The sequence below is a fragment of the Colossoma macropomum genome, unplaced genomic scaffold (genome assembly GCF_904425465.1).
Source record: "Colossoma macropomum unplaced genomic scaffold, Colossoma_macropomum, whole genome shotgun sequence".
NCBI classification, from domain to species: domain Eukaryota; kingdom Metazoa; phylum Chordata; class Actinopteri; order Characiformes; family Serrasalmidae; genus Colossoma; species Colossoma macropomum.
The window spans coordinates 31195119-31256066 of record NW_023494793.1 but is presented as its reverse complement, the minus strand read 5'-3'; the positions used below and the strand labels follow the sequence as shown (position 1 = coordinate 31256066).

Genomic DNA, 60948 nt, shown 5'->3' with positions numbered 1-60948 from the left:
TTGATAGAACTATCACTGAATAATTAATAACTACTTAAAATTATTCCATATCAGTATACAAATCATATCTGAATCATATCCCTAGAATCATTATTTAATTCATTACACTTTACAGTTATAATAATTTACAACAACTTAAAAAAAAGACTAATATCCATTGATCTGATACAAACTTTCAACTAACCTCCACCTCAAACCACTTTGGACCTAAAACAATGGGATCTAACTGATGACCATGTGGCCATGAGGGACAGGGATGCAGTCTCACTTCCTGCTCTAAAATGCAGGGGTGTAGCTAAAATAATGCTCCACCTATGGACCAAAACAAGCTTTTGTATTTAAAAGTTAAACTCATGATAAATCTAAACCTTTAGCTCCACCTTAAAAGAAATCAAAAGGATCTTTAAAAATTAAAAGTACAGAATTAAGTATTATTTTCACAAGTCTGAATTTAGGGGTTAGGGATTGGGGCAGCCACTTTCCAACAGAAAGTACCCTATAAATGATGATGTTTTAATGTAGTTAGCTTACTTTCTCTTAAGGTCTGAATACTGAATTGTTTTGTAAATAATTTTTTACTGTAGGTTTAAACCAATTTGTACAATGACACATATGTATTATTTTTAAACAGAATAGTCAGAAACTACGTTTAGTTTGCGTGTGATCTAAAAAGGATCCCGTCACAAAGCCATTCTCTGCCTCCCCCTCTCCATCTGTCTGTCTGATGGATTTAAATGGTTCTGGGTGAATGAGGAAATGAGGTGATGGCCCATGAACACTTCATCTGAATAACACTAGCACTGAGCTGTGGTGTCATGCTGTGACTAATGGGCTTTTGTGTGTGTACGCGCTCCCCGTGAGACACAATAGCCATTCTCACATCTAAAAACCTTCTGGCAGCCTACAAAGATATAGACACATACTGCACAGATACACACTCATATCCTAATGGATGTTACAGCATTCCTATTCCAACATTCGCTGCTGTAAAAGAGCTTCTTCCACCAGAAAACAGCATTGCAGGGTGACAGCAAAACAATCAAAACGAAATATGGCATCTGCTGTGTACTGCCTGTGCTTTAGTGAGACTGCTACTTTCTTTTTTAATCTGTTGCTTGCAGCAGTGTTTTTGCCACACTGTGAATTATCACCTTTAGTTCTGCTTGAAAAGGTAACTTGGTTTTTCAAAAGCTACATTAAAAAACGTATTAACAGCATCTTTCGATGCCACTGCTCTGTAAGACCCACATTAATTCGCACTGTATTGGATTTAAATTTGAGGTGTATGCATATATTACAGTTCCTCTTCGGAGCTTATCTACTTGTGTACAATCTATTTGTGTAAAATGGATTCATTTCACAGCAGGTGGTCTGTAGATGGCACTGTTGTTCCTTTTATGCTGCTCTGTTACAAATCGCTCACACCAGCTCAAAAACTACACACACGCAACTCCCTGCACTTAATGACATATTCTTTTGGCAAAAGTGCTTTAACATGCAGCGTTTTGTCTGTTTACCCTGTCTCCGTTCTTGTGGTTCAGATTCTGTGCTTCAAAAACATATGATTCATTGGAAAAGGGTTCATTGCAAGAAATACCATCTTGGCAAGTGAGATCATCTTAAATGCTGAGGATTTCTACTTCTTTTCAGTCATTTTTTTTGTCTAGTAAAATTAGCTGTCAGTGGAATAAGATAAACAAGCAAAACTGTCCTGAAATTGGTTGTATAGGCTTCTATGATTCTATATTTTAGAATCAGAAATTTTCAACATATTTGAAAAATTTAAGATGATTTTACTTAACTTTATCATTTTTATCTTTGTTATTGGCTGGTTTTAAAAAGATAGAAGAAATATGGACAGTGCTTGATTAATTTAAGTTCAGATGCTAGGAGCATGTGTGTGCACAGCTTTGTGAGCTTAATAGATACTCAATTATTCTTCAAGTCCAACTTTCTTCTATCTTAAAGTCTTGTTTTTTTTTGGATTTAGCACTTTATAAGTCTTATTTCAATGAGCAGGAGAGCCTGGTCACTTTTTTACCATTGTATTGTATGTACGTTTAGCTCTGTTACCAAAAAGTATTTGTTTGTTTGTTAAAAGTTAATCTAGCTTTGCCACTTGTTAGTCAGCCCTGGTTACTCAGCTCAATGTGCTCTGAGCTAATACTGAGACAGAGAGAGAGAGAGAGAGAGAGAGAGAGAGAGAGAGAGAGAGAGAGAGAGAGATACAGAGAGAGACTCACTTACTTACTGAGTTAAGGAAGGCACAAGGGGCAGGACCACCTAACACGTGTGCCCAACCCCCCTTTTCCCTCCTCTAAACACACACACTCTGTCCCTCTCTTGAGCTTTCTTTTGCAGCGTCTCACAGAGTTGTGTGTGCTGCTGCTGGTTCGACGCCTCTCTCCGTTCTGCCGGGGTGTGAGTAGTAGACTGAACCTATTAGACCGACTCCAGCTGTGTGGAGGAGCCCCGCACTTTTGTTCCATTCACTTCCATTCAGACGACTGAAGACATCATGAAGTTTGAGCTGCTGCTGCTGTTTGCCCTGGTTGGGCCTTTCTGTGCCATCACACACGCAAGTAAGGCAATACACACACACTACACTCTTGAAATTTGAATTTGTTTTGTAATTTCACTCTTTCATCCTTCTCTCTCTCTCTCTCTCTCTCTCTCTCTGACTCTCTCTGACTCTTTCATTCATCCTGCCTGCACTCACACAGCCTTGCTTTCAGACTGCTTCTCAATGCCTCAGACTTTTATTCCACTCCAAACTTGACCTCAGTACTCAGATGGAACCTTTATTCCTTCCTCTTCTTTTTCTTCTCCTTCTCTAACGTTTTGTCTGTGAGATTTGGGAATAAGGAGCCTCTGCAGCTTTACTTTCTTCTTTTCATTCTTTTGCTCAGTCTTTTCTATTGGCTCGCTCCCCCTCCCTTTCCTAAATGGTGGGATGATGGCTTGCTCAGACCCTTAGAATGGCAGTTTCCTAATGAGGGAACTTTTTAAGTGGTTGATTTTTTTTCTTTTTTTTTCGGAACATTTTACTTTTCCCAAACTTTTTTTTCTTTATATAGTTACTTTTTAATCCATGACATAGTAACAAAAATCTCTGACTTTAAACTTGGTTGAACTGAGAAAACTATGATCTAACAGACTCTGTTATTACCTCAGGCATTAGAGCGTTCATCTCTCTCTCTTAGTTTTTGGGCCCACTTATAAGAATATGATGTAATGGTGGTATGTGTCTTGGCTCGGTTTTTACAGGAAGATTTCTCTCTCTCTGTCTCTCCAGCTCACTGGGCAGGGTTGTGTGTGCATATTAATAGAGCTGGCCCTATATTTAAGAATAGCATTTGGTGTGCAGGGAACAGGCTGGTCAGACTTCTTGTCTGGAGCAATGGGGGAAGAGAGAGAGAGAGAGAGAGAGAGAGAGAGAGAGAGAGAGAGAAAGAGAGAGAGAAAGAGACTCAAATTATGCCCATGCAGGGCGTGTACCCCTCTCTCTCTCTCTCTCTCTCACTCTCTCTCTTTGCTCTGTCCGCTCTTACATGTAGCCATCTTTGGCAGGGTATCAAACTTTCACCCCCATGGGGGCTTGTGTGTAGGCTTATGTGTTGGGGGTGAGGGGGTTATTTTTAAATTGCCACCTTTAGAGATACAATATCAAACGTCTTACAAACTCCACAAAGCCAAGACAATAAACATTTTTTTCTCATTATCATTATACTAATACAGACTAATACTAATATATTACACTGTATCACACTAATAATCTTATCAGTAATGGCTATATAGTAGGTGTGAATATACCATTGTATGCAAAATCTTGGGTGCCCGTTTGAATGACATGTTTTGTTGAAGTGGAAACAAGTTAACACACCCTTTACAGGAAGTAGCTTTAAATATGCCATTTTTCTGCACATTATACTTCACAAAGTCAATTTATTTGCTAAGCATATTGGGAAAAAAACATAGAATATAAAATGTGCTATAACTTTTGCACATGCAAGATTTTATTTATTTATTTATTTATTTTCCCCTAATCTGTTAAAATCAGCAAATAAAGAGTAATTATGAATTTAAATGAGGATGTGAACGCAACAAAACATGTCATTTAAACAGGGGCACCCAAGCTTTTGCATACAAATGTATGTGAGTGTATATAATGACTTTAAAGGAGGAGCACTGAAGTTCATTCGAAAGGAATAAATGTACCATCTCAATATGTGTGGAATTTTGTTGTTTGGACCACAGAACAGATTCCACATGAATATTTATATGCCTAGTCACAGCAATAATGACTGCTAATAACAATAATTCAGTACTGAATATGTAGCTAAATCTGTTTAGCTGTACAGTGTTTACAGATATTTGCTATAAACTATGTATTGCTGGAAGACATCAACACCTTGTCAGTCTGTTTTTGAAACCACTGGAAGCTCTTTACATTGTTTGACCATTTCATAATGAATGGACCAATAGAAAAGTTCTAGAAATACTTGGAATAAAAGCTAAATGTATCTAAGGGTTATTTATTTTTTTCTTTTTCCTTTTAGTTACCATTTCAGAAATATGAGATTTTGCTATAACAGGTATGATGACATGTAGCTTCCAAAGCACACACTGACTCTTAGGGTACTAGAGGACATTAGTGAGTGTGTGTGTGTGTGTGTGTGTGTGTGTGTGTGTGTGTGTGTGCGCGTGTGTTGCGCTAGCTGCCAAGAGCTGTTAGCTATACTGAAGGTAATGGAGTTCAGCTTGAAGACTTCCTTAGCTGTTCTGTTCTGTGCTTTACTTTCAGAAAGCAGTGCTGATGTTGATCTCTTCAGTCTAGACGAGACAGAGCTTCACTAATGCTCTCTCTCTCTCTCTCTCTCTCTCTCTCTCTCTCTCTCTCTCGCCAAGTATTTGTATTTGGCATGTACTATTCCATTCCTTCCTTCTCTCCTACTTCTACACTCTTAAAAAATATGGTTTTTCAAGGGTTCTTCAGTAAAGACAATGGTCCTATATAGAACCATGAACACTCAAAGAACCATTCACATGCTTAAAGGGTTCTTTGCATGGTGAAATGGTTCTTCAGATAACAAAATGTGTTATTTGATAAAGGGTGTCCAAACTTTTGCATACTGTATGTAATAGCCTAGACTCTTTAAATTAAAGATCTTTGCATTATGAATAGAAGAGCCACCTTTGGTTCACTGGTGGATGGTTCTTTGGAGAATCAGCTTTGTAAATGACTAGTGAATGTAAAGAGCCATTTTAAAAGGTTAAAGAACCTCCATATAATGTAAAGGTTTTAGGAATAAACACTCAAGGCCCAGTCATACTAGAGTATGTCAATGAAATTTAGTGAAACTCATATAGTATATTGGTGCAGTGAGTGATTTTGCATTGCAGACTTCTGGGACAAGTAAATTTCATGTGCGAAAATTTGCAGTGAGTTTGAGTGACATGTGAATCTGTGTCCTAAGAATGAAAGTCTTCATCAGGAGTCTGTATTACTATGTTTACTTTTGTGATTTTACTGTTTGTGGTAGGCGAGTTAGCCAACTTGCTACCTGCAGTGTTAGCTCCTTGGCTGACTGCATCTGCACACAAGTCATCCCACTGACGCCATCTTATCATCTTTATAATGTTGCTATATATTAGTGCAGCACTATAATGTCATGAGTATATAACTATCTGATAATAATTCTTGCTAACTGCACCAAAATGGAGGATTTCATTGTGTAACTAACCAGCCTTGGTCACGCCCATCCCGCAAGGCAACAACTGAAATGTCTAGTGTGACTGTGATTTTAACTGGTGTAGAACTTTATCATATGATACCCTCAGAACCTTTTTTTCACTCACACAAAAGACACAAATATCTTTCAAACATGTTTAGTAGAGAATTGAAAGTGGTTCTTCTATGGCACTGTTCAAAGAAACCTCATGTTTAGGAGTTTCAAAATTTAAGGTAGAAATGTTGGAGAATTCCATTTAAGTGAAACTGCACTGAAATGTTTCAACTGAACTTTACGCTGAGGTAACAAAGTCAGTTTTTACCGACTGATTTGATTGAATGGGAATGTGTGGCATAACTGAACATATTCCTACAATGATTTATTTTTGAGTCTATGAACAACACAACACCTTCTAAATTTTGTTTGTTTTGCTGGTAAAGGAGAGATCCTCAGTACTGAACTTGTTACTCTGTAAGTGTGTGTATATATTGCAGGTGATATGTGGGCTGTAGCTGTTGCCTGTTCTCTATCTGCACATTAAGGAGGAGTGCATGCATGTGCACAGATAAGAAGGATTTTCCATCCATTCTGTCATCCTTTCACTGCCTGCTCCACCACACGCAAGACTCTGTGTGTGTGTGTGTGTGTGTGTGTGTGTGTGTGTGTGCGTGTGTGTGAAGGGGAGTGAGTGAGGTTTTATGAGTGTGTCCCTCCCCAGCACAAAAAGCACAAAAACATTCCAGTTTCACACTCCCTCACACACACACACACACACACACACACAAACACACACACGCAAACACACACACACACTGAACTCTGATTGAAAGACAAAATTCTAAACGGCCACTCCCCCCAGCACACACAAACAATTTGCAGTGGCAGCTAATCGTGATGCTAATAGGTATGAGTGCGACTCTCTCTCTCGCTCTTCCTTTCTTTGTCTCCCTCTTTATCTCTCTCCCTCTCTCTGTTTCTCTCCCTCTCCCTCTCTCTCTCTCTCTCTCTCTCTTCCTTTCTTTGTCTTTCTCTTTATATTTCTTTTTTCCATTGTTTCTCTCTCTATCTCTTCCTCTCTATCACTCTTCCCTTTCCTTTCTTTCTCTGCCTCTTCCTTTCTCTGCCTCTGTCTAAGGATGGGTTCTCTCTCTTTCTTTCTTTCTCTCCCTTCATCTCTCTTGTTCTCCCTCTCAGTCCTTCTTTCTTTGTTTCTGTCTTTATCTATTTCTCTGCCCCCTCTCTTACTCTCTCTACTCCTTTTCTTTCTCTCTCTATGTCTTTCTATCCATGCCTTCTTTCTTTCTCTGCCTCTCTTTCTCCCTCTCTGCCCTCTTTTCTTTGTTTCTCTCTCTCTCTCTCTCTCTCTCTCTCTCTTTCACCCTCTCTCACTCTCTCTCTCTCTTTCACCCTCTCTCACTCTCTCTCTCTTCTGTCCTTCTTTTCCCTTTTATGGTGCTTTTTAGGGAAATTTGCAGGCTTGGTCATAGTTACTCATTTGTATCACAGCGTCGATTTTCAGTGACACATTCAAACGCACACATACACACACACACACCCACTCGTAATCACACACGCCCATGGGTAGATGATATCTTGTGGCTTTGGGACGTTCAGTTCTGTTAGCGGGGCAGCACTGCTGTTCCCACTCCCTGCTTGCTAAAGCTGCTGACACTACTACAGCTGCATCCTTCTTGCACTAGACTACCACTGTACAGCCACACCCACCAACTCTGAGAGAGAGAAATACAGACAGAGACAGGCAGAAAGACAGACATCTCCATTTTTGTAGCTTTTCAGGTTTTGACTTAATTTGAAAATGCTTGTTGTCCATTACATCGTGCATAAGTCTCATGATAAATGGACCAAAATGACTTGAAAAAAGTTACACTTACATTAAAAGTAAAGTGTTTTTTTCCATAAAGTTATCATTGTGGAGATACATATATATATATATATATATATATATATATATATATATATATATATATATATATATGAGAGAATGAGAAGACAGATTTACGTCACTCGTTGCCACTGCCCTGTGTGTGTGTGTGTGTAGAGGTTGTTTCATGGGAAGGAAACCATACTTAGAGATAATTGTTGGGGTCCAGAGTATAATGAGACAATTGTTAACAGAGCCCGGTAGGCAAAGAGTACTGACTGCACACACACACACACACACACACACACACACACACACACACACACACACACAATCCTCTCATCATTATTTTCACCACTACTTGCACACACAAACACACACCATGAACAAACAGGACACACAGTTCTTTTGCTCTGGGACCACCCCCTCCCATGCATGTCTGTGTGTTTTTGTACCAGTCTATTGCTAATGGTGGTTTTGACCAAATGTAGCAGCACAGCATAATCAGAGAGTGCTGCGTAGCCTGCGTGGCCCAGCAGGGATAAATATAGCACATATGCCCTCTCCGTCCCAGTGGTCCAACAGAATGAGGCCCTTCTGAATAACGGGAAAAAAGAAAGGAGTGACATCATCTTCTGCAGTATTTTCAGTCTAATGTCGGTTTTGTGCATCCAGTTGCCCACACTCTATTCTCTGGGCCTAAAAAAAGGCACATTAACTGAAAATGATCTGCAATTACAGCCCACTATCACAATCTACAGCATTCACCTGATTCAACCTTAAAGACGCACCGCTGATTTTACAAGAAGCTTAGGTGCTCTTGCTTGATATGTAAAGTCTTGAAATGTTTTGGTGTCTTAGCGAGAGGTAGAATATTAATTTTAGGACTTATTAGCATTAGCCAGGGTCTCTGTGTTAGTGAGGATCCCAAACATTAGTTTAGCACTGATACTTCCTTCCAACACTAGTCTGGAACATGCAGAAAAGCTAAAAGCTTTATGTAGCTCTAAATCAGCTTTCTCAAACCGTGGCGAGAATGTCCCAAATTCAGCGTCCTCCTTTACATAACACGGCTTGCTCTAGGTTTTTGAGGTCATTGATTATCTGGATTAGGTTTGGAATACACATCCAAACACATATCTGCAGAAAGGAAGTGGCAGGATTGGAGATACTTGTCTTAAACGCTAGTTTGGTGCGTTATCAAAGACAGTGAAATGCTAGTTTGGTTCGATAGGAAAGACTCTAAATGCTAGATCATAAGGTAAGGCCGTAAACATTAGTTTAGTGTATTAAATGTCTAAAGTATTAGCGAGGATTCTAAATGTTAGTTTGGCCTGTTTGGCCACAGTGACCAGTAGTCAGGGATGTTATTGTAAAGGGTGGCTCCCTCACTCATATGGACTCCAGCTGGCCTTCTTATGCTGACCTTGAGAGCTGCTCGGAGAACAGTTGTTTTGCTGGAGGATGCTGATGAGAGGAACACTTTCAGACGTCTCTGGTTTTAAGAGAGAGAATTTTCCCAGATGAGACAGACATATTATTTCCTCCCAAGGAACCTTACGAACCAGCTCCACCTACAGGAAGTGAGGTGGCGCGTTTGGAATGAGGGGTCACGCAGGCGGGATATGAGCTTGTCAGGGAGGGACTTAGGAGGGACGCATTGCCTTGTAGGTGTGGATAGGAGAGCATGTGTGTGTGCGTATGTGGCGTATGTGTGCTGGGCATGTGGAGGACCTCACTAGCGTTTCAAGAGACTCGAATCACGTCAGAAAATATTGACTCAACAGTCTACCACTCAAACTACAGAACCAAAACAGGAAGTCTGTAAGTTTGTGAGTGAGAGAGATAGAGGTACACACATATATAGAGACAGACAGAAACAGGACATGTTTTAAGGACATGTTTAAAAAGTTTCATTTTGTTTTAAATGCCTCAAAGTCTAAAGACATGAGTCCAGGGTCTCATTCGTCACTCTCTTAACTACTTAATTAGTTTCATAACACACAGTGAGTGACTGTGTTCACATTAGGAGGCAACAAGCAGCTAATGTGTTCGAGGCTGTTCGTGTTATGACATGGATATGTACACTGCCCAGCTTCAGACACGAAAATGTAAAAAATATCTATTATACGCGTATCCCAGGTTTGTTTAAAAATATGACAGAAGTTTTAAAGCTTCTCTTCCATTTTTTCTGTGATACTACTGGGAATAGGAACAAAAAGCTGGAACAAGACAGGAACTATGAAAGGCTGGAACTATGAAAACCTACGGTCTGCTGGATATTTATGCTACCATGTACACTACATTTACATGTTGGCATTGAAAATACCGTCATTCCGTGACTCATAGTGGTGAATACAGAAATTTAAACAATGCCATGGTGACAACGTTACTGGTGAAAATCAATAAGAGCTTTAGCCATGTTGATTCCTCATTTCAGGTTTAAAAAAAAAGTCAAGAGGACGCTCTGTGCTTTTTTACTTTTTGTTATATAATACTGGATGATCCTGGACTTCAGCAGTGAGATGTTCGGCGTTCATGGTTCCCAAGATGGTTCCCAATGGGTCTCCTATGCAGTTGATGACAAAAGTGGGGAAATATGAACTTTTGATAGAACGCTGCACTTACCACCGTGGTCTACAGAACATTGCCGTTGGCGGTGGCTGAATTTTCCATTACAATCCGGTTTGCCGTTGACCATCTACTACCATCGTGTAAGCTGGTGGTCACCAACCCTGGTCCTGGGGATCTACCTTCCTGCAGAGTCTAATTCCAGCCTCAACCTGCCACATCTGCTCCAGCTAATCACCACCTTCAGAGGTTCTGGACTGGCTCAATCAGATGCAGACTGTTAGAAAAAGAAGAGAGGCAGCATTTTAGGTGCAGGTTGAAACTAAACTCTGCAGGAAGGTAGATCTCCAGGAGCAGGGTTGGTGACCACTGTTGTAACCACACTGTCAATATTGTCACTTCTCTGTAACATGATTCATTTAGATAAAGTTGAGAATCTATTTATTGCTTGTCGCCCTGTTGTTGTGTTGCTTGTTGAGGCTACAAAATGCCTACTACCTCAGGAAATGACTGGCCAACTGTGGCTGTGTAATTGACCTATCCGCCCAGAAATGCATTCTGTTGTAGCAACTGTTGTGAGGTTAAGCAACCTTTATAGAGCACTGACCAATGTCCCATTTAACCTAATGGGACGTTGAAGCACACATGCACTTTTCACAAAATACAACATAGTTAATAGTCATACAAGTCAATTAATGCTAGTATCGGGGGAAAAACTGATGCTAGCATAGAAAAGTTGTTGCATACAGCTTGACTAGCTTTGATTAGCCACAACACCATAGTTATAACATTTTAAAGTGGGAACTCAGTGCTATGTAGTGACTCTAACCAAATGCTATATTGAATAATTAATGTATTTAGGCCAAAATGAAGCACCACAATTACTCATTAGCCTGAATGGATTTTCTGTTAAGCTTCTCCAGTATTGCAAAGACAAACATTGATCTCCAAAAAGATTAATAACAGAATAATAAGTTTGCCAGTTAATGGATTAAAATGCTTATTATTTATACTGTTTATTTGTCATCCTTGCTTTCAGGTACTCTGGTGGTGCCCACAGCAGAGGACCTGGCCAGTGTGACAGAAACTGCTGCAAAAGCTATTGATGCTACAGAGCCACCAAAGGAGCAGGACACAACAGTAGCTCCAGAGGAAGTTATCACTGAAGTATCTGTACTACCTGTTACTGAAGCTGCTGTGGTAGAAACAGAAGCACCAGTAACTGATACAGAAGCTCCAGTCGTATCCACAGCGGTAGCTGCAGAGCCAGAGGGACCTGCTGTCACAGAAGCTGCACCTGTGCCTAATGAGACAACAAGTGTGGCAGAAACAGTGGCAGCTGAAAAGACAGAGGCAGCTGTAAAGACAGAGGCAGCTGAAGAGACAGAGGCAGCTGAAGAGACAGAGGCAAAAGTAGAGGAAAACGCAACTCCAGAGGCCGAAGCAGAGTTTGGGCAAGAGACTGAAACACAGGCAGATGTGGAAGTGGAAGATTCAGGTATGAAAAAAATATGTGCATTTGTTTTCGTACATTGTCATACATGAGGTCATACATATGTCCTAGATGTATTTAAGGAATGGTTTGGCGCAAAAAATATTTTACATAATTTCTCAATTACCCCAGATGTAGTTGACCAGCTAAGACATACTTGGTGCCCAAATTTCGGTTCTTTAGTTTAGTGCTTGAGCTACAAGGATGACGTTGCTAACAAACACTGGAGGTCAATAGTCACCGTAAATACATCACCAAAACTTCTCCCAAACAACTTCTAGTTCTTCATTAATGTTGAGCAGACTCTCTGATGTGGTTTTGGACACAGTATGATTTACTGTGACCTATAAAAATCAACAAAACTTCACAGTGTAGCTGAACGCTGTAGTTAGATTTTGCACTTTCAGTTAAAATGAAACATGTAGCCTTTGGAAAATACACTTTACAAATAAACACACAGACACATAAACATGACTTACTGGATTCCAAACTTTCTCTCTCTTTATAGGCTTGAGTACAGGCCATGTGGTGGGCATTGTGATTGGTGCCCTGATAGCTGTGGTCATCATCATCGCAGTGATAGTTGTGGTGGTCAGGAGGATGGGCCAATACTCGTAAGTGCACCACAAATACCAGCTTTTTCAATATGCATGCGAAATGTGCATGATAACAGTGAATGATTTTCTATGTTGTAGGGCTGCAAAGAAACGAAAGCCTCAAAAACAAGACAGCATCATGATCTCCGTAATTTCACTATTCGTTGATTGATTGCTAATCCTTGTTCATTAGTATAATCTACTGATGGTTCTAACACAAACAAAACAACGTGACACAAATGATGTTGCAATCACTCCAGTACACTACAAGCATGTAGCGTATACAAATGCAGCACAATATTGAACGTGATCCATTATGCGTATTTAGGTTGTAATTAGAATGCTTAACTAGTATAAAGAATCAAGTCAAGTCAAGTCAAAGTTTATTTATATAGTGCTTTTTACAACAGGCGTTGTCACAAAGCAGCTTTACAAAAAAAATCCGAGTCCAAGCCCCCCTGAACAAACCAATGGCGACAGTGGAAAAGAGGAAAAACTCCCTAAGAGCAAGAGGAAGAAACCTTGAGAGGAACCAAGACTCAAAAGGGGAACCCATCCTCCTCTGGTCGACAACGGATAGCAAACAGCATTAGTATAAAATATTAGAATACAAAAAGGGGAAAAACAGGTGGAGCAATGGTTAATTAGATAGTTCGAGTTTATGCAGCAGCAGCATCAGGAGGGTCAGTTCATGCAGGTGAGGTTTGCACAGCTTTGTACAGCATGAAACTCCATGGTGTTCAAAACGGTGCAGATCAGCCAACAGAGATGGAGCTCTGATGACTCTAGCAGCTCTGGTGGCTCCCATGTGGTGACTCAGGCAGACGTCGCTCAGGATCCTGTCTTAGTTGGTGTGAACTGATCAGAATAGGACGTGTGTGACAATTCACATTGTGCCAGAGCAGTGTACTTCCAGAAACACAATAACCATTGCTCATACCAAGGAAGTGAATGCCACACACTTGTATACAAAGGATACAACAAAATGTAATGCTTTCACGCTTTCATCCAGAAACTTACACCAGCACTGTTCTTACTAGCATTTACTAGCTAGGATAATATTGTACAAGGCCAAAATAGTCAAAAGTGTCACGACCTGTAATGGAAGCCTGAGGACAAAAATAGAATGTTTATTAATAGTTGAAACAACCATGTGGAATGTTCAATCAAATAAAATGCTCTGTTTAAATACCTAAAAACGATCAACTAGAATGTTTAAATTGTTTAAACATCCAATCAAAAAGAATGTTTGGTTCAAATATTTAATTCAAGCAATCAAATAGAATATTTGGTTCAAAGTGTTCAAACAATCAAATAGAATGGTCAGTCAGATTATTCAGTTCAAATATGTACAAAAATTCAAAATCTAAATGTGTTGTAGTTATTATTAAGCACCAAACCAAAGTCATTAGTCTGTTCTGACATTCTTTTTAACCACAGAGTTTTATTACATTTCTATAACTTAAGAATAGCTCAACCAGTTTGCACTGAAATCCCAGTAATTACTGAGTAATAAGCCTTAATATGTAATACACTTGGGATTATAAGGGGTTAAATGAGCAATTTACTCTGGAGCAGCAACACAGTGTCACACAATAAATCTGTACTAACAGCGATCCAAGATTAAAGATGAAAGGTGGAGTGATAATTATAAGCAGTATTATAAATGTCTTGTTGAACTAAATGCCAATAACTTTAAAGTAATATTGCTAACAATGTAATTGTCACTAGTGCAGCTTTGTGCTGTTAACTATTTATACAATGATGAGCCATGATGCCCCTTGTATTTTTATCTCTTTTACATACTGATCCACTCTTAAGTTTTATTTTTTTGCTTTGGTGAATTCTGAGCAGGGGTTTCATGAGTCTGTTGAGGTCAGTGTGAGTGTGCGAGGGAGTGAGTGCACTGGTGGGTGGTGAGTGAGTGTGGTATTTTTGGTGCAGTGTGTCCTTGTACTAAAACCGTTTTTGTTCTCATTTTCCCGCTCTTTTTAGCCCCTGAAAAGGAAGGCAGCTAGACAGGAAGAGAAGAAGAAAAAGTTCTGGAAATTCTGAACTACTGAACAGACGTCATTTCCTGTCATTAAACAAAAAGCAAGCTAGGAGCACTCTTAACCATCCAGGACTATGGGGACGGTGTACTCACGCTCCTCCCCCTCAACCATAGAGCCATTGATACGGATGCTCTGCCCAACCCCCATCACCCCCCCCACCTACCCATGTGTACCCCCCTTCACTGCCAAAGATTGAGACAGGAAGTCAAACCGACCCTCTGTGTTCTTAGGCACAGTAATGTAAAGGAAAAGAGAGAAGAGGAATGTGAATGTGCAAACACACCTCACAGAGTCAGGGTCTGGAAAGAGGACCTAACGAACCACATTAATGAACACACAAATACCAGCAACCTTAATATCTGATGAAATATCTCTTAAAAACTGAGGAGAATTGTAGGCAAGAAATACATACATTTCTGTATTTATACTAAAAGATGGAAATCATAAAGAGTAAAAGTCTCAAATGTCGCTGTCATATCAAAACCTTGTACCATCCTTTTTTTTTTAGGTTTTTAATTTTTCCGATATGCAAAGGAAATATATGTTTTTCAAAAGATGTGTCAGGTTTGCAATAAATTTTCATACATGTTTGACTTATACGTCAATATTTAAAATGGACACCATTACATGAATTACATCTACATAGGTGCATGTATTTCAATTTATTGACATATGTGCACATATTGTCATATATTTAAATATTAAAAAATGGCACAGGTAAACATATTTGGAACATATATTTTAACACATCACATATATTGTACATATATTGCACAAATATTTTTAATATGAGTAAATATATGTGCATATATTTTTCTTCCATGTAGGTATTATTTTTTACACCATTTGAAAACACCAGCTCCCCTTTACATTGTGTGAACATTTCATAATAATGGACCAACAGAAAAGGTTCAAACTAAAATAATAGCTTGTTACATTGATGTACATTCAGGTTAAGAACATGTTGCCATTCTTGAGATCTGAGTTTTTGTTACAACAGTGACAAAACATAATCTTCATCTGCCATGATCTTCATTTTTTTATAGCATTCTGCATATCATTAGCATGCATGCACGCACATAGACGCTCTATGCACATTCTTTTCCATTCACCATGACAGGTCAACTGAAATGTCCGGCAGTAGCATGACGCATTAAAGACAGCTCATTACCAGATTCTAAACATGAGACTGTACGCTGTTATAAGCTGTCACAAGCAGACTCTGTTAGGACGTCTTACGCCTGGTCTTAGTGTGGCTTTGACTGTTGAATAAAGTTTGTTTCGTATGTAGGTGTAACTTGACATTCTAGTAGCTTTAACCGTGGCATTTAAAGCCTTAATCCGGATCTGTGAACCTTAGCAGAGGGGCTAGCACCACTGACTCTGGGACGCCCGGATATTTCCTATAAATGGCTTCTTTAATGTGAGATTGAATTGACTGTGTGGTTAACAGCCTCCCTTACCAATAGTAAATCTCATCTCATTGTGTGTTTCCCAAATTTGGATTATATTTAAAGACTTAAAAAGCTTGTAGACACCATCTCTCTCTGCCGTCTACAATATGTGGTCTGGCCATCAGATTTGTGTACTGACCTCTGGTTCACTGGACTAGAAGTGGTTCTTTTTGCTGCATTTTTTTAAGGGGTGTGTGAGTTATGCTGTGCTTGCTTTAAGAGATCAATAATACATGCACTGACTGATAAACAATGTTTAATATAAAAAGCCTTTAGACACTGCAACCAACTGCAACGATGCTTGATTTGACTTTTTTATGCTTCATAGTCCACATGCCAAGTCTTTTACTGTCTGCTTTCAACAAAAGGCATTTTATTTAATTGCAGTGTTTTTCTCCCTTTTTGGATGTTCATACTGTTTAAATAAAAAAGTGAAAAAAGAACAGTGTGAATTTCTCCAGTATTGTACAGGGCATCGGGGGGTTGTTACAGCCAACCTGAAATTAAAACTGATTTTTTTTTATCTTGTCAGCTAATACCTTGTACACCAAGGCAACTGCCTAGAAACAATTCAGTAAACGAATGGGATACCATAGCAACTGCCTAGCAACAGCTTAACAACCACCTGGGATACCATAGCCACCGCCTAGCAACACTCTAGCAACCACCTCAGATACCATAGTAACTGCCTAGCAGCACCCTAGCAACCACCTCAGATACCATAGCAACCACCTAACAACACCTTAGAAACCACCTGGAATATCATACCAACTGCCTAGCAACCACCTGGGATACCATACCAAATGCCTAGCAATACCTTAGCAACCACATTGGATACCATAGAAACCTTCTAGCAACACCCTAGCAACCACCTGGGATACTATAGCAACCACCTTGCAACACCTCAGCAATCACCTAGAATTCCACTAGCTATCAACACCCTAGCAACCATATAAAATACCATAGCAATCACCTGGCAACACCTTAGCATCCGTTCAGAAAACCCCTTAAACTGCATAATCACTCTGCATTTTCTTCAGGAAATGCACTATTCTAGTTTGCTCTTGTGAGCTCGTGTCCCTGATCATATTAAGCACAACTCCTTATATTATTTCATTTAAAAGACAAAGTTTTCTCGCAATCTTCCATCAAAGTGTAATGACTTTTGCTCACCTCTAAAACTACTGATTCTAGATTATGTCATGATGCACCAGTGGGTGGGGAAAAATAATATTGTCCAATAATATGATGTTTCACCTCTCCCTCCCACCATCCCCATCCATCATCAAGTGAAACACTCAGCTCGGAGACCCTCCCCGATATTGTATTTCACTTGAGAAAAGTCACAGAGATGAGAAGTTATGATTTCCAATTCAATTTAAAGAGGCTGAAAGTACATTTTACAATTACAAAGCCTTAAAAAAAGAATTAAATGGTGTCATGCAATGTGTATAATGTTCAGATGTGCTGCAGTGTAATCGTTTTGTGCTTGTTGCTGTACACCAGCACTGTTCTTACTAGATAACTAGCCAAGATACTGTTGTGCAAATGGATCACAACCAGTAATAGAAGCCAGAGCAAAAGAATAGACTGTTTATTCACAGTTTAAACAACCAAAGTTCAATCAAATTGAATGTTCTGTTCAAATAGTTCAAACAAGCAAACAGGATGTTTGGTTCAAACCGTTCAAACAAGCAAACATAATGTTTTGGTCAATGTTCAGAACAAATATTTAAAAAACATCAAATGGAATGTTCAGTTTCACTGGAACACTAAGGTTTATGGTTATTATTAGGCACCAAATCACAATCACTGCTCTGTTCTGAAAAATATTTGTTGATTTTGAAATTAACTGAATTATGCTGGAGGAGAAAAACAATGTCAACTCATACAAACTAGTTTGTGAGTTCAGACCACGCTTTTAGGTTGGTAGTATGAGGGGATACTGTGATGGAAGGAATGGACAGAACTCTGAGGACTTGGGCTGAAGTACAAGTTGGCTTCTGCTTGGAGTTACAAGGCCCCCACTTTTGTACAGTGGTAGGATTGAAAGATAACACTGATTAACAGGAGGGAGAAGGGTGGTGGTGGGGGATGGTGAAAACTTCATTTTGGGAAACATAAGGTAGATATAGGAATTTATATAGCATTAGATTGGAAGGGGGGAGCTATTCTAAAACTCCATTTCAAGACCAAAGATGAAGGATAAAGGGATAATTCTAAGAAGTATTTAAAATTGTTGAACTAAATGTGGATAACTTTGAGGAAGTATTGGTAATAATGCATTAAATGCACAGCTTTGTAATATTTACATATTCATCAAATTTTAATTTGACTGTGTGTGTTTTTTTGTGAAATCACTGCACTGTTGAGCTAGTATACAATAAAAGTGTGGGTTACTTTGAAGTATTTATATTTGGTGTGTCGTTGCTGCAAATATGATCTTTTAAAGTAGCATCAAAAAAGTTTACACATTTTAAGTTAACTTGAGGATGTTTGCAGACACTAATGCAATGTTTATACAAATACTAAGCAAGACTAGCAGTTATTAGACTGATTGTCAATGGCAACGTCATAACCAAGTCTTTCATTGCCGCCCTCCCTCTCTCGCTACCAACACGAGGTAGTGGTGGTCAGTTAAGTAATGTGAGGCACATAAGGCTGGCACTTGTGTGTGTGTGTGTGTGTGTGTGTGTGTTTCCATGTGGTTTTAGGCAGCAGCCCAGGTTCTCTCTCTCTAACTGTGAACAATGGGGCTCTTTTAGCATGAATCTCAGTCAGACTCTCAGCCACGGAGGGGCTACCAAAAATCCTGCACCGTTTCAAGCGGGCGGGACACTTACTTCATATGCAACCACATGTACAAGCAGATAAGAGCAGAACAGTGAGGAAAAAAGCCGATACGGAGCACAGAACAGCGACAAACTGTAACAGTGACTATCAGTCATTGATTAATACATGCAGATTAATGCACATATAAAAACACACAGATAGAGGACAGAGACGAGCTCTCCCACACTGCCATAAATTCCCTCTCCCTCGCGCTCTTGAATGCTTACTGATAAATGATGCCCTCCCTGACACCAGCTTCCTCTGCTCATGCGCAACACCCGCCTCATATGTACTATATCTGTTTGAGTGTGTGTGTTTATCAGCACTTGTGCGCCAGTGTGTTCGTGTTTGCGAGGGCAGAGCAGGGGGCTATTTCGGCCAGGCTCATGTTTACCTCAGAGCTCAGCACACTGGGAGCCTGTGAGAAACACCCTCCAACACACACACACACACACTGATGGTGTCCTTGCTATGGTGTACGGTGTATCAGCAGAAGTGGGCGGAGGGGCACATGACGGTGAGGGAGTTCAGTTACAGATTAACAGCTGAGGGTCTAGTTCTGCAGACTAACTAGACATGGTGACGGGCCAGTGAAGTATTTAGTCATGTTCATTCCATTTTTCACATATGCAGTGCATTCAGGGTCTTCAGTTTTGGTCATAGTGTTTGTACAACTCATGCATCCACCATCAGAGTTGCCAGGCTGGTGGTTCTCCTGCCAAATTGGGCTAGCTTGAAAATTGAATCTGTGGGACAAAACTATACAATTTTCATGTCTAACGGGTGGCTTTTAAACAAACTTTGGGTTGGAGATTTTTGTTGGACCTGGCAACCCTGTCTGCCAAAAACAAGGTATGACAACAAATGTTCATGTTTAAAGTTAATAAAGCAGAAAATCCAAATTTATAATCTTTGGGCATTAATATTTAATCAAATAAAAAGGCAACACCTTATATGTATATATTACATACCATATAGGTGCACCTTATAGTCCTCCAGGTACAGACTGTAATCCATCTTTTTCTCTGTACACCCTATCATCCTGTTTGTCAATGGGGAGGACCCCCACAGGACCACCACAGAGCAGGTATTATTTGGCTGGTGGATCATTCTTAGCACTGCAGTGACAGTGGTGGTGGCGTGTTAGTGTGTGTTGCGCTGGCACGAGTGGATCAGACACAGCAGTGATGCTGGAGAACAACACCACAACAACATAACTCGGGGTGTTTGGAGATGAAGATATATATATATATATATATATATATATATATATATATATATATATCCACACAGCATCTGCATGGGAAATGCTAACTTTCCTAACATTTAGCTGGCAGTAGTAGCACGCTTGAACCTAACCAAATGTCTGGCTTTAAATCATCCTGTAATGTGACAGTATTTACACACCAACATCACATATCTTTAAAACATTTATGGACTTATTTAAAATATATGTGTTATTAAGTCGTGACCATGCATAGGATCTCACTTTCACGCGTTAATAAGGCGTGGCCACTCATTATTTTTATTTATATGGGATGTCATCAGCAGGGCTCCGTACTTTTGGAACTACATGAGTAAAAAAAGAAACTGATGTATATGTGTATTTGCATACGCAGCACTTCCGTAGTCCATCTGTAACAGTGAATACATCACCCGTGATTATATTGTTGTTACATGTATAGTTAATATGTAACTACAAAGTTATTTGTGACTAAATAAAATGAGACCATTTTATCTGCTCCACCATTCTCTTGTGATAAAAAGAAACAATGTTGCCAACATGGCAGAATTCAGCTATAGTTTGTTAAGGAGATGCTACCAAAAGTGGCATGAAGCAATTTTCTGGGGTATTACCTCTCAGAGTTTGGATTAGGACGGCTATAAGATTGGTGAAGTTTTCCAAATTAAGCATGTGGGAGAGCAGTGCTGATTCTGGTGTATGCTAGCAGACAAAACAGTGTCAAGAGGGAGTGAAGAGGTGGCTATCACTGTGGCAACAAGCCTTGGGTTCATCTATGTCTGATTGGCCAGTTTTGTAGAATATTTGGAGCATGCCACTGTTTTAATGAGATTGTTATGTTATAGAGCTGTGACTGTGAGGGTTCAAGCCTTATCTGGCATGCACCAGGGCTTTCCAGTAATTTATGGAACATTAGTGTTAAATGTAAACCAATCTTCCCCTAGTAGCTCCTGTTTTCCAGGCAATTTATCTTGATCTAATTGGAAAGTCCCAGTGTAGACTTTTCCTTTATAAAGCAAGTGTTTCATTCTATTTTCGGGGGTTGTGAAAAACTTTATACTTTTGTAGTTGCTGTCTTGGTCTATATGCATTTTGGTAAAGACCTGTTTGATTTTTGGTAGCGTTCAGCCTTCCTACAACAAATGAAACTATGCCTTTGTTACTGCATGCGATAACTGTGACTTACCAAAGTTCTTATAGGAAAGTCTTTGCAACACCTCTGGGCAGCTGTTTTCAGTCAAGACCAGATTTCAATCTCTAGGAGAGACCTATAAAACTAAAAGCCACATCAATATTTCAAAAACAGATCATTTTTGTTAAATAATAAAATCTGACAAAAACATCATAAATATTTTGTACTATATGGCTCAATAGTATGGCTTTCTGCTCTAGATACTGTGCCTGCACATACTTCCACAAAGGGGGGGGGGATTCCCACTAGCTGCTTAAATAACAAGCTGACTGGCCCATTTTATTGAAGGGCGGGACTTTCCTTGTAATCAAACACCACGTTAAGTGTTAGGAGTTTTCTCCTTTGTTTACCACCCGGTGAATAATATCTCTGGACTTACATAAAAGATAAAACATGGGGGAGGAAATATGAGAATATTTATTGATGTAATGATATACTGCATCATCATTGTATACCTAAGTTTTGGCAGTATTTTTGAAAAGTAGCACAGCTTGATCTTTTTTGTGTATTTCAACTTATCAAACCTTAGAAAACAGAAAAATGTGATGCATATTATACATAGAGAAAGTGTCTTGTAGTATTGTGATATTCAATTTTTGCCAAATGGTCCACTCCTATTTAAACTCTAAATATACACACATGCACACACAAATCACACCTAGCTAATTATTTACAACCTTTTAGATAATTTTGGATAGGTGGGATAATCTTCCTATTGAAAGAGTACAAAAACAGGCCTGACAGCTGTAATGATTTCTGACTGGGGCTTAAGAGATGCCAAGATGTTTTAACACTTGGGAGTTAAGATAAGAGCAGATTTATTGCCATAGATTAGGTATTTTCTGTGCAGAGTAGTTTCTAAATTTTATGGAACCAGCATGTCTAGTTCTTAAAAAAATCACATGCTAACCACCATGTCAGACTGAATTAACACTGTGTACGATTGATGAAAAACAAGGCATATAACCAAAAGGGCTGCCTTACCTCATGGTTTCTTATATTTTCAGCCTTTCATCTGGGTTGTCAAAATATATTATAATAAGCCTCTTAAAAGCATACCTACTAGCCACATCTTCAGACAGGGTCAAGGGTGTGCAAGGGTGTCAGGAACGTCTGCAGCTATGGATATGAGTATGAGAACTAATTTAGCAAGAATTAATAAAAGAAATGTATATATATATATACAAACACATACACACACATAGGCTTACCTGTATAACGATCATAGTAAGATAAACAGTAACCGTGCGTCAAAATGTGCAGAAGTGTGTTCTCTGTGGAGAATGTGTACTTATTTTCACTTAGAAAATCAAGCAAATGCAATTTGACCAGGGGTGCCCAAACTTTTGCATATAACTGTAAATAATATCAAAGAACTTTAATGTTTAGTGTGTTCACTCTCTCTTTATAACATCTTCTGTTCTTTTTGGGAGACCTGATTTCAGTTTTTCAAAGAAATCTGCAGGGATATTTTTCCACACCTCCAAAGTTCAGTCTTCGACGTTGGTTGCATTATCTGCTTCTCACAGTCCAAATAATCCCAAAAACATTCAGTGATGTTGAAGTTTGCACTACAGTTTCTGTATTTTACCGCATTCTAGTTGTTTTCATTTTCTCAGTAAGGGCTTCTTGACAGCTACACATAGTTTCAGACCCATAGTGTTGAGCTGTCTTCTCACAGTGAAGGGTACTGTATATACATATCTGTATAAAGCTGCCCAAATGTAAAGCACATGATGTTGAAGTCATGGAGAGAATGTTATAGGCTGACGTTTGAGTGTAATGAACAGCTGAGAATAGTGTGTGTGTGTGTGTGGCAGCATGAGGGCTTGCTGACTGCACATCTGCTGCTGTGAGAACGTCTCTGTATATCTCTCTGTTCCTCAACCTCTTGCGTTAAGCACTGCTTGGTGGGATGCAGCTGGAACATATGTCGCCTACGTGCGACAATTATCGCTGATCAGAGACCACCATTGTCCAGCTCTGTGTTTATGTGTAAGTGAGTGTTTGTGTTTGAGTGTGTATGTGTGTGTGATGTGGCAACCACTTGCTTCTGTAGTCGTGGACTTGGCACACTCAGGCATGTATCTAACCCCAATAAAGTGATCCACCTCAATGAGCTGCACACATGATTGTTTGTGATGAGTTGTGTAAAACTGAGAAACTGAGTCTGTTTTACAGAACATTTTGTTCTTCCTCAGCTTCCTTTTCCTGTTCCTGTTGTGTTATGCACAACAAGAGATCTTTCTGATGGTTCCTATAGCGATGGAGATGATGTTGCTTTAGATATGTGCGTTCCTGATGAAATAACGACAGACTGTGATTATACGAGAGTCTGTGAAAATATTATGAACCTAAACATAGTCAAACTAGCCTTTATCTTGGCATGAGACACTGTTGAGGTTGCACTCAGATGGTGATGTCACTAAATTCAGATAAGCAGTCTGTTTATTTTTTCACTATCCACAGTGACAGTAACTGCAAATGTGATCACAATAATGTAAATACAGTAATGCGTTAGACTACTCCTTTACAGGAAATCATACTCATACTACTGCAAATACTTTGTGCGAAGTTATCCCCAACACTAAAGCTCACATACCAAGACTGCCCAGTAAACCATCAAAGAGACCACATGGACACAAAGACATATCCAAACAAACAACAGAACAGCTGAACACATACGTACTTTAGTAGGACGGACATACAAAAGAGTGGCCTTGTCACATCACTGAGACAGTGGAATGATCACACACATACATATGCAGGTCAGTAAGACAGTAGAACAATAACACGCACACATTCAGGTCAGTGTGACAGTGGAATGATCACGTGATTAGCTGCATACCGCGCTACATGTGATCACATACATTAACATACAAGAACAACATGCCTGGAACATGCTATTCACACGCTGGGCTCAATGGTTGGCCTGTGTGTGAGAGAGAGCGCGAGAGAGAGAGAGGGAGTGTGTGTGTAGGAGGATGAACACATCAATGTGGGTTGAGTAGTAGATGCAGGAGAGTAGGTACAGATTCAGTCAGACCACAGAGATGGCGCGAGAATACTCGATTGTTGGGGAGAACAGAGGCTTGCTGAGGGGGCTCTGTAATATATACATACCACACATAAACACACACACAGTGGCTAAATCTATGTGACAAAGGATTCCGCTTTAAACTAGGATGTATTTTACTCCTCTTCAGAGAACAATAGGACCCAGTTGGAACACACACACTTTTACACACGAACATGCTCACACAATTGTCCCATTCCCACGATCAAGCTTGAAAGACATGAGTCTATGTTTGTAAGAGCTAAATGCATTTCCACTGCTACTTCTTGGCTTCACCAAGGCTTATGACAGGCCTTACCCTTTGTAGTAGCTATAGTTAGAGCTTTTGTCGAGGCAAGCTCTTAACACCACAATGTTTTTCACCATGATATATACTATGGACAAACGTATTGGGACACCTACACTTTACATCCACAGGAGCTTTTATGACATCCCAATCTAAATACATAGGCAATAATATGGAGATTCTACAAGATTTTGGAAAGGTCAGACACAGATCACAATCTCTGTGTCTGGCTCACAATCTCTGTTCTAGTTTATCCCAAATGTGTTCGAAACGGTTCAGGTCAGGGCTCTGTGCAGGCCAGTCAAGTTCTTACACAGCAAACCCATCCAACCATGCCTTTATGGACCTTGCTTTGTGCACAGGGGCTCAGTCATGCTGAAACAGAAAAGGGCCTTCCCCAAACTGTTCCCACTAAGTTACAAGCATAAAATTGCCCAAAATGTCTTGTTATGCTGAAGCATTACGATTTCCCTTCACTGGAACTAAGACGCCTAGGCCAACCCCTGAAAAACAACCCCATAGCATTATCCCTTCTCCACCAAACTTTACAGTTTACACAATGCAGTCAGGCAGGTAACGTTCTCCTGGCATTCGCCAAACCCAGACTTGTCCATCAGACTGCCAGATAGAGAAGCGTGATTCATCACTCTACAAAATGTGCTTGCACTGCTCCAGAGTCTAGTGACGGCGTGCTTTACACCATTCTACGGCAGGGATATGTGCTTAATTTTATCCACCTGTTCGCTAAGAGTGTGGCTGAACTCAATAATTAGGAGGGGTGTATACATATATATATATTATATATATATATATATACACACATATATATATATCTATATATCTATACATATATATATATATATATATATAAATATATACACACACACACACACACACACATTTGTCTTTGTAAATGAGCTTTGTAAATGTTTTTATTGTGTTTAAATTTTAGTTTTTATTGTGGCAGCAGTACAATTTTTTGATAAAGAAAGCTGCAGTTCAACAGGTTGTTTCCATCACAGCCATCTTTGTGGAGAGATGTGAACTGTTTTTATGGCGGGGGTTTCTTAACTCTCACCTTTTGCCCCTCATTCCTTGCTCGCTAGCAACAAAGAAAAATTTCACACATACACAGACAACAGAATCCTGGTTAATCTTATAACAGAGTTACAGCAAGAATATTTTGTTTAATTATATCAATTAAAAATATCTGAGTTGATTTCAGTTCTGCTGGCTGAATGACCATTAGGGGGTCTGCAGAACGAGGCCTACTGAGTGCTGTGTGTAACTGAACATTGAAAATATCAACTGCACAAAATAAGCTAACGAAAGGCCGATAAAGTGCCACATGTGGTAGTTGCTACCACTGCAGCACTGTACTCAGAAACTGTACTTAAGTGAAAGCATCTGTCTGTTTTCTAGAACGTCTTACATTACTTACTTTCATCCATTTGTTGCAATGAAAACTTGCAAAAGTTCTTAACATCTGTTAATGTAAATACTTCTGTTTTTACTAAAAAGCTAAGAAGCCTAGGCTTATTATTTAGTTATTATTATTGGTGATATTTTATGTACAGAGGTCCTTTTTAGATGAAACAAACACTCAACAGACTCTCAGTAACATCTCAAAAACATATCAGAGTTAGGATTAGGTTTTGGGTTGAGGTTAAGGTTAGGGTTAGGATTAGGGCCAGGGTTAGGGTTAGGTTTTGGGTTGAGGTTAAGGTTAATGTTAGGCTTATGGCCAGGGTTAAGGTTAGGTTTTGGGTTGAGGTTAAGGTTAATGTTAGGATTACAGCCAGGGTTAGGGTTAGGTTTTGGGTAAGGTTGGGTTTTGTGTAACAGAAATAACATATTAACAATACATCTACTTAATGTAAGTAATGTATCAACAGTACATATACAAGATATTTACTTCAATGTATTGTAAGTTCAATTTATATAGCACATTTGACAAACCCTAGGATGCTTCACAAAAAGAAGCAAAGCAAAACAAGGGGAAAAAAACAGACCTAAGACTTTGAGGAAGAAGAATAGTGAGCAGTAAAGAGGAAAGTTTTAAGCTAAACTTTAAAAGAAGAGACGGTAGAGTAGTCACATAGAGATTGTGGGAGACAGTACCAAAGTTTGGGAGCAGATCTGCCCCTACTGTGCGTGGGACTGCAAGTCCAGTGGCAGAAGATCTGAGGGAGCGAGAAGGACAGTATGGGTGAAGGAGTTCACTAAGTTATATAGGGGTGAGACCATTGAGGGCTTTCAAAGTTAGGAGAAGTTTGTACTTGGTACAGGAGGATATTGGTAACCACTGAAACTGAAGCCAGTTGAGCAATTTAACAGAAAGACCATTAAAGAGGGAGTTGCAAGAATCAATGCGGGAGAAATTGAATGCATTTTAGCGTCAGCGTTGTTAAGCTGAGGGCGGAGGCGTGCAATATTACGCAATGCAGTCGTAGTAAGTGACTTAATATGGGGCTCAAATGTAAGTGAAAAATTAAGAATGAAATCAAGGTTTTTAACAGCTTTACTGTACTGGTTTAATATGAATACCATCAACATTCACAGTGAGATTGGAAACCTGTGTTTTAGGGCCAACTAACAAGATTTCAGTTTTGTCTGCATTTAGTTTCAAGAAATTATTATCAACCAGTGTCTTAAATCTGTAATGCATAAACTTAGTGGTTGAGCTGAGACTATGGGGGATGCAATGCTAATGTAGCTCTGAATTTCATCAGCATTACAGTGAAAGTTAAGCCCAAGAATTTGAATGATTTGAATCTGACCTAGTGATGAGATGTATAAAATAAAAAGGATGGGTCCAAGGACAGAACCATGGGGCACTCCCTAAACAACTGGAGCAGTGGATGATTTGTGTGAACTTACAAAAATAAACTGTTTCCTGTTAGCAAGACAGGATCAGAACCCAGCAAGAGCTAAGCCTGTAATGCTTATGGATGAAAGTCTGGAAAATGAAGTGATGAGTTGAACCAGGTGTGAATCCAGCCCTCCAGGAATGGAGTTTCCCACCTCCCTGAGCTCAACAGAAAGTTATTCTAGACAATCCCCTGTATAAAACATCTGTATAACTATGATTTTCTATGATCTTTCAGGGATTAGCCTACTCAGTGGACATCCATATAAATGTAAGCAGAAAATTACACAGGCTTTTAAGATTTTGGCCAATAATATAGTGCATACACTCTCAGATTATATCTCAGCTCTCCAAAATGATAAGAGAGGGAAAAATGTTCTTAATTGTAATTTGTTGATTTATATTAATGTTAACTTATGGTAATGTTAAAGTTAATAATGAGATTTTAGACCACATCTATTAGTCAAACTTTCATAAATGTTCACATAAATGTAAAGGGCAGCTGGCATTTTCAAATACTGTAAAATGTAAAATCTAAAAAAAACATTTAATAAGAGGTATTTAAACGTCTTAATATGTCTAAAAATATATACCTGAACGCACGTACACCCCCCAGGCTGTGTAAATATGGAGTCTGAAAAGTGGCTGTGACGTGCAATGCTTAGCATCCTAACGTACTTATGTGGTGATCTGGATCCTTAGCGTAGGTGATGTTTGAGGCTAAATCGAAAGTTCCTCGTGAGAGTAGACAAGTCGATGTCTGAACATCACTAAGCTTTCCTGGAATGAGATATTATTGACCTTATCTGGCACTAGAAATGTTACGCCTCCATTCAACCAAAGTGTGTGAAAACTAAAAGCTAGAATCTATTAAGAATCATTAAGAGTCAATAAAGTGTTGACTCTTAATGTTCACTGAACACTATCATGTTACCAGATATAAAACTGTTTTCATTATATAATATTCTTAAAATAGTTTGTTTTCATTCTGTCAACAGACTTTAACCTCTCCCCCGGCCCAAAGTTTTATTACACACTTCTATAACCTAAGAATAGCTCAGCCAGTTTGCACTGAAGCCCCTGTAGCTGGTGATAGATAAGCCATAGTATGTAATAAGCCTGTGACTAATCAACTAAAACTTACAAAGAAGTGAAAATAATCTGAGTAAATAACCAACCTTTACACTTAAAGAAGTGTAATTGGTAAATGAAATTGCATTGTAATATTGCTTTTACATATGCAGTCACCTTATTAAGATCTTAAGAAGGAGCAACAAGTCATCATGATGAAGCAAATAATATTCATTACACACACACAGACACAAACACACACACACAGGCACACACACTGCATTTTCCACCTTCCACAACAAACTGAAAGATTGTGACCTCCAGTGGTTAAATGTAAAAACTACAGGCAACTGAGGACCAAAGACAGACCTACTTACTGAATTCCACCACTTTTTCAAAATGTCAGTGTAATCCTGTGGATGACATGTATACAAAGTAATTCAGAATGACTAATGTGAAATATTAAATTGTAGAGAAACGTTATGACTAACATAATGATTTCTTTGGTGGTGATTGGAACCAGAGGTCAGAACTGAGACATAGGCCTAGTTATTTATTATCCAAAACCACCAGTGAGCCTACATGTGTCTTCTGGGTTGTTATATGTAATACTGATAATGAATAATGAAATAAAAAAATAGTGTGAAAAAATATATATTTTTATGAGATTATTTTGCCTTATAACACCCCGTGTGTACCTCTGCGGTATGAATGGATAAAAAATACATTTTAGCCAAAACCTTCCCAAACCCATCATAAACACAGTGACTCACTCTTTAAGCAGTGTATTTGGAATCGGTTTATGTAATGACTTTCTGTGAGGTAGCTTTTAGAGGCATTACATTTCTTGGACGTCTGGTTCCTATTACCACCACTGTGAAATGAGTAAAGGTCTCTAGAACAGTACATTTCACATCAAACCTTTTATGAATGAACTTATTTTTGAATGACTTTATTTATATCTTAAAGATTTAATTATGCAGTCACTGGTGAAATTTCCTTTTAAACTAGAGTTCAACACCATACAAACATAACCTTAACTTTCTCTCCTCCAACACACACACACACACGTGTCATGGACCCTACTATAAATATAGTTAATAATTCAGATGAGCAAGTAATACATATATATCGCTGTTGTCGGAAGAAAACCTAGTATCTCCATATTTTGTTGTTTTTCAGTTTTTGACATAAGTTGAAAATGCCTGTTGCCTTTTACAATGTGTGTACAAAAGTCTGATTCCATTAACTTACAATAAAAGTAAAGTACGTACATACATACATATACATACACACACACACATACATACATACATACAGGGGTATTTATCAGCATCCCTGCTAAACAATTACAAGCAACGCTCAATTAAATATTAATAGCAGTAGAAATTTGTGAAAAAAAAGTCGATGAAATGATTAAGCCAGAGCTAACACCTGAATAAACTACAGAGGGTTTACAATCAGCCTACTGTGGTTCACAAAGTCAGTCCTGGGGACCCTATGCCCTGCACATGTATTCTAACACGCTTGACCAGCATATTTGGAGCTTTTTTTCTGGCTAATGAGTTGAACTAGGTGAGCTTGATGCAAGAAAACAAAAAAAAATGTGTAGTGTGGGATCCTCAGGACTGGGAATGGGATCCTCTGGCCCACCAGGTGCTAAAATGACAGCACCTGCTTGGGCTATTGGGAGGTGTTTTCACCCAGATCAGGATTTATGAACAATAAGTATTTAACCATGCCCAATCCCAGTTCCACTAATGTCCAGTTTTCTCTGGGGTGTATATTACCATCTACCTGTTCCTTTATAGAGGACACAGAGTACATTATTAATTAATAAACCATTAAACCCATCATTATACAGTTAAGTATATCCTAGTATAACTAATAATTCAGTATATGCCTGAGTAAATCTATCCATATATCCTTCAATAAAGCATGAAATATGATTGCTGAAGTTTGCTGAATTGCTGAATGTTTTTATATTTAAGTATATGTTTAAGATTGTTTTAATGACATATTTATTTATTACTATGGCATTCGGTGTCCTCCAGATGCCTTTCTCTCCAAGTTCTGGTAGTGAAATGCGATCATGTGCTGTGCCATCAGCGAGTATGGCTGCTGCGCGCATGCGCCGTAGACGCCGTGCGCTCTGCAGCGACAACCTTAAGGAGCGTTAGCTTTTAGCCACCGGCCCGGGGACTGCAGCAGCCTCAGCCCGGATCCTGCCCACATGAGAGCAGCCACAAGCTACAACAGAGCCGGTAAGCAATGCGGAGGCATGCGACTCCCACCTCCACTGCGATGCTACTGCGTAAAATGGACCCTCACCAAAGAACCACGTTCACCGCAGTGGTGGTCACCAGCATCTTGTTTATACAGCACAGCCATGCATCACAGTCAACGGGACCACCTAGCGGATTGAGACTTTATACACAGTTATATGAAATGAGAGCAGACGGTTATATAAAGTCTTTGCGGTATCTTTTGCCGTTGCATGTGACGGTTGATTACGTGTGTCTGGCCGGCCATGACCTTCCAGACTGCGCCCAGCGGCCGTGGCCAGCTCTGCCTTTATTTAAGCAGACTGTCGGCCACAGCCGCAACATGTGTGCGCTGCACCTGAAGCCCCAGAATAAATGCGCTCATTGCCGTTTTGGTCATCTTCGACAGATTCGCCCAGGATGGCACAGGATTGATATTTAACGCATAGCTTTAGTAGATTGTGGATGGTTCCAACAATAGAGAGCCATAGAAAACAACCCGCGCAGCCTGCCCACTCGATTTAGCACAAGGGAGATGCGTTAGCGCTCTTTCAGTGAAACAGTCATTCGCGCTTGTGGCAGATTAGCTCAGCGACGGTGTGGGCCGAGGCTTCATCAGAACATGGCGCACCAGGTTTATAATAAGCCTGTTCCATCAACGAGGCTCGTAACTGAGATAAATACATAGCCAGAAAGGCTGTGTCGTTCAGATGAAGTGCTAGACTGACCTCACCCGTCACCTGTTCTCAGGGCACGGTCAGAGAACAGGAGCACAGAATGCGCTTTAGGGGAGAGAGAGGGGCGCAACCTAACACATTTAGCTTTTTGCGAAATAATTAAAAAATGTTTATGTTGGAATGATCATATTTCTATACAAGCAACATATACATCTCTGCTACAAACGGACACTTGAACTTTGTTTCTAGCTCCTACCGTTCATGTACAATTCCACCCAAAATGACGGGACGCACAATGTTGTAATTCACCTCATGGGTGGGGTTACCTGTAACAGACAGACGGTTAGATGTAACACTTGCTAGAAAAGTCTGATGAATTGGTGTGAACAAGGTTAATTCAATGTAATTCTGTGTTGTAAGAAATAAATCAAATTTCCAGCCATACTGCATTATATGTTATCAGTCTGTTAGACAGACAGACAGACAGTCAACACACACATCAAATTATTTATGAACACTGACATGAGACTGTGTATCAAACAATGACATTTTTTTTTGTCCAGTGTAGGACAGCAAATAAAAACATCTCACATCAGTAAAATATGGCACATTGTTTCTGAATAACTACAGCTTTACTAACTGTTCATGTCAAATACACTACTCTACTTATTTAAAACCAAAATACTAACACCTAAAAGATAATGTTAAAGTAGAAGAAAATCCATGTTTTCAGATGTTTTCTCTTTTTTATTTCAAAATCTGGGTAAACATATGGAACAAAAAGACTAAATTTATTTTTTTTTTACTAAAGGTGGCTTCGTTGTAACACTTGTAACAGCTAACCCCGCAGTACGGAGGCTGTACTAAAGCCTAGCAAGCACTTGCTGTGAGTTGATCACATGCTTCAGTGCTATGTTCTAGGCAGCAAGACGGTGATTACAGTAATATGCGGTTGGATTTTGTGAATTACACAAACAGCGCAGTAACTGAAAAGAACTTGTGTTGAAAAAAATTACTTACCTGCCCTGCCCTGAAAACACTCTTTGGCACAGATCTCTTTAAAGCGCTGACGAATTGCTCTGAATTTTCACAGGAGACCGTGGCTAGAAAATGTGGTAATGTGGCCAGAAGCACATGCTGCTTGACCTTGTATAACTACGTAAAAAGTCTGGGTTAAAATGTGCTCTGCGTTAGGTTGTTCCCTGCACTCCCCTACTTCAAATGGCTAATGGTTACTAGTAACATAGCCATCTTCTGCACTCTTAAAAAAGAAGGTTTAAGGGTTCTTTAGTATATAGAACCATTTTGTGCTTAAATGGTTCTTTACATGGTGAAATCGTTCTTCAGATTGATGGAGAATGTGTTGTGTATGGTTCTATATAGAACCAAATATGTTCTGCTATTGTTACAATGTCAAGCTTGTAAAAAAGAAGACCCCTATTCAGTGCTATATAGAACCATTTTCAAAAAAAAGTTATACATAGAGCCATATACAATGCATTCTTCATCAGAAGAACAATTTCACCATGCAAAGAACCATTTAAGCATGCCAAAACTCATGGTACTAAACAGAGCCATTCCATTTACTAAAGAATCCTGGAAGAACCATCTATTGGTTTTACAACCACAATTTATTACCTTTTACTGCGTTCCAGTTCATTTAACAATATATGGTAGTTCATAATGCAGAAGAACTTCACTTGGTTACTGTTTAACAGCATTTACTTTTTGATTTCACCTTCATGCAAAAGAGAAACGTATCAGCATGCTCAGGTGACTTTTTCCAGATATATCATGGAGAGTCAGTAATGTGCACCTTGGTAACAAGGCTGGATATACAGTTACTAAAGGTTCACTTCACACCAAGACACTATTACGTTTTATACTTAAAAACTGCCTTTATTTCCAAGGCAGATCCATCCAGGAATCTTAAAAAGGACAGGGCAGAATATAGAAAGCTGTATTTCGTGCATAACAGCCATCATCAGGGAGCCATCTGTTTCTATTATGCCGCAGTCCGTTAACATTCTTCTGCCCTGGAAATGAAGTTTTTAATTTTCATGTATAATATGTGAGAGTGCTCTGGTGTGAAATGAACTTTTACTAATGATTTCACACTGTTGAGGGGCCAGATATGACTCCTGTGGTCGCATTTCCACAGGAACAGATTCTAGGACATTTTTTAGAGCCTTTTTTACAACCTCTGTACAGCCTTTCTTCAAAATGCATTCACAGAAGTCTAAATAAAAAAAATAAAAATAAAAAAAGAGAATAATGTGCAAAGGTTACTTTTAGCTCGGAAACAAATGCATTGACATGCGAGATACATTTCAAATACATTCATTGTTTCATTTATCCCAATACTAAAAACATACAGAAATTCCCATTTTTATGTATTTCATGAATACACTTTCCATGTATATGTTTTCTGTGTGGTGTCACAAAAGGCAAGGTAGGAAAACGATCCAAGTGTTTTTATAAGGATTGATACAGACAGTTGCATGCAGGAAATAAAATATGCTCCTATGTCAAACTTTACTACGGATATCAGTTTGGTTTAGATCATTAAACATTTGGGGGGATGACACTGTGCTGCATCATGTCTCCACTGATACAGAGACGCACAGCTAGCTGTAATACATTCTCCTATGAACACCTACACCCACATTATCGGACAGCTCTGGACAGCTCTTTGTAAACTCATCTGATATAAAATCAACCATTAATGTCCTCATTCTGTCTCCCAGTCAATAGGAAATCTCCATAACTGGTGGAGAGAAGCCACTGGGACAGAGATGTGGGATCCTGAGAATGGTAGGTAAAAAATATTTATATTAATATCGCTGCCAGTAGTACAGAAATCAAAGGCCAGTCTTCATTTTCATTCAAAATGGCCATGAAGTTAAAGTTATTCATTTAGCATGTTTCTGAGGACATTAAATACAAGATAATCCGCTTGCATAATCAATCAAAGGAAAATATGTGAAAAATGCAGGAGTTTCAGAAACTGAGGTTATTAAAAAGTTATTAAAAGTTACAGAGAAAATCTAATCATGCAACACCTAGCAGACCACCAAATCTGTCACCATCAGATAATCAGAATTTAAAGCTTTCCACAGGTGTTTCTGTCTATCTTTCCACTGTGAGAAGACAACACTGAAAGGATGTGTAGCTGTCAAGAAGCCATCACTAAGGGAAAAAAGAAGAAAATTTGCAAATCAAAAAAAGAAGCTGCTCGTGTTAGGCCCAGTGACTGGTGACCCCTAGAGCCCAGACCTCAGCATCACTCAGTGTTTTTGGGATTACTTGAGAAGCAGAAAAAGCAACTAACTTCTAAACCTGAACTTTGGAGATGTGAAAAATATCTCTGCAGATTTCTTTGAAAACCTGAAAGCTTCCCAGAAAGAATGAAAGCTGTAATAAATCAAAGGGCACACAGAATGCTGAAAAATGTGTTACTACATTTAGTTGTTGAGGCTTCTGTGTAATTTTCCGTTAAACATATTGTCACTGTCCAAAAAGTGGAGGCAAAATCTTTCCTTTTAATGTAAGTTAATAAAAAGATTGTATTCTGGAGCATTTCTTTTATTCATCATGAACATTTGCAGTGTGAAGGGAAGCTGCTCTGCTCAAATGATGCAGAAAAATCAAAATAACTTTTAAAAGAAATTTTTGTGTATTTTTTTTTGACAGTGGCAGTATGTTCTCTGCTTTTTCCCTCATGCTGAGAAAAGAATTTTGACAGGATGTTTTGGCTGGAAATTAAATAAATGAGCCATCTCTGACTTTTGCACAGTACTATACATCAACATATTGTTTGAAGATCAAGATATTCTGCACTTTAACTCTGCATGGAATAAGCCTAATTGTTCATTGTCTTAGACTTTGAGAGATACTCACTTTATTTATTAATTTAAAATGACAATTTATTGTTTTGAATAGGGTATGATGCACATTTTTTCATCTGTTGCAGCAGCGAAAACAGAAGAGCTGTCTGTTTCACCAGGAGAGCAGCAACAGCAGGCTCTAATTCTGCAGAGCCCCACTGAGAATAAGCAGCCTTCTCTGAGTGGGGAGGTCCCCCCCCTGGGTGCCTCAGGGCAGAAAAGAGAGGGTGTGACAGAAGGAAACACATATGAGATGATGGAACACTCTGCAGATGATCAGGACACCTTGCCAGTACAAAGGACCAGCCATCTTCCTGTAGAGCCTGTGTCTTTGCTAATTGGTGACAAGACAAATCAAAATGCATCCTTTCAAACAGGTGAGACAGAGGAGTCAGTAATGCACAACCAGGACTGTGCCTCAGTCTTTCCCTCAAGTGAAGCAGATGCTGACCTGGACCCTAATTATGACCCTGATATTAACCCTGATGGTGACCTCCAGGGTTTGTGCTCATTTTCTTGTCAGCACTGTCAAAAACAGTTCACTACCAGGCAAAGCCTGGAGCGCCATATGCACACGTCAACATCCTGCCACCCACAGACTTTCAAATGCCGCTACTGCAGAAAGTGCTTCAGTACGCAGTTTGGTCGACGACGGCATGAAAGAAGACATGATAACTCAAATAGAAGAATAGGTGGTTTGATAATCAGTCCATCTTCACAGGTTGAGGGACAGGCTCGGGGGACAGTCCCTTCAAAAGAGGGCAACTGCAGCGCCCTAACGTCACAAACAGCCACACGGTCTCCTATGCCTGATTCAGAAGGAAGAGGTGACTCAGACGAAAGTGGAGAGACTAAAGCCTCTTTTGCCTGTAAGTACTGCAAAAAAGCTTTTGGAACTCATACCAACCTGCGAAGGCATGAGCGCAGGATACATGAGCGTCATCTCTTACCCAGGGGGGCCTGCCGAAAAATCTCTCAGGAGGCTCAGGGACAGCAGCCTGGTGGGGTGTCTTCAACTGCCGGTAAGCAGCGTGGGGAGGGGTGCGAGCAAGAGGAGGAGTACATGGTTGACATCTCCAGCAACATCTCTGAGAACCTCAGCTTCTATATTGATGGGAAAATCATCTCCACCAGTGCTGTCGCTAACTGTGAAGTGATGGAGGTGAACTCAGCCGCTACTGCTGTGATCGGGCTGGACACCTTGATCATCAGTCCAGCTCAAATTACGCAAGCTCTTAAAATAGAGACTAATAGAGACTGCAGCACGACCTCTGACCTCTGTGGCCAACCATCTGGCAGAAGGAGGACGTCAACCCCACCTCTACTGCCACAAATAAAAACTGAACTGGAATCTGAATCTATCTTGACAACATCTTCCTCCTCCTCTGGAGCTACACTGATTGGCACTGTTTTGCCCCAGCCTTTAGAGACCATTGTTTTACAGAAAGAGAAGACTATCTATTTGTCCCCCAAGCTGAAGCAGCTCTTACAGAACCAGGACAGCAGTAAGTCATTTACTCTGATTACTGAAGGACAAAAACTCTGTCCACCTTTACCACTAACCCTTTTACCTGCAGGAACCAGCCGGTTTAAGAGAAGGACAACATCCCCTCCCAACTCGCCCCAGCCAAGCAATACTTCTGAGGTGACAACTGCTACGGCACAGGATGAGGTTTTGCCTGCCTCTAAGATGCCAAAGATGGAGGGTCACTGCAGGTCTCCTGTGATAAGCTCATCTAAAAAAGATGAAATGGAAACTTTGACTCCAGCCACAAATGACACTACTGCCATTCAGCAGGTTTTGCCACTGGACTGCTCTACACCAGGCACTGGAGGGAGGTCATGTAACCAGCAGCCACTAGACCTTTCCAATGCTGTGGGTAAGAAGAGCAGTGAGGTCTTAGATGAGTGCATTCTGGATTTGAGCACAAGCAGAAAGAGTGCAGAGGCCGACTCAACAGGAGGATCAGCCTCCTTGACACCAGTTAGGAGGATTAAACCCAACTCAAGCATGTTAGAGAAAGTCTTGCTAAACCAGTACGCTGGTGTAGACGTTCCAGCACCAGCAGATGCAGGAATCCTAAGTACTCCCGTAGTAACAGATCTCGCGGTAATGGCTGTGTCTGAGCCAATTCAAGCTAATCCTGAAGGGGTTGTGTTTGAGTTGTCTCTGCCCTCTCCGTCTGCAGCGAAAACAGCTCCTCATCCACTAAATCCTGCTGTTTTGAACACTGCTCCTCCAGCTCAGCTCCTCTCAGTTCCAGCCCCATCTGCTGCAGTGCCCACTGAGGTACTACCATCATCACCAATACCCATACCTAATCAGGAACTTCTCCCACTCTGCTCTACTGCCCAGTCTTTCATTCCTATAGTACCCACAACTACTGTAGAAGTCGCTGCTGAAAATTCCCTGCCAGCTTTTAATGTATCACTTCCCAACTGGCTTAGTTCTGCATCTGGAGGTGTAGCCCATGCACTCATCCCTACAGCAGCACCTCTAAGTTTGCAAAGTCCTCAGTTTCTCACAGATCCATCGGTTTGTGATCTAGCACAAAGGACCTTGGTTGTGGATTCCGTCTTGTCACCTGAAGCACAAATATTTCCTCCTTCCCTATCAGTAAACCAGCCAAATATTACATCTTTGAGTTTTCCTTCAAATGTGGTTGTCATTGAGTACACACTTGCACTGGAGTCTTCTGAGGCTGTGCCCTTCTTTCAAGCTAATTCTGTCCACTCTGTTTCTGACCAAACTCCACCAGATCACACTGAGCCAAGAGAGTGCCATTTCTCACCACAACCACTGGCTACTACCAGTGAGCCATCAGCTCCTGAACTGCCACAGGCTGGCTGTCTTGATCCCTTTGCTCAAGGAACGGCCTTGCACGCATCCACAACTGCAGGCTCATTAGAGAATCCAGTTATTACAGCACCGCAGTCTCCTACTCCCAGTATTCTTGGACAAGCAGAGACCCAAGTGAAGCCTGCAGATACTTCAAACTGCTCTGTTAAATTTACAATGGAACCACCAGACACCTCCACAGAGGACAACCCTGCAAGTGAGGAACCATCACACCTGCCTCCTCTTTGCAAGCGCTTTATGTGTAATGTTTGTGATGAGCCCTTCAAGTCAATGAAAGCTCTTAGTCAGCACATTGGTGAGCACTCAGACACTTGGCCATATAAGTGTGAGTTTTGTGTGCAGTTGTTTGAGAGTGACACTGGCTTATTAGAACACCGGTCCAGTTATCATGGGATCGGTAAAATCTACGTCTGCAGAATATGTTCCAAAGAGTTCGCTTTCCTTTGCAACCTAGAACAGCATCATCGAGATGTACATCCTGGTCAAGAGTGCTCACACATGGAAGTAGAAAATGGTAAGTTAAGGCCTGAAAACCACAATAGTCCGGTAAGCTCTGACTCTGTAACCCCAGTGTTCTCTACAAAAGACAAAAGTCACCAGTTTTACAAACCAGCCATAAAAACAGAGGATGACAATGACTCTGACAACACTACTGAGGAGTTATACACAACCATCAAGATCATGGCATCTGAAGGGGTCAAACCTAAAGGCACCGACGTACGCCTCGGTATTAACCAGCATTATCCGAGTTTTAAGCCGCCTCCATTTCTGTACCACAACCGAACGCCAGCCGGAACGACAAATGCCACAGCTACAAATTTCACTACTCATAATATCCCTCAGACCTTTAGCACCGCTATTCGGTGCACCAAGTGTGGGAAGAGCTTTGACAACATGCCTGAACTGCACAAGCACATTTTAGCTTGTGCTAATGCTAGCGACAAAAAACGCTACACTCCAAAAAAGAACCCTATCCCACTCAAGCAATTCGCAAAAGCGCAAAACGGGGTTCTGTCGCCAGCTAGAGGAGTCAACAGTAGACAGAATGTGTCTCAAAAGGTTGGCCAGCCAAAAAAGCTAAACTACCATGAGCCAGCAGCTAAGGTGAAGCTAAACACGCACGGTAAGAAGAAATCTGTGTGGGTCCATAGAAGTAGGCCTGTGGGAAGGAAAGGCTCACAAGAGGAGCTGGAGGTTTATGCTTGTCCTCACTGTAGCAAGGAGTTCACTTACCACGCCAGCCTGAAGAAACATATGGCTGTCAGCTGCCCCATGAAGCCTGTCAGCAAGAAGCTCAAAAAAAGAAAAGGCTGCATGGCACCAGCGCAGGAGAACAATGGTAGCATCCGCACCCAAGTAGCAGAAGTTATACTGAAACAACGAAGGTCAAACCAAGGACAAAAGATCTTTAAAAAGACGCAGACCAATGAGTCTGGTTCAGCCAACAATGCCAGTCTTCCGCTTCATGATGGCAAAGGGAAGATTACTTTGCATAATTTTAGGCCTAAAAGATCTGACGTTCTGTCAACCTCAGCAGTTCACATCAGTAAAAAAAGTAAACCCATTCTTATGGAAGGCATTCAGTCACCATTGATCTTGAATAAGTCTGCAATGCAAGGGAAATCTCAGCAGCCCAGCAACAGGGTGCAGATCATGGGAAGAGAAATGAAACAGAGAGAGGCAGATGTAAAGCTTCAGCCCAGAACAGAGGAACAGTTCTCTCAGAGAGTGAGAGAAAGGACGGAAAGGCCAGTTACTCGCAGTCTACAGCAAGTTAATACCACGGTCAGCACAGCGGCCAATGCAACCAACAGAAAGGCAAACACAATTAATCTAGCCAAACACCCAGTCCAGACAGACGGTCAGAACATCCCTGCATTTCCAGCAGTTATAGAGTCAAAGAAATAGCCAAAATACATCTTTATGAAGATGGACAAAAAGGTATTAATGACAAAGCTCTTGATTTTAATCGCAAAGGTTACATTTTTAATTGTAAATATATTCCACTGAAAGCGATATGAACTTTTTAACTGGAAACTCTAATGTTGTAAGGAGACAGAATGTAAAAAGATTGTGCATTTGTTTGTTCACTGTGTACTGACCTGTACTATGTTGCACATAGCTGAGTGCCCAGGGTTCTTATTTATTTATGAAAACTTTAAAATTGTGTCTTATAACTGGAATGGAAATGCGTAAAACTTGGGATTTCAACAAAGGCTTCCATAACATACTCTGCCTTAGAACATGAATAATTCAAGTTCAGAGGCAGCGTTGCTCATTGTTGCTCCTGCACTGCACATTTTAGTTTTTTTCTTGGTCACAACACATCAAATTCAGCTCACCAGCTTAATGTGGCCTTGATTAGTAATGCTCATTCTGAGTTATTTGAAATGTTTAAGCAAAAAGAAAAAAATCAATCAATCAATTGCTCCAGACTGATTGGAAGTTTCAAAATCCAGGTTTCGAATGTGTCCTGTCATCAGGAATGCTTATATATGTAGTGTGAACTGACAGCTCGGTTGAAAGCAAAATGCTCAGTTTCACTTCTGGACATGACATACTGACGTCTGTGCACAGAATTGGACCCTTTATAAGTTTGTTTTGTGGATTTATAGAGGCGTAAAAAGCTTAGTCTGTTCACGTCATTGAGATGCTCCTGAGAATTAATTCTAAAAAAGTGAAACCTCAGTAGGTTTGAGACCAAAAAGGCTCACAATGCCAAAAAAGTCTGACTGAATATCAGGCCCTTGCTTTCAAACACCAAACACTTTAATTTTTGTCTTTTAATTCCAGCGCTTGGTCAGTTTATACACAAACATAGGACACATGTAAATAGTATTGTAGCATGCATAAATAGAAAGGACGTAAAAAAACGGAATCCAGTACGTGATGATGCAGAAAATGTGTATTTGAAACTACATCGAAACCTCTGTTCTGAACTCAACAGTTCCAAAAACTCCCAAGATAGTTTTGCTCGTTTCTACCATCACTAACCTTCACGAGTCTAAAGTTGGTGTGCTAGAGTAGTGAAAACACTGAAATGAGCAGTGCAGTGTGTTTGAAGCTGATAAACAGTTTATAAACCTCTTTCCAAGGTTTGAGCATTGTTACACTCTTTGTGTAATGAAATGTCCCCAAATAGTTTGATTTGATTTTACAAATTCTTTAAAGCAAGTGGTAAAATGCACCGATGCATCTAATACATGTAATGTAACACATTAGTTCTGTTGCACCCTTGATAGTAAGCTACTGAACGTCAGCTGGCTAAGGCATAAACTATCATGATTTCATGTGCATACTTTTGAGACAAATTCAAGATTGGGAAACGTTCACTAAACCTCTTTCCGAGGTTTGTGTGATGCCAAGATATTTGCATAATGAGGTGTTCCCAAAATAATCTGAGATTAAGAATACATTGATGCATCTAAGGCCAGTTTCCGGGACCTAGATTAAACCTAAACAGACTTTAAAAAAAGTTTCAATTTACCATTGTCACTGCAGTCCAAGTCTAGGTTTAATCCAAGTCTGGGAAACCAGCACCTAATGTAACACATCACTTCTGTAGCTGCCTGTTTCACCCATAAACATATGAATGAACAGTTGTTAGTTGATCAGAACATAGTACATCAGAACAAGTACACAGTTTACTTATAATTTCCCCCAGAATGCTAAATAGCAGTGAATGAACTGAGAGGCATAAAGTCTTATGATGTCATTGACAAAATAGTAACTGATCCCTGTATGCTTATACTCTTTATTATCAACATTAGCATCTTTGGACATGGATTTCCTCTTCTACATGAATTAGTCCCCCAGCAGATGTTCATAAAGCATGTCTGAGAAATGTTATTCATCTGTAATCTCCTGTCTATACTAATCCTAACCCCCCACCCCTGTAATGTCAGTTATGATGTATATCAGCCCTGGACAGTCCTCAGATGTTTCAAAGTCCCATGCACTTTATAGATCTATCTCTTATCAGACTAGTTGCAATACTAGACTATTAGTGAGCAGTTTCAGTTGTTTATTAATGTTAAGGTGTAATATCAGTCAGAAGAAATCATATATATATGAAGATATTATATATAGTTATATTTCTCATTCATTCATCAATGTCTCTTAGTTCAGTTGTTTATTAATATGCTGTAACCTATGTTCGTTTTCATATAAGTAAGTGTGGTGGCTGTAGATATGCAGTCTGCTCTCCTAATGGGTTCGGGTTAATGCATGCTGTGGTCTCAATGAAAAAGAAAGCGTGAGCAATACTGTGTTAGCATGCCACTTAAGCTACTGCATCAAAATCTGGGTAAATATTGTAAACAGGAGGCATCTGATACAGGAAAGTCTGTTCTGAGACAAAAGGCCAGTTTCTACTGCCTGTTCAAAGTACGAACACAAATTATTCTTTTATTTACGTTTACTATATATACCCATTAAAATGGAAGTAGATTTTGTTATTAAGTACCAAATATGGCTTTTAAATGTGTAATTATTATTGCTCAAAAAAGGCACTGATTGTTTTAATTGGAGATGTTCTTCATTTTTTGAGCAAATAACAAATGTTCAGAGTTTTGTGAACTATGATTAGAACTCTTTGGAAACATCATGTAAGAAAAGCCTTAAATGTTCTGCCAAGGATGCTTAGAACCTTTGCTAGGACAAATTGCATCTACTTTAAGTTATTTTTGCTTTGATGGTCAAGGACTAGTTTTAGATGATCAGGGTATTGACTCGAAAATGGACTCGAAAGTGATGCTTCTGGAAATAGATTAAGTCTAAATCACTCTATTAACAGTGTTTCTTTTTTAATTGAAATGCTCTGTAGCCCAGTTCTAAGGTTAAATCTGTGTGCAACAAACAGCCGAATAAACTCTGCGAGAGTTTTCCTTTTAAGCTCATTTGAAACCAGCGGTTTAATTGTGTAGTGTTGAGAAATTACAGTGGGTTATGACGGGTAACTGAACAGTGATAAGGGTTGACTAGAATATGTTAATAGTGTGATTGATAATATAACAATGGCTGTTACCAAACCCTGTTGATTATTTGACAAACTAAGCTGAAGTTGCTTTTTGTAAATTACAGTAAAGTCAAATTATGTCAAATATACTGATTATTAATATCAGTATCAGTCGGTGAGGGGACCGAGACTCGGCTGCTCACCTGCAGAGGAAATCACTGGATATAGTTTACAGAGAATATGCTTTAATGTTAGACTGCCTGGTTTTAATTTAAAGAACTGCACCTTGTCAGTCAGCACAAACCATGAATTTTAAATGTCTTCTCTTTCTTATCTGTCAAACTACTGGCCTGAAACCATGGATTTCATGCACTGGGCCTGAAGGAAAAGCTGTGAACAAAAAACGGATTTAGAATCCTAATTTACATGAAATGTGTCTGTGGAAAACTGTGACGTTAACATCCAAAACATGTCTATGTTTGAGCCTCTGTGCAACTTTTGAAATGCTGTTATGTTTGTTGGAATAAACTGCTCTGTGATAAATGCGGATGGTGACCAGAGCCTGTCCATATAGTGTGTTAATGTTAAAGGACCCATAAAGGGTTAAAGGAAAGCTGAGAGCTCCTCACTTTTTTGTCATAAAAGTTTGAGTTTGATGGAGTGTGTAAACAATGTAAAGGCTTTCAAATGTACCATTTACTCCTTAGTTCATATGGAAACTAAAGTAGCCTATTTTGGATTCATTGTTTTGTGATGTCACAAAAACCCCCACCACATTTACATATATCTGCCTATTCAGACTACAGTAGGTAGCCATTCAGAAGAGAGACAGTCATTTACATGTATCAGCCTAAAAGGAACTTTACCAGTGAGGAATTAGGAGACTGGAAATGGTTATATAACTAATCATGACTGGTTTTGATACATAAAACCACACAAATGTCTTACGTGTACTTCAGATGGCTCTGGTGTCTTTTCAGTAATGCATTGTTTAGTAGTAGTTAAACTTTCTATTAAAATGTTTTAGACTTCATAATCACACTTTAACAATTGATTAGTGTGCTTGTGATACTTCTGTTATACTTCGTATAACCCCCCCCCTCCACCCTCCCCACATGTCATCCATCTTGTTCACAGCAGGTGGCAGTATACAGCCGCTGTATTGTTAGAGAGACCTGACCAATCCGGTTTTCTCCACTTTCTGTGAGACTGCAGCTTCATTTCGTGTTCGACTGATCTTACTTCAGTGTTGCCCAAACGCATGAGGAGCACTAAGCAGTGTTTTCCTGCTGTGGCGGTCAGTTATGATGCTATGGCAGATGGTAACGTGGCAGCAAGTTATCCACCACAACGATACCATTGTTTTCAGATTTAGCCCAAAGAAAAAAAATACTTAGTTTGGAACAAAAACGTCGTTTAACAATGTAATCTAAAACATACCAACGTTTACAACATGATATTCAAGTAAAGCCGTTGTTTGAAGCTGGTGAGGTTTGAATCACCTCGTGTCTGGATGACGCAATCAGGCGTGTTGTTGAACCTCCAGCAGGTGGCAGTGTCTCCTTATCAAACCCAGCTGTGAACGAATGTGAGAGAACGTACCAGATTTAACACCATAACCACTTTCATCACTCCTTTTTTTTTCTAGAACAAGCCTTGCTCCGTCTTTCTTTAGTCTGATTTAACGCCTTTAATGTTTAATGTGGCACGTAAGTCTGAGTTAACTACTGAATACTGACGTTCAATTTTGTCTTAAAGATAACTACGTTATATTTTATCCAGCTAATTATAATCATTTCGTGCGCTGAGCCTACAGCCTATAGACTCCTTACAGCTGAATGTACAGTTCAGTACATTAACCGATAACCAAGCCTCCTTTGTATGCAAGTCATCTCTGCAGACTAGAGACTATATTCCTAAATGTATGTGTCTAGTGCCTCCTGATTTGGGCCCACAACGCATCTTTACGTCTTTATGTTTTTCTTATGTCTTTTGTTCATGGAAAAATAATACATAGCTTTATTTTAAACTACCTGCATTTTAGTTCTAATGGTTTTAAAAAGAAAACTCTGGAATGCGAATCTAATGGTGCCCCGCCCAGTCCGTGACGTTAGGCGCGCTGATTGGATGAGAGATCTGGCACGGTAATTTGATTGATGTGTTCTGTCAGTGAAGAGGCGGTGCCAGTGAACCGTAGAGCAACTGAAGCTTGAGGAAATGTGCATTTAATATGGATTCCAAAACGCAGTCGGCCTGGCTGGATCTCATATTAGGCTCCCTGACCTTTATGTAGTGCACGATGTAGATCATGACGTAATGACTTATACATCCAAAATAGTGCATTTTAGGTCAAGTAGAAGGCCATACAGCTCTGGAATTAGGAAGTCTTCGAACACAAACTATACATGTAGAAATAATTGTTTTCTTAATTATACAAACAAATTATACTTAGAGATTTTTTCGGTAGGACATGTTTTGGCACGTCAGTCTAGTCAGTTCATTAGCCTACTTTTAACGCCTTCATTGTTGAGAGTCCAGATTAAATCAGAAGCTGTTCCTCTTTTCAGTGTTACTGAGGTAACGTAACCTTAAGAAAAGACCAGTCCATTCCGGTTGGCTATTGGTCAAATGTGACATCATGAAAAAAACCCAACCCCCACCCACCCACTCCCGCAGCGCGCGCACACGCACGCACACACGCACGGTATAAACAATGCAAAAGCTGGGTCATTTTTATCGTAACGTTACCTCTGTGTTTCCCACGAAGGTCACATGGGTTCCGCATATATGTCTTCCCATATATTTCTACCTTACATGTCTAAATGACAGACCTTAGAGGATTTCAGCCCTTCATGACTTTCTAAAGTTGTTAGAATGCTCTATATTTCTCTTTCTAAATCGCACCCTCCACAAAAAACCGCTTTAATAATAATAAAATAGATGATGATGATGATGATCAATTATATTTACATTTCTCAAACCCAAAAGATCACACAGCAATCCAGGTGGAATAAAGTTACAAACAAGACACCATGTGAACAGAACAATAGCACAAGACACAAAAGCAGTAAATGTATCACAGCATCACAGACCCACAGAATTCAGCAATGAAGAGCAGAGAAGTGAAACAGCAGACACGGTAAAACACTGAGAGAGCCGCGTTATCGCAGTGATGCTATGAATTTGTGCTTGTTTATTTAAAGTCCTGTCACTTCAGTAGACTTCAGCAGCACAAAGTGAGCCCCCAAAACCCGCCCAAACCCGGTCTGAACCGGTTCGGGGGAAGAACGCGCGCTCCCGACGACGCCCCCTCTCTCATCACGCGCCAAAAAAAATAACGGCGGCGCGCGCCATTGGCTCATTGGCTGCCTTAGCCACGCGAGCCTCCGCGCGTTCTCTGCTCTGATTGGCCGGAGCGCTGCAGAGGCTGCAGAGACGCTGTCGCTATTGGTCGGCAGAGGAGTAAATGCCCGATTCTCATTGGCGGAGATTCTTTTTTTTTGTGTTTGTGGAGCCAGAGTTGTAAACTAAGCGCGTGCTAGAGGAAAATCGCGGGGTTGAAAATAAGCGTGCAGATTTACCGAGCCGTTCAGCACTGTGAGTCGTGGATCGCGAGAGTTTCGCTCGGCAGCGCGAGAGCATCGCTCCTCGAGTGAGGCGAGAGAGCCCCGACGAACCGCCTTCTCTCCATCACTGCTCCACCATTTTGTTGAGTTTTTTCGGCCATACCGGTAGCGTGCGGGTGCTCTGCAGCAGCGAGGCTTTTGTTTTCGCTTTGTGGAAGGGGCGTTCAGCTCTTGCCCTCGTTGGGGGCTATCGGCCGATAGCTTCAGAGCAGGGCACAACAGCTCGCGCCTTTTTTAACGAAATTCACTCAATTTCGTTTTTTTTACCTCAGACTTTTACGTTGGCCGTATTAGTCGTTATCCAGCGGGGGTCCTGGATCGGGTGAAACGGGAGAAACTGGCAGTCGGCGAAGGAAAATAAGTGAAAGCGTGGCTTGACCGGTCCAGCTAACGCAGTTAGCCTGAAGCGCCGCAGCTGCTGCATCCCATTGTTTTGTTTTGGCACCGGCTTTATTCTCCCGTCACTCCCCGATCTCGGATCCCGCGCTCCCGCGAATCGTCGGCGCCTCTTGATTGGAGCACTTTTAACGCTTTTAATCGTATTTGTTTTGCAGCTGAATCCGTTTTAGTTCGATATTAAACATGTGCTCCCGGGTGTGGTTTGTGACCGATCGGCGCATCAGCCAGGAGTATCCTCAAGTTCAGATCCTGCGGGCTCTGAAGGAGCGATGTGCGGAGGACGACGTTGAGTTCCGTTATCTGTTAATGGATGAGATTGTCATAACGATCACCAATGGACAGCTAGGTAAACACAACGACAATATGTTAGCGTTACATTTGTTTCACTCTTATGCGCATAATTTTGGTTTAAAATGGTTAATTTAACATGGCCTTGTCCTAATAGGCGTGGTATAAAGCTTCCACATAAATATCTATCCATCTATGTAACTAGTTAACTAACAACTGAACGGTAAGTTACGGCATGTGCTGGTGTGATTTGTTTTGAATGGAAGCTCATTGTGCCTGTGATGATGCAGTTAGCCTGGCTGGCTAGTTCATGCTAAGCTTTGTGACAGTGACCGCCTAACCCAGTTTCCAGTCAGCCTCGCATAGCCGCAGGGATGCTGGAGGAGGCGACCATTTTGTCTTTAAATGCGGGAAAATAAAGTGTGGATAACAGACGAGGCGGTTTAAAGTCTGTTTCGGATTTGCGAGCCAAATGAAATGATAACTATTCATTCGTAACGTTACAGCATGTAGCTACGGTCACGAGTATCTGGCACACCAAGGCTGCGTCCAAAACCACGTATACTAGCTACCATACTAAATAGTGTGCTAAAATAGTGCACCAGCATCACTAGCGCATTTTTTAGTGTAGTATGTGCAGGATTGTTGTATGTGGATTTGGACGCAGCCGGAGAGAAAAGCAGCAGAGGCGCAAGCGGCGATGGCGCGCCATTAGGGGTCAGTCTGAAGACCCCCACAGGCTGTAAATTACACGGTTTAGGGGAGGGAAAAACATGTCTGTTTCCAACTATTTCAGAAATCTTTGCTTTAGTTGTAGTTTGAGGCAACCAGTTAAGGCTGGTTCCTTTGTAAAACGCTTTAAAGGACCTAAAGGAAAGACCATTTTGGCGCTTTTCTTTTTTTTAAAATTCATGAATTTTGTAGAATTAGACAGTTGCAAACGATAAGGACAGATTTTATGTGTCTGGCTATTATTACTCTTTGATGTTTACTGGTTTGACAGGTGTAACCTCACCACTAGGTTGGTCTAATAAATTATGAATGAAACCAAAATATTTCATCGGTCATGTTATGTATACACATTTAAAGGGTCCATATTCTACAACATTTTTTCATTTAGTATTTTGTTTTTGATGTAAATTACCTCTGCTCTGATTGGCTGTCCTGTATTTTGGCTTATACAAAAAGCAATCTGGGCTGAAACATTCCTTGTAACTTCAGCATGAATGGGCGGGGCTAAACTGCTGTAGGCTGAATATGCAGAGATATGTGAATGTGTTGTTTTTTGTGACATCACAAAAACAATACTTTCAAAATGGGCAGTTTTTGCAGTTTAGTTTCCGCATAGAGACCGGGGAGTATGACATAGTGGACAAATGGAGATGGTGAGCGTGAATGGCCGGGTTCAATGGCTGAGGGTAGAAGGCCGGTTCTTCACAATGCATTGTCTTTCTTAATAACTGTAACATGGCATTGCAAACATCATGACTTATTCATTTGTTGTTGTTACAGAAAGCAGACAGTGGAAAAGCTTTTGATATGACAAATACCTGGTTTGATTTGTCACCAGAGAAAGGGAGTGATGAGTCAGAAAGAGTGAGATTTAGCAGGCTCAAGGAGAAGTGCAGCATCTGTACATCTGAACAGCTGCAGTAGGAGAATCATTGGGTAGGGCTGGGTTGTTAGTTATTGATTGACATTTTTCATTAGTGCACAAGGAGGCATTTATGTATCACATTAGAATTACAAAAGGTTTGTTGGAGTAATAGTTTTGTGCTTCGCCGCAACTTTGTCAGCTTTATTCCCAGATATATAGAATTATTTACAGTTAGTGAATTTAATAATTATTAATTATGATCACAAATAAATCGTATTTATGCTGTGTATTTTGTTCAATGTACTAAACAGGAGCCCTGCATTTTTAAACATATTACGGTGCTGTGTGGTATATGAATAGGTTGACCCAGCCTTAGGAAAGAGTGTAAGTATGTTTCTTTCATTGTTGAGACAGCGTGTCCCTGATTTGATGTACATCTGACTCAGTTCCTGTTCTGGCTGCAGTAGCACGTGCTTGTTGCAGCTCTTAAAGTGTACCCTCGATTTTCGGATGATTCTATCATCTGAACTCTGTATCACACCTCTCAGAGTAGAGGCACTTTGCCATTTGTTTTTGGTTAACAAATTATATTTGCCCAGACATGAATTCAGGGTAAAGAGCCGCCGAGAGAGCGCAACAACACGTCACCTGGAGGAGGTGTGTCACCAAGTGTGCGAGTTTTTGAGGGTAATCTTCTGGCCTGGTTCCTGGGGTGGTCAGATTAGGTCTGTGGGCAGTATTCTGTGAGATTAGGCCAGTGGACAGTTGGTCAGCTCTGGGATTTACAATCTCTGGTGGATAAACATCCACCTACTTTACGTCATCAATACATGACATACATTTGAAGTGCTGGTTCTGACGTTAGCAAGGTCAGATATTAAGGCCAAAATTACATAATGAATTCATGTTTTGTCTAAAAATGGAAACTCAGATTAAAATCAAAGCAAAATTCCTAAAGCTACATTAGCTGTGTTATAGTCACTGTAATACAAAGCCTTAAATGGCTTACAGCATTTAGAAACAATGACCAGTGTAATGTGATAACATGCACAGTCTTCAGACATTAGTTTAATAACCAGTTCTTCCACCAAGCAGTGCAGTTTGTAACAGTTGGTTTCGGTTGGCAAGTAACATAATAGTCACAAATTATTTCATGAGCACAAAGATGGTATGTAAGGTAATGAACATAATATATTTTTTTTAAATAACATTTTGCATAACTGAACTGTATGATGGATACATATGCAGAGTATTTTACAACAGCTTTAATGTGGCTAGTCATGTGTTTTGAACTTTTTATAAACTAAATTTAGCGATTTGACTTTTGCTTAACGTTGCATGACCAAAGAGGAAGACGATTGCCCTTCCTTGTCTGTGAACAGAGCACAGCTGTGGCTCAAACCCAAATCAAGTCTGTAGGCTAGGGATCCAGAGGTATGGGAACTGTGAGCCGATGCCAGTATCCAGTATTTTTCCAAATATGTATCTTCTGACGCTGATAATGATGCCAGTACACATTTATATAATGTAGATCGACTCACATTTTCTACCTGGATTAGTATTACGCAGAAATGTAACCTGTATGTCTTTAAGGTTACAAGTGCAGTACAGTAAATAAAATGCAGATATTTTAGCCGAAACATTCTGATCTGGAGTACAATAAATATATCCTCAAATATTGATTTTAATATATCAGATCTGTCTGATGCTGATATTGTTTTCAGCAGATATCCGCTGATGCCGATATGATTCGGGTATCATTGTGCATCCCTACTGCAGGCCTCTTTGTAACCAAGCAGTGTTTGTTTGTGGGACAGAGAACGTGCTGTGAAGCCACATACACCGATCGCCATGCATTTGAGACTTGTGACTGTGGGAATTTCATATCCTGTGGTGTAGATGTGAGGAGGTGGAGTGTGTGTGTGTGTGTGTGTGTGAGCGCGCGTGTGTGTATCTGGAAGAGAGTGAGTGGCGCATCATGAGTGGACTGCAGTATGGCAGTGTTGGCCATTCCTCCAGAGGATGAGAAATGTGACACTATTTTGCTGTTGCTGCTGGATTGGGTGCACAAAGCCAGAGTCAGAAGATGCTACCATAGTCATGAGTTTAATACTTCCTCTCACATGTAATCATGGGCTTAGAACCTCAGTCAGAGCACACACGTCAGTGTGTTTACCAGGTTCTCTGTTAGTAAACTCAGAGTGAGTCCTGGAGGTGTTCCACAAATGAGGATTTCTTGTTAAAGCTGGATCACTTACTCTTAAAAATAAAGGTGCCAAAAGGGTTCTTTGAAGCGATGTCATAGATTTTATGGCGCAGAAGAAGAACCACTTTTGGTTCACCTCTCTGGATGGTTCTAAAAGGAACCTTTTTTGTAAATGTATGAGTGTATGTGATTCTGAAAAACCTTCAAGTAACCTCCATATAAAGTAAAGGTTTACATCGATTAAATACGCTCAAGCCAGGTACAAAATCCATGTGTTCCTTAGCTCCCCTTCGATTGGGTTAAAATTTTGGCTCAAGTGATCTGGGTAACTGGGAAATCCTGCTTTATAAAATGACTCATTGAATATTTACTCATCTACACATACACACCCAAACTCATACAAGCACATTCAGAATGAATTTGTTGCTTTGCATTAGAGATGACACAGTGCTAAATTTTCCTTTTCTGATATTAAAACCTTAAGTATTGGCTGCTACTCATGATGTAATTTAAAAAAAAATCATTAAGCTTTAAAATGAGCTGATACCTTTTTGAAACACTTCATTTGAGATGATCATCTAAAAGTAGGCTATGATGTTCACAGTACTTAAGTACTAGTACATCACAGGGAAAAAATACAAACCCACAACAATTTATTTTATTATTATTATTATTATTATTATTATTATTAGTGCTGACAAGCCAGTTTTAACTCCTGGTGACTGTACTTATAGTATTTCTCTTGTTTGGATCTTTAGTCTTCTTAATGGCTTTTTAATGATTCCTCAGATTTTCATCAGTCTCGCTGGCCATTCTCTTCCTCTTTTGCCTTCAACTGTTCCAACCATAATTGTTTTTTCCAGTGATTTGTTTCTTCTTATAAAATATGTCTAGAATAAGGTAAGCTTCAGTTTAGTGTGAGTGTGTGATGATTCAGGATAGATTTATTGCAGGATTACATTCTTTTTTCCCCTCCAATAGCCAATCCAGCGTTTTGATATTAAAAACCCATCGATACCAATATGTCATTTCCAAGTAATACTTGAGACAGACACTCACACTATCTTAAGCTCTAAGGTCAGTAAATATTATTAACTCAAAGATCATACAGGTGTGTCTGTATTCATTTAACCATGTTACACAGGACACACCATTGTAAGCTATTTTTGCAAAAGCAGTGCTTGTACACGTGGCAGACAATGTGTTTTTCTTTTTCTTCAGGGGAAATTTTTTACTGGCTTGGTGCAGGTTTTGGCATGAATTATGCGAATGCATGTGTGTGGGGAGGGGGGTGTAAGTGGATGTATACATACATATATGTTCAATAAGCATCATCTTTAAACGTTTAAAAAATGTGAACTTTTAACACGGCCGAAATAGCTAAGCATAAACCATAAAGCAACAGCTGCTGCAGAAAGGAAATCCTCAGGGGATTGGTGGTGGTGGAGGGGGAGGGAAGCTGGAGAGAGAGGGAGAGTGAGAGAAAGAAGGGGTAGGGGGGTGGGTGATGTGGCCGCAGATGATTTTACCATCTGAATGTGCCTAATTCTTTCTGAACTGCAGAGAACTCGTGACTGATTTAACTCTACTTGTATTGCTGAGCAGTGAAAACACAGATCTGCACGTGCGCACAACGTGTGTATTCTTTATGTCCGGCACTGTGAGTTCAAATCTGAGCGTCTGCCAGCAGGGTTGCATCAGAAGCAGGAACATGCGCGTGCGTGCAGACGACGCTTTGTGCTAGAAAGATAAACAGCAATGTCTGTCAGAACTGTTATTAAGTAGAATAGAACGCTCTGAAACCAATACCGTGCTGTGTAAGTCTGATTACATGTACATGCAAAAACATTATGCCCATTATGTGTCTAAAATTCCAGGATCGCTGACAGTTGGCCATTTAAAATTGAAATCGATAGATCATCCTAAGTATCATGCAAAGGATTTTAGAGAAGTATGAAATAAATTGATGAGTTGATGACAGCCACCTTTTTAAACCTCTGAAACAAAAGGTAAGGTACAAAAATTCTTTAGCTTACATCTTTGCAAGTAAAGAGGTGCCAAGCCTATAACCATATGACAGTTTGGAAACTAGTATAGGAGGCTGAAAAATTGATAATGTACGTTTATGACACTAGAGTGCTCTTCAGATGGGATTAGTTTAACATGGTGTGGTCATTTTTAATGGCAGTTCTCAGTATTTTGACCCGTCGGAATCATTTCAGTCATTATTATAGACTGTGTGCTCCCGTGTCAGTCAACACGTTGGTAAATAATCGATCATATCCTGTGGAAAAGGATTTGTGTGGAGGCACTTGAAGAAGCATTTGCTAGTATTGGCCCAAATCAAGCCGATATGTGTTGTCCTGCCTCAGGTGTGTGACTCTCAATATTAAAACATGTAGAATGACAGAAAGAAGATTTTAATATTGACTGTTGGCTGTAAATCTCAAGCTAAAGACAGTGTTTTTGTAAATGGAGCAACCACTCCCATCTCTTCATATCCCATGAGAACTGTGGTAAACTGGCATTACCTCGCCTCCCTGTAGAACCAATCACTAAATAACTAATCCTGTCCTAGCCACTTGCACAGAGTTGCAGGGTAATATCTGCTGTTGTTTATGTGTGCCACTCCCTCCTAAGATGGTGAAGCAGAAAGCAGGTGGTCACACAGATGCTCTCTCTGTCTCCCTCACTCTCTCTTCGAGTATACATTGCACTCGGTTTTTATAGCAGGCATGCACATACACTTTCTTCTGCTTCAGCTTTCTTCTTCCATTCTCAGTAACATTTGGCATCACCTACATGAGCCTCAGTAACAGGATTTGTGTGTATGTAGGCGGCATTTTCAATGAGAGGAATCAGCAACTCAGTATCCTTATATTTACAAAACTGCTTTGTCAGCATCACTTCATTTAACAACACGCTTTCCTATTTTCTGATTTAATTCACTCTGAAATGACAGCAAACAAGACAATGAGATTTAATACATTGCATGTGTGAGCTACAGAGTAGATCTTGACTAGACTATAATTCTGTGCATTAGTGCATGTGTAAGTAATTAAGGCAAGTTGATGGTGAATATGAGGTATTTAATACAGCAGAGATGGTAATTAAAGCATTAAAAACAGAGCAGAAGGATCTGGGTTAGTGGGTCAGTGCAGAGAAACAGTGAGCGAGATGCTTCTGTGGTGTTGTATAACAGCTCTGGAGGAGACCAAAGATGTCAGAAACTCAGTATTACAGAGATGTTGCCTGTCTGTATGATTCGCCAGCTCATTTGGCATGGCAACAAAGAAAGAGAAAGAGGCTGTGTTTGTTTGTGTCTGTGTGGCAGAAGGAGGGCAGTAGTCCAAATGTAGAGCTTAGCCAACTCTTAGGTGTTGCCTAGATACTTGTCCAAAATGCTCCACACAGTACCGTCTGGCTGCAGTAGATCTACTGATACAATACAGGATTAAAATCTACAGAACTCTGTCTTGTACCTATTGTGAATGGAAAAATTGCATCACTCACAATAGGCCAACAAATTAGTTTGAAGAATGAATTAATAATGTAGAATATGGTAGGAGATTGAAAAAGTGAGAAAAATCACAGCAAGTAAGTCGCTTTACAAATGTGTGCAATGTATTAAACATTAAACATTTTCGTTTCTCTGTCTCAGGGATCCGGGTGGGGCAGGAGGTGGTGACGTCATACCCGCAGGTAGCTGTGGTGCGTGTTCCTACTCCGTGGGTGCAGTCCGACAGTGACATCACAGTTCTGAGGCACCTGGAGAAGATGGGATGCCGCCTGGTCAACCGGCCCCAGGCCATCCTTAACTGCGTCAACAAGTTCTGGACCTTCCAGGAGCTGGCTGGACATGGAGTCCCACTGCCTGATACTTATTCCTACGGTTAGCATTATACTCTGACATAAACATTCTCCCAGACATACACACTCCCAGGTAGTTAGTGTTGGGCTTTCATAGACATACTGTAACTATCAGAACAAAACCTGGTATCTCTGGAATGGAAACTTCACAGGAGAAAGAAAAGACATTCTTAAATTTTAATGGATGTGAATGTAAAGGGAGCATTTGTATAGATGTAATCATCATGTTCTTTACACATAACGTAAAGAACAGTCTCACAGTTACAAAAGCCTCATAAACAAAAAGCACTACCCTAGCTATAACAATGTGATTTACTTTGTAATGTATTTTGCATACTTATACATTTGTGCACAGTATTTAGCATTTGGTATTGCTGAATTGTTTAGTGTTTCATTTCCCATTGCCTTCCACGCACCCCATAACACAGCACAGCCACTTCTGTTGTAGCAACTCCAGTGGTGGAAGGAGAACTGAAAAAACAAGTAGGGCAGCTGCTTTGGTCAGCAAAAATATGCACAGACAGCAAGAATGAGGTTTATTGTAAGATGTTTTGTGTTCTGGCCTACTGCAAAGCTGTAGTGACTTTCTTTTCTAACCTGATAGGATTACCTAGCAAAAAACATTTTTAATCTTGATGCTGTGGAAGCGTACTGTGATTACTCACAGGCCTGATTATATCCAGAATTCAAGACTGCTGTAGGTAATAATGATTAAATGTGTTTTAAATATGCTTACAGAGGTCAATTGTAAATACAATTCCACTCAAAGTGTTTTACCTTGTCAGTTCATGGTGCTCAAGCATGATTTATCATATCATATTTAAAAGACAAAATTATTGTTTTTCTGTAATCTTAAATCGAGATGTAATGTCTTCTGTGCATCTTTAAAACATCTTCTGATTTTTGATTGAGTTAGCATGCACCAGCAGGTGGGGAAAAATATCAAGTGTTGTTTAATGTTTCACCTCCTGCTCCTACCAGTCCTCACGCGAAAGCGGTCAGCAAGCTCTTAAAGACTTTCCCTAATACTGCTTTTCACTTAGAAATATGTCACGGTAGGAAGAATACGTGTTACGATTTCAGATTCACGTTGACTTTATTCTTGTCAATTGTCATAGTTTATAAATGTGTGGGGGAAAAACTGGGGTTTGGTAAATAGATCAAGCTTTTATTTTTTATTTTTTTTAACACACAAAAGCATTAGGACCGTTTCTGACAAACAACAGATAAACTTAACTGGCAGAGTCTAAATCCTGCACACACACACGTCCACATCCACACATGCGCAGATGAGCATGAGCTGTTTATGTAACAGGGCTCTGTTTGGAGGGAGAGCAGGGAGAACTCATGACCATCTGAATGAAAACAGAGACAGAAAGGCAGCTGCTTTAGTGACGTGGGACTGTCTGACATTTGCTATTTGCTTCCCTGGCTGTCTGCGTGTCTCTCTCTCTCTTTCAGAATGTAGAGGATGGAAAAAGCTGCAACAGCTCGAAATAGGGTTCAATTGGTGCACTAAAGCAGAAACCAGCAAGCATTGTATTAAGAGCTTAGAGCAGGACACCAGAAACTCCAGCAGTCTCCACAGCTCATATGAAACCCACACCAGCATCTGCAGCCTGGGCGAGAACCCTAGCAGTCTCTGCAGCTTGAGCAGTGTCTCTGCAGTCTGTATGATGCTGCGCTTTGCAGGCTAGCGAAATACCCCTCTCTTCAGCTCAGATGAGCAGACAGAGGCATGGGTATAATTACTTTTCTTCCACTCCTCACTCCCTCCTCCCTGTGGCCCTCACAAATCACTCGCTTTTTCCTTCGTCTTTTTCCACTCTGCAGTCCAGTACACATCTGTCTGCTCTGCATTCGTAGCAGCGCCACATCATGCACTGCTTCAGAGGCCGAAACCTCACGTAGGGTTGCGGCTTGTAGGAGCATCGATTGAATTCCAGTTACAGTTCAGTGGTTTGTGGTTTGATTTGTTCTATGAGTAATAATTCAATTTGGTGCAGTAACCAGCTCTCCTTGAACAATCTGTAATAGCAAACGTACATAAAGCTTTTTGGAATCAATTAAAAGACTATCCTTTATTTATAAAATTTCCAGCCTAAACAGTCATGAAGTACAAGCTCATGTTCAGTCTTGGATAAAAGCAGAAACATATCTAACAGAAAATTACTCAAATGCCTCAACAACGAAATTCTCAGTAGGTAATGTGCCCTCACTTTGTCTTTATTCCAACTTCCATTTTTTTCGGCAACTTGCTTTCAGTTTTTTAGAGAATTCTGCATATTCAGTTCAGTTATAGAAGTTGGTAGCATTTTCTATATCGCACAATCCAAGTAATCCCAAACACAATCACATTGAGGTCTGGGCTTTAGTGTGGCCAGTCCATTGCTTTCAGAACACCAGCAGCTTCTTTGTTTGATTTGCAAGTTTTCTTTTTTTCTTTCCTGTTTTCAGTAAGGGTTTCTTGACATCTACACATCCTTTCAGGCCCATAGCATTGAATTGTCTTCTCAAAGTGATGGATAGAAACACTTTTTCAGAAGCAAGAGTGGAGCCTGGTTTTCTTCTGTCTCTCTAAGATTAGTACTTTAAGTCCTGTTTATCTAATAGTGACCATTTTGGTGGTCTACCAGGTCTTGCTGCTACCATTGTTAGATGTCCTATAGATATTTTTAAATATTTTTTTAACTATAGTTTTGGGAGCTCCTTATTTTTTATAAACTTATTGTCCTTTGATGTTTTCCCTTCCTAATGTAATTGAATTGTCTTGTATCTAATCTGTTCAGATCTTTCAAAATTAATAACTTAATGAACTCAGTGGCCACTAGAAATTAAATAAATGAACAATGGTTTCTGACTTGTGCACATTTCTGCATATCTATTTGTACAGATAACAGCATATAGACATTAATTAGTGACACTCTGTATCCTTTCTGAATGATGAACACCACGTTGGCAGTAAATAAGAAACATTAAACAAATCGCACATGATCAATAATCCTGGAGCCGTTCAGACTGATGATCCTTATATCATGAGAGGGTGTGCGTTTCTGCGAGTTTGAGCACGTTCACAGTCGACTCGCTGGTGAGTGTGAAGGCATGGTGGCACTGAGGTGCAGATCATCAGTCTGTTTGGCAGAATGCTGTCTTCATCACGCCACTCTCTCTGTCCTTGTCCAAAATGGCCCAGTAATCTCACACATACACTTCAATGGAAATTAGAGTCTAGTCATTACAGAGTTGGTAACTTGTACGTGTGTGTGTGCCTCCAGGTGGCCATGACAACTTCCGTAAGATGATCGATGAGGCAGAGCCATTGGGTTACCCCGTTGTGGTGAAAAATGCTCGCGGACACAGAGGTAAGCCCCTCACTGATTAAGATCAACTTTGCTTTGCTCTCAGTGGTTCAGAGCAGGCTCAGGGAGAGAGACCTGTTCTCAGATCAGCATGTAGCATTTAACCTCTGCACTCTTCTTGGGAGCGGCTGTACTTCTGACATTCCACACGCAGATGAGGGCGATAAGAACAGAACAAGGCATGCTGGGGAGGGAAAAAAGCTAAGCAGAGTACCATTATAAGCAGCATACACTTCCAGCATCAGTAGTGTGGTTAATGAAGAGCAGGTGTTCCTGACCCAGACCAACCTAAAAACGCATGCCAGACTGATCCCCTTTCTTCTCAAAGAGCATCAGTCAGCTCTGGGTGAGTTCCCTGCTAAAACTTTAGACTAGGTCATGTGTCCAACTCCAGTCCACAGACTTCAGAGGTCAGCAGCTAATCAGTAAGGCCTTCACGGATTGAATTAATGTCATTGCCTACAAGTAGCTTTCTTTGTAGAGCTGTGGCCCGGAAGGAACCTACTTTGGTGTGCTGTGACCAGGCCTTGAGAAACATCTTCATGTTCTCTTTCATTAGTAGAGACAAGACTGCAAAATTGGTCTAAGGTCAGACGGTTTGTGAAATGTCTGTTGGTGTTCTGCGTTTATCTTTGTTGTTTTCTGTGATCAGCGTTTTTCATATCTCAGAAATCGTTAGTAAAAACTGTGTACTACTGCAGTATTTAGACAAAACCCAGAGCATGTGAACATGTAATGAATTTCACAGTGCTGGAGGTTAAAACTTGCATGCCAAAGACCTCACCCTCCTGCACACAAACAAGAACACAATAATACAAACAAACACATACTCTTTGAGATGTCTTTCTTATTCACTGTCAAATAAAATACAGCAGTAAGATTCTACCTTGACATGTGAAAATGCCCCCAACCCTGACCTACCCTTCACCAAAACAAGTAATCCAGCTTATTAAGCGCTAGGTGATGGCATTATGTTTCTCATACTGAATTTGACAGCAGCTGATTTATATTACCAGAAAGGTCTTAAAACTATAGAATGGCTTAGTTGTGTGGTTAGGTACATTTCAGACATCAAAATAGCGAGACCGCATTGTCCTACTTGTGTGTGCAGCGTGTTGTTTTGAATGAAACAGGTTTATTAGAAATTGTTAATAGACAGAGCTGTCTGTAGAGGCTGTGTTTCACATGGCACGTCAGTCGAACCGAGCATTTTTTACAGTGTGAGCATGTAAATCGTAGGCTTTGGTTGTACGCGATGGTCTGTTCAAATGTACAATGCGAGGTGTCCAAACAACAAGATGCCTGGTTTTGGAGGACATTCAACTACTGCTTAACCAGCCAAAAAGACTCCAACAAGACGTACAATTTTGACAGTTGAGCTCTGATGTGATTCCTGCTGTGGCTGAGTTACAGAGACTGTTGTTGAAAGAGATAGATGAGCATAGGATCAAAACTATGAAACATACTTGACATACAGCTGTAATGAAGTGCTTATCTGATAGGGAACAAAACGCAGTCTCACAACGCTACTCAATCCAAGATAACTGCTGTAACATGGTTTGCTAATGCACGTCATTTAAAATCCACTAGATTTTAAGAATTTAACTGTTACGCTGCACTGCACTCATTTGTATTAACAACTACTTAATTCTAAGTAGGTTGCTCAGTATGTATTGGTATTGATATCGAGAAATACTGAAAAACATGTACTCGAATGTGAACTCTGTCTGAAAAAAATGTTATTGATGTATCCCTGCAAGGTCTTTAGCCTAAAGAGGTTTTAACCTCCAACACTGTCCTCAAAGTGCGCGCACACACAAGTGTTTCCTAAAAACTGCACGTTTGAAGCTTAAGTACAGAGTATCTGAGAACTGTGCAGTTGTGTGGAATCTAATAGCGTGTATGTCTCGTCACCTGTGTAGGTAAGGCGGTGTTCCTGGCGCGGGACAAGCATCACCTGGCCGACCTTTGTCACCTGATTCGGCATGAGGCGCCGTACCTGTTCCAGGAGTATGTGAAGGAGAGCCATGGGCGGGATGTGCGTGTGGTGTTGGTAGGCGGCAGGGTCATTGGGTCCATGCTGCGCTGCTCCACGGACGGACGCATGCAAAGCAACTGCTCCCTCGGTATGATCAGGGGTGGGGTGGTGTGGTACGAAGCTAATTGCTTGTGAGCTGACTGGTTCAGTTTATGGTAGCCTTGAGCTGCTCAGCCCAGTGCTACCTTAAGTTGAGCCTGAAATTAGTTTGATGATCTGGCAATGTAGCCTCATATTATACCACCCCATACATGCACACACAACGCCTTGTCTCACAGAACAGGTACAAATTTACATAAGTATCCAGGGGCACAATGTGTTTCTTAGAGAAGCATAAATTGCAGACCAGAACCAGCAGCAGTTGTAGAGCTGCCACTTCAGGGCATGATTCAACTCGCTTGGCCCTTGTGCTTGCATAACTAAGGTGCCTGTGGGTCCTTCAAAAGTTATAATTTGTTTAAAATTACGTTTTACAAATGTAAGGCCTTAATAGTAACAAATTGCCTTAAAACCAAATCTACATACCCTTAAATTTTAGGCTACTGAAAGCAAAGAAAGTGACACACACAC

The 60948-nt window shown here is 40.2% G+C and overlaps 3 protein-coding genes across 4 annotated transcripts in view; all 3 read left to right on the top strand.

Moving 5' to 3' along the window:
* The first annotated feature begins 2298 nt into the window (after positions 1-2298).
* Positions 2299-16214, top strand: si:ch211-156j16.1 (uncharacterized protein LOC564557 homolog). The gene is made up of 4 exons (XM_036579168.1): positions 2299-2582; positions 11225-11683; positions 12186-12291; positions 14269-16214. Exons 1-4 carry the CDS (start codon positions 2519-2521, stop codon positions 14273-14275), a joined length of 636 nt encoding a protein of 211 aa, XP_036435061.1. The 5' UTR covers positions 2299-2518; the 3' UTR covers positions 14276-16214.
* Positions 16215-30499: 14285 nt separating this feature from the next.
* Positions 30500-43555, top strand: prdm2a (PR domain containing 2, with ZNF domain a). 2 transcript variants are annotated; one of them, XM_036579167.1, is made up of 3 exons: positions 30500-30614; positions 34039-34105; positions 35268-43555. In XM_036579167.1, exons 2-3 carry the CDS (start codon positions 34087-34089, stop codon positions 39944-39946), a joined length of 4698 nt encoding a protein of 1565 aa, XP_036435060.1. In that variant the 5' UTR covers positions 30500-30614; positions 34039-34086; the 3' UTR covers positions 39947-43555. The 2 variants fall into 2 exon arrangements, with proteins under 2 accessions (XP_036435060.1, XP_036435059.1); XM_036579166.1 differs by having other exon boundaries at positions 35265-43555.
* A 2937-nt stretch (positions 43556-46492) lies between these two features.
* Positions 46493-60948, top strand: part of rimkla (ribosomal modification protein rimK-like family member A) — a 17455-nt gene continuing 2999 nt past the window's right edge. The window contains exons 1-4 of the mRNA XM_036579162.1: positions 46493-47366; positions 54773-55003; positions 58257-58343; positions 60263-60466. Of these exons, the coding sequence (XP_036435055.1) occupies positions 47204-47366; positions 54773-55003; positions 58257-58343; positions 60263-60466 (685 nt within the window). The 5' untranslated portion in view covers positions 46493-47203. The remainder of the gene's footprint in view (positions 47367-54772; positions 55004-58256; positions 58344-60262; positions 60467-60948) is intronic.

Excerpts from the sequence above, each read along its gene's own strand:
- si:ch211-156j16.1 (XM_036579168.1), top strand. The coding sequence starts at position 2,519 with ATGAAGTTTGAGCTGCTGCTGCTGTTTGCCCTGGTTGGGCCTTTCTGT. Across the intron at positions 2,583-11,224 it reads CTGTGCCATCACACACGCAA|GTACTCTGGTGGTGCCCACA; the intron begins GTAAGGCAATAC and ends CCTTGCTTTCAG. Across the intron at positions 11,684-12,185 it reads TGTGGAAGTGGAAGATTCAG|GCTTGAGTACAGGCCATGTG; the intron begins GTATGAAAAAAA and ends CTCTCTTTATAG.